The sequence below is a fragment of the Abrus precatorius genome, unplaced genomic scaffold (genome assembly GCF_003935025.1).
Source record: "Abrus precatorius isolate BTA unplaced genomic scaffold, Abrus_2018 Scaffold8, whole genome shotgun sequence".
NCBI classification, from domain to species: Eukaryota; Viridiplantae; Streptophyta; class Magnoliopsida; order Fabales; family Fabaceae; genus Abrus; species Abrus precatorius.
The window spans coordinates 16821143-16893231 of record NW_020874428.1 but is presented as its reverse complement, the minus strand read 5'-3'; the positions used below and the strand labels follow the sequence as shown (position 1 = coordinate 16893231).

At 27.6% G+C, this 72089-nt stretch overlaps 3 protein-coding genes across 5 annotated transcripts in view; all 3 read left to right on the top strand.

The window, feature by feature from the left end:
- Positions 1-5791, top strand: part of LOC113874943 (oxysterol-binding protein-related protein 1C-like) — a 6932-nt gene extending 1141 nt beyond the window's left edge. Inside the window, exons 2-10 of the mRNA XM_027513257.1 lie at positions 1-339; positions 1531-1630; positions 1810-2255; positions 2378-2533; positions 3203-3370; positions 3476-3616; positions 3727-3957; positions 4251-4364; positions 5307-5791. The exon at positions 1-339 is cut by the window's left edge and continues 18 nt beyond it. Of these exons, the coding sequence (XP_027369058.1) occupies positions 1-339; positions 1531-1630; positions 1810-2255; positions 2378-2533; positions 3203-3370; positions 3476-3616; positions 3727-3957; positions 4251-4364; positions 5307-5492 (1881 nt within the window). The 3' untranslated portion in view covers positions 5493-5791. The remainder of the gene's footprint in view (positions 340-1530; positions 1631-1809; positions 2256-2377; positions 2534-3202; positions 3371-3475; positions 3617-3726; positions 3958-4250; positions 4365-5306) is intronic.
- Positions 5792-38977: 33186 nt separating this feature from the next.
- LOC113874994 (phosphatidylinositol 4-phosphate 5-kinase 1-like) lies at positions 38978-43479 on the top strand. Of its 3 annotated transcripts, none has more exons than XM_027513370.1 (8): positions 38978-40301; positions 40383-40547; positions 40623-40788; positions 41056-41166; positions 41257-41450; positions 41556-41686; positions 41775-41868; positions 42560-43479. In XM_027513370.1, exons 1-8 carry the CDS (start codon positions 39286-39288, stop codon positions 42867-42869), a joined length of 2187 nt encoding a protein of 728 aa, XP_027369171.1. In that variant the 5' UTR covers positions 38978-39285; the 3' UTR covers positions 42870-43479. The 3 variants fall into 3 exon arrangements, with proteins under 3 accessions (XP_027369171.1, XP_027369173.1, XP_027369172.1); XM_027513372.1 differs by having other exon boundaries at positions 39013-40301; positions 42546-43474; XM_027513371.1 differs by lacking the exon at positions 41775-41868 and having other exon boundaries at positions 39013-40301; positions 41556-41724; positions 42546-43423.
- Positions 43480-66211: 22732 nt separating this feature from the next.
- On the top strand, positions 66212-69735 carry LOC113874333 (protein terminal ear1-like). Its single transcript, XM_027512562.1, has 4 exons — positions 66212-66630; positions 67244-67357; positions 67429-67588; positions 69541-69735. The coding sequence occupies exons 1-4, from the start codon at positions 66212-66214 to the stop codon at positions 69733-69735; spliced, it is 888 nt and encodes a 295-aa protein (XP_027368363.1).
- The last annotated feature ends 2354 nt before the right edge of the window (positions 69736-72089 follow it).

The window sequence follows — 72089 nt, the reverse complement described above, 5'->3', positions numbered from 1 at the left end:
AGTAGATCGGATGACAAGCGATTTTCCATTTTCACTGGGACAAAGAGACTTCACTTGAGGGCTGAGACTCGTGAGGATCGAGTGGCATGGATGGAGGCCTTGCAGGCGGTGAAAGATATGTTTCCCCGGATGTCGAACAGTGAGCTGATGGCACCGGTGGACAATGTGGCCATTTCAACTGAGAAACTGAGGCTTCGGCTCATGGAGGAAGGTGTAAGTGAGGCAGCCATTCAGGACAGTGAACAAATTATGAGAAATGAGTATGCGGCGATGCAAAACCAGATTCTGTTGCTTAAGCAGAAGCAGTTGACCCTAGTCGACACTTTACGGCAATTAGAGGTACATTTAATGAAAAGTAGAAAACTACATGCCAATCAAACTGGCTATTCTTGGTGGATTTCTACTACTGCACAGAAAGCTGATCGTTCTTAATACTCTAAAATTCTTGGCAAAGAAGGGAGGAGGCCATGTCTTTCTCCTTTTCAGTTAAAAGAAAATAGAGAATTGTGTATTATCATTCTGTGGATATGTAATTTCTCTAGTTTTCCCTATTTCTTGGCTTGTACTTCTGAATGTTCACGACCTAAAGCCAAAATCTAATGGCTTCTTTCTCAGTTCACTTGGCAGAAGTGCAACTGTAATTAATATTATTCAGTGTTTCTCTGTCATTTTCCTATCCCTTTCCTGTTATGAATTAAGAATATCTTGTATTAAGAATATTTTTTTTTTAACTAATTTGATGCGTGTCTAATATATAAATTGAAAAGGATTGAAGTTATGGTTAGTGGGTCTCAAAGCTCTTTTGATTCTCTCTTCCTTCTTGTGATGATTTTTTAATGTATTATTAGCTGAATTCTGTTAGAAATTATTCCTTGAACTTATGATATATGTTTGACTGAATGTTCTTTATAAAAAAATTGTATAGGTTGAAATGAGACACCAAGATATATGTCTGGCATTTATTTATTTATCTTGCTGTAAAAGTTCTCTACCAGTTAAAGGCCCTGCATGTGAAGGCGCAGCACATTGACTAATCATAAGATACTACACCCTATATTGGGTGTTCTTGTTTATCCATATACCTTTTGAACATTAATTTATAACTCAGAGATTTGAATATAATTAGATAGATATTAATAGAATATTAACATTTTTTTTTGCATTAATTTATTTTGCAAATGTGCTTTCCTGAGATATTGTTGACGCTCCCCTCCCCTTCCCCTGCTGTTTATATTTTAATTAGGAAAAAAGCAGCGGACTTGGTTAATTTTGAAATAGAAAATGTTTCAATATTTCTTGGTTAAGGTTGTGATCGTTAATGTTTAGAGTCCATCCTTTGAATTACCCATGTTTTCATGGTTCCCTCCCTTGTTAAACAAAACAGTCTTCTTTGGCTGTGGAGAGTTTTTTGTTTGATCTGTTTTTCTGTTTTTTTTTCTTTATTTTTATTTGTTGACACATTGATTAAGGCTGACATTTTTATCCTTCTTGTATAGTAATAAACTTCTATTTACACTTTCATTGTTGTAGACAGAAAAGGTTGATCTGGAGAACACTGTTGTTGATGAGAGTCAAAGACAGTTGAATGATCAGGAGGCTTCCTCTAGATTAAGGCAAGAAAAATCTAGTGGTATGTGTTTGAATAGTGAGCTGTTCATATGCATAAGATCTTTTTGATGGCGTGATTTGGTTTGTTGTGCATTTTCTTGAAACTAGAATTACTTACACGCCAACTGTTATATTTGATATAATGACTTTTTATGAATTCTTTCCATTTTTCTTTTTCATTTTGACTTTTTGATCCAAAAGCTAGTGCAAGTGAGTCTGAGGATGATAATGAGAGAAATGATGCAGCAGAGGAAGAGACAGATGATGACGAGGCTGCCTTTTTTGACACTCGTGATTTTCTTTCATCGTCCAGTTCATTTAAAAGTAATGGATCTGATTTTAGGGTTTCGTCTTTCTCCTCAGATGACGGACTCTATGCAGTTGATTCAGAGGAGGATGTAGATCCTTCAATTAGATCTGTTGGGACGAACTATCCTATTGTTAAGCGGCGTAAGAAATTGCCTGACCCTGTTGAAAAAGAGAAAGGTGTCAGTCTTTGGTCAATGATTAAGGATAATATTGGCAGGGATCTAACTAAAGTTTGCCTTCCTGTTTATTTTAATGAGCCTCTCTCCTCTCTACAAAAATGTTGTGAAGAAATGGAGTATTCGTATCTTCTAGACCGAGCATATGAATGGGGAAGAAGGGTATGTCTGGATAATATGGTGGCTGAGTTTCATATTGCTGTGCTTTTATATGCTGTTAGTTCTTCAATGCATTACTAAGTAAAATGTAACTACTATTTTAACTCACTGGTGATGTTATGCAGGGTAATAGCCTCATGAGGATTCTCAATGTTGCTGCTTTTGCTGTATCAGCCTATGCTTCAACTGAAGGAAGAATTTGCAAACCATTTAATCCATTACTAGGGGAAACATATGAAGCTGACTTTCCAGATAAAGGCTTCCGATTTTTCTCAGAGAAGGTATAATCTAATCCTAGACATTGATATTATCAGAAATATTGTCCTTTTCATGATTATTTTGATCATATATGTATTTATCATGAAATGATGTATACCTTAGAAAAGTAGCAAAGAGCAAGTGAAAGCTTCAGCCTTCATGTTGCTCTTTTGGTATGAAAATGTTAGGGAGGCAATGCAATGCCAAGATTAAGGAATGCCACAAGCCATAACTTATGCTTATTGTGATACTTAAACCTCCCATTGAAAGGCCACCTGCAAAAATTAAAGGGTGAAATTCACTCACCCCTGAAGTTTAACAAAACTTCATCCAACACCTTTCCTTTTGTTGACCTTACACAAACCTCCCTTATTGTATGTAACAATATAACGCTGCATATCTTTCTTGATTACACAAACCATCCTTGATTTCTTATGCAGTTATTTGAATTAGGGAAAGTCAAAGTAGTGGAAAAAAGGGAGGGGTATCAGGTTAAATTTTGTTAATATCATGGGGTGTGAATGTAATTTGCCCAAAATTAAAAGGTGATAAAAGTTCATCAGATTGGATGAATAAGTTTCATAGAAACCCATGAAATGCAATAGAATTTGGATTTCAACCGTGATATAGTTATGCCTTTTAGAAAATATCTGTTTCTGTTTCGAAATATTAATATTTCTGCTTCCTCTCAGGTTAGTCATCATCCTATGATAGTCGCATGTCACTGTGAGGGTACAGGTTGGAAATTTTGGGGTGATAGCAACTTAAAGAGTAAATTTTGGGGTCGATCAATTCAGCTTGATCCTGTTGGTATTTTAACTTTGGAATTTGATGATGGTGAAGTATTCCAATGGAGTAAGGTAATTTATATTTAACTGCTTCCACTAATGTGTCCAATGGCCACAAAGAAAATGCTGTGTAGTGTACAGCTTTGGTTCAAAACTGATATGGAACTGTTCTGTCAGGTCACTACATCAATATACAATCTTATACTGGGAAAGCTGTATTGTGATCATTATGGTACAATGCGTATACAGGGGAATCGAGACTACTCATGCAAACTGAAATTCAAGGAACAATCTATAATTGATCGAAATCCTCACCAGGTGCTACATATATGTTTCATGATTTGACTTTTTAAGAGGGTTGTCTTTGCTATGATGTGAACTTATGTTGCCGAGGATTGTCTTTTACAGTAGTCTGCCCTCTTTTTCAGGTTCATGGTATTGTTCAGGATAGAAATGGTAAAACATTGTCTACATTACTCGGAAAATGGGATGACAGCATGTATTATATCAATGGAGACTATGGTGGGAAGGGGAAAGGTTATGAATCATTGTCTGAAGCCCATCTAATATGGAAGCGGAGCAAGCCTCCCAAGTTTCCCACTAGATATAACTTCACTCGGTTCGCCATCACATTAAATGAACTTACCCCTGGATTAAAGGTCTGTTTTTCAACTGTGTAGCCAGTCTATCCCTCTATTATTTCTTTAGTGGACAAAATGTGCTGTATTTTCCACTGTCTTTTTTACCACATGCATGCTTGAGTTGGTGTATGTTATTTACTCTTTGCATCAACAATGAAATTTTGCGACCATTTCTATAACATGGAAGAGCTATAAAGATAAGATAAATTTAACAATATTCATATGATCATATTTTGCATATTGTGCACCTGCTCATGCTCCTGGTAGACATTTATTGACTCAGATTATCACTTTTATTTGTGTATACATAGGAAAAGCTGCCACCTACTGATTCCAGGTTAAGACCAGACCAAAGGCATTTGGAAAATGGGGAGTATGAGATGGCAAATTCAGAAAAGTTACGGCTAGAACAACGGCAACGCCAGGTAGATTTTTCCTTTTACTATTTTGTGTGTTTCCTTTGTTGATTTCACTTGTAGTAGGTTAGTATTCAGGAATGCATTAGCTAGACATGTTGGAATGGGGCACAACAGGATATGTAGTTTTATTATATGTTTGGTTTAAAACTAGAACAAAATAGAATATTAGATTAAAAAATAGTACCTCTTGGTTCCACTAACAAGGGTGTAATCAAGGAAAATAGAACAAAACTTTTCTGTAGCATTTCATCCCATTCCATTCTTTCTATAATGTCAAACGCTACCTGAGCAATGGGAGCATTTTATTTGGTGCTTCAAATCCTGTTCTTAAATCTGACTTACTTCAATTGTCAAGTACTTGTGGAAGACGGGAAACATTACTTAACACTGATAGAGCTGATCCCCATAATCAAGCACTAACTGTTTTAGTTTTAATAGAATGAACACTTTTAACCGATTTGTTAATGTGTGATCTACCTGCCCGCTCATTGGTTGGGCAAACTTTCCATCCATGCTACTTCTTCCGGACCAAACAATTTTCATGTTTTTGTTTTGACCAAGTGATCAAGATCAGTAGTATAACACCTACATTTTTAAGGATCACGATCACCAGGTGTAATTGTGTAATTGTTCGATAAGGTCTGAAATTCTTTAAACGCTGTCTGTCAGGGAGGAAAGTGGAGAGATTAAAACAGGGATTTTCCAGTTATATATTTAGATTCTCTAAGGAATTAAAGTGATAACCAACAATTGAAAATTTTAACAGTTGAAATTGTAATAAAATACATACATTTATATAAAAATTATGTTGTTAAAATCTCAACCCCACTAATATTTACCTTTCTTGCACTTTAGAGGAGTCAAATCCTGGTATTATGAACTTTTTTTCTTAGTTAATTTTGTTAGTTATGATTGTTATTGATATATGTTTGTTTAAATGGGATTCAGGCTCGAAAAATGCAAGAGAGCGGATGGGAACCACGGTGGTTTGCTAGGGATAAAGCAAGCGGTACATACCGCTATTTAGGAGGGTATTGGGAGGCCCGAAAACAAGGAAACTGGAACTCCTGTCCTGACACTTTTGGCCAAATTCCTTCCGATCAGCTTTCAGAAGAAGGTCAATATACATTGTAGTTTTTCAAAAAAATTTCCTCCATTTTTTTAACTGATGGGTGTCTTATGACTGCTAGAGCGCAGTTTAAGCTCCCCCTTGAAATTCATGATAGTCAATCATTTTAAAATATGAGCAGGTAATAATGTAATTCTTTTTTATTATTATTTTTTAACTACAAGTCTTCTTTTTGGCCATCATAATTTTTACTATAAGTAATGTGACTAAAATATGAAATTTCTTTCGACCGAGGTTTATGTACTTATTTTTTAATCTTAATTGATACAATTAATGATTTTATACCTATAATATTGTTAAATCTCATACAGTTATTAGCAAAATTTTATAGTTGATGTAGATTTTAAAATAAACATAACAAAAGAGAGAGAGAGAGAGAGAACGGTTTATGGCACTTTTCATTCTGAGATTGGACTTTGAGCGACTGGTTTGACCATTATTTTTAAATAAATCTCAAATTTTTACGTTTTATTAAAAAAATTTCATGAAATAAATTGTTTGAATCGCAATTTACTCAAAATTCACTAGCTAAAATTTGAAATTTGACAAAATAAAAAGGTTTCAAAATTTTTCCTCAAATCATATTTTTTCATCAAAACCTTTCAAATTTCTCAAAAAAATTACAAAATTTGACATCTAAACTTTCAAAATTGTTTTGTATTTCAATTTCATAAGCTCCAAATATTTACATACAATGATAATTTGTAGGCTTTATTGAAAGAAAAGTAATGACATTTAAATTATCTTAAAAAATAAAATGACTAAATTGAATTTTAAGAAATTAGAAACTAAATTAAAAGGACTGAATTTATAAGCAAGTTACCCAAAATAAAAATAAAATGCTTCACTGTATTTACATTTTCTTTTCACATGATAGTTTTGCGGAAGAGAGCGAATCGAAGTGAGGAACTTGAGACCCTTTTTAGTATACTTTCAGTATGTGACGTGCAAATTGATATAAACTATTTAAACAACAAAAAATGAAGTTGTAAATTTATGCAATTGTAATTTTGGGATTGATTGTAATGTTACTAACACCGAAGGAAAGCATCCGAGCTAAACAGCATGCAGGTATCAGAAAGAAAGTTCCATGTCTCAAAGTAGAGCATAAACGAAAGTGACAATACCGTATTCAGGAGCTTCCATTATCTATAGGTGCATTTGACGCGTTTTCGCTTTAAGGCTTCTACTGAATTTTGCATCTTTGTGCTAATCTGGTTGCTTAATAAAAATGCCCACCCTTATGAACTTTTTATGATTGTATATTTATTTTTTTGGTCAGGGTTCCTCGTACCATGTTTCAAAGCAACGTCCCCCCTATCGCAAAAATAAAATATTTCAGATACCCCTCAACCCATGTCCAGATGAGGGCCTATTGGTCAGCTCCATCTCGTCGCTCAAATGAGAGGAAATGTAGCCCAATGAGTCTCAAAATATCGTAGAATTTCAACCACTAATTACAGCAAAAACAAACCATTGAAATGCGATGAAACTGACCATTTACATTATCTCCCATTTCCATTCTCTTCATTTCGACTATTAACAGACAAAGCATTAACCTTATTTGTTACAAACCAAAGTTAGTATGACTCACTTCTACATCCCTTATTTTTAAACCAAACACACCATGCCTTGTTTCCTTTGGTGTGCTGCCACCAGGTTGTGGTTTGTGCCATTATAAGTCCTGTCCTGGTCATGTCCGGTTTTGTTTTGAAGCCAGTTCTTGCGTCTATTTTCTAACATGTTTTTGGATCAACATTTAATTAAGTATGAATTACATACTTACTTCAACACTACTAATTATAGCTTTGGTATTAAATTTACGTTTATAAGTTTTTTAATGTGTTTCTAAACACACATTTCATTATTATTATTATTATTATTATTATTATTTCTGTTATAAAACTTTCAAAACATGGAACTCTATGTCGAGCAATTTGTCCAATTAAGTCTACCTGATATACAAGGCACTATAGCTATCTGTTTTCATCATACTAGACTTGTTCCTTTCGTGTATTTGAGAAGCTTACCCATTTCGAAGGGAACAACGGCCTACTTAGTCTTTAGAAGGAAAGCTCCAAGTACGTGCCGTTGTTTTCAGATTCTTCATTAAGATTACTCGAGATTTTGACTTTTGATCCGCTGCTGATCTAGGAATAGCAAGTCTTCCTTAGTGAAAATGTATGGACACTAAAATAGTCCAAGCCACATGCATGCTTCTTTTTATTAGAAGTTATAATTAAATAGCTATATTGCAAACTTATTATTGATTCTAAATGTTTTATATGAATATAGGCACGATCAAGCTTCATGCATTTGTAATATCATTTAAAAGGATAGACCTATGTCCATAAAGATAGTAAAGAAAAAACACTCATCTTGTTCTTTAACTAGGTCCTTTGGACCTTATTGTTATAATTATTTTGCAAATAAGATAGCTTCTTAAGTGAAGGTCATGACTGCAAGAGCTACTTGCTAATCATTACCGTACAGTAAAAATGAAACAGATAGGAATAGAAATAAGTAAAATGAAAAAAAAAAAAAATTATGCATAATTATTTTATGACTAAAATTTACTTTCATCAATCTAGTTCTCACTATTTACATTCTCTATTTGTGTGAAAATTATTAATCTCCAGACTAGAAGTTCACAATCTTTTACATTTTATTTTAGACAAATAATTAAATTTAAAAAATTATTTATTATCATTTTAGTCATTTATACTTTTAGGGAATTTAAAAGAGTTAATAAAAATATCTTTTGTAAGTTTTACAAACTATTATTAATATTTTAATAATTTTTTAATACAAATTATCAAAATAATTTTTTAAACTTATTCTAAAAGTGTTTTACAGTTAAATTTATGACATACGTTCTAATGTATTTAAGAATTTATTAAATAAGTGCTTTGTATCCCAACTTATCCTTGGTCACTTAATAAAAAATTTGATTTTAAGTAAGAAAAAATTAATTATATCACTCTTCATTAAAATTAAATATTATTTTTTTATTAAATTTAACAATATTAAATATATTCCTTCACAAATTAAGCTAGAGCACTTATCTTCCATTTGATCCGTATGCTAAGTGGTAGTATTAAACACTTTTAATCTTTTTGAAAAGAATAATTTCCATTTTTTTTCAAAATAAAATGTTAGAGGTTGCTAACCCTAACTTGAAGGTTTGGAAATTATTAAACCGCCCAACGTTTACATACATCGAACACACCCGGTAGACGGGTTGTGTGCAAATTAAAACAGTAATAAAGAAAACTTCAAATCATTTTTTAATACTAGTAATGTGCAATACATACGATAAGCAAATAAATGATTTTTTAAGTATATTATATTGATTATAGTTTAATTCTTATAAAAAAAAATTACTACAATATTTTATTGTTTAAGTATCAGTTTAAAATATTGTTCGTAAAAGTAAAAAATAAAATAAAAATTGTTGTATGAAGTTTAAACAATTGTTTTAATGGTATCGGTAAGTCGTTTATAAGATGTCCATTAATTTTAGCAATGGTTTTTTTTTTACTGCAATACTAATTATAAAATTGTTGCTTAAATAAAATAAATAATAATGTTTTTTAAGATCTAAATTCTTTCCAACGGAATTCAACCTTCAATTCTATTTTTATTTAAACAAAAATAAGTTTGCTTGAATAAAAATAAAAATAAAATAAAAAATAATTTATATAAATTTTACTTAAATAAATTTTGTATTTTTGGTGAGAGGAAGTAGATGAAAGGCTAAATGAGTGTGAGAGGATGAAGAGAGTAAAAGGAGACTAGGTAGGGATGCATGTAGAGAGAAAAAAGACTAAAGGGATGAAGGAAGCCAATATAGAGTTAGAAGGAAAAGAGTACGAGAGAAAAAAAGAGTTGAATATAAAAAAAAAGAGGATAAAAGGAGTAAAGGTGCCAATAGAGAGGAAAAGAAGAAAGTATGAGAGAAAGAGATGAGTTGTGTATGAAAAAAAAAAAGTTGGAAAGGAAGAGTTGAATGTGAAAGAAGAGAGAGATGGAAGAACAAGAGTTGCATATAGTAAAAGACATGTTTTATATAATTTTTTTTAATATTGTTTATTATTATTTTTATTTAAGTAAAAATAAAATTGAATAATAATAATGACTTATAAAATGACTCAATATTATACTTTTTGAATAATCAGGAAGTTAAAACTGTTATCTACTACATGGAAAAAATTGTTGACTAAGCCATCAAATGTTGTATTAAATAATCTTTGTATATCGAAAAGATTTAATTTTGACTGTTAATTAAGATATATTATACAAACATAAAAATTAATTTTTAGCCAATTTTTTTTTCTCTGCTTACTGTTAATAGAAATTGATAGTAGGATGCCTGTGTGTTTACGTTATGGGTTTGCTTGGAGAGATTTGATGATAGGAAGTTTTGATTTCTTTTTCAAGGCCAGTCGAATTCAAGGTAGTACTTTAAATCCTTACAGTATATATTTTTTAATTATAAAAAATATTCTTTTAAAAGGCCTTCATTTTATTATGGTTTCCTCTTTGATGAGGTTTTGGTTTGCAGAAATTAGAGATCCAAATTGACTTTTTGTCTGCTATGATTTGATTTTCTTAAATATCATAGATGTTTTTCAAACCGTGGAAGTCAATTTCAAGAACTTGGTATCATATGATACTAGGAATGATATATAGGTGCTTGAAAAATATATTTACTTCTACTTTTTTATTTAGATGACTGGTTGAAAATGATGGTATTATTTATGAGAAAACTATTATTAACACTGTTTAAGTGTCTAACATGAATTTTAAAATATAATCTTTATTATTAATTAAAAAGTTTAAAAATTATAAAATTATGCGAATCTCAATTCTCATTCAGGGTTTGCATGTAACATGCTTATAGTCAATTTTCTTATCAGTAATACAAGATATATCATTCCTAGAGTTTAATTTAGCCCCATGAGCTAAATTAAACATTTATAAAAGAAGCCAAATGCTTACACTAATGAGGACAAAAAGAAACACTTTAAAGCTATATATCTAACAAAAACCAAATAAAAACTCTACTAATTAAACTAAAACTAAAAAGAAAACGTAGAGTTGGAGCCATGAGAAAAGTGATAGACCCTAACAAAGTAGAAAAAGGTTGAAGCATTCTGGATAACTTTAGAAGAGAAAATAGTCATATATGCACTTATTGCCATTTAGATTATTTAGATCCTGCTGTTTGTAGAACAAATCTTTGTGACTCTTATTAGAAGTGAATGAGTTAAAGTTTTTTTATTTTTAATTTAACGAGTAATGAATAATTGTTAGATATACATATATTATTACTCATCTATATCATAATTTATTTATAAATTTTTATTCCTTTGAAGTAATTTTATAAGGATTAAATTATTAGAATTGACGATATCTCATTAGGTATGAAATTTTTAATGTGTAGTTATTAAATTTTATAATAAGATAAAATAGAAATAAGAAAAATTCTAGTCATTTCAAGAGTCATTTTTCTTCGTAAAAAGATATATAGTTATTATAAAATGATTATGATCCTTAGGTTATATATATATATATATTCCCTCTCTCCCTAACATCTTATCATCAAAGAAGAGACTTTTATTTTTCAAAACAAACTGTGCATATAAGACTTGATGATGAAATACAAGTTCATGCATCAAATTATTTGTGAATTTGGAAATTATTTATGGATTCAGATAAGTTTCCGTTTTAATTTTTTTTGTTTGAAAGTCTCCTAATGATTTAATATAGAAGAGTCTATTTCATGATGATTATCATATATTTATCTTTCATTTTTAACGACAATAATGTGTCATTGTTTGTGTTTTTGTTTACTTTCATACATTATCCATAAAAAGTATTTTATTTAAGTTTCATATTTCAAACGTTTTGAATAAAATTACTTATATATACATTTAAAAAAGAAAAAAAATAATGGATAGGGTGACATGAAAAATATGTAGTTGGTGCATCGACGAGGAAAGCAATATAACGAAGCAGACAAAATGAGAGTCACTTAATACGAACTTGACATTTACATGCTTATTGTCAGAGAAGAAATTGAAAATCCCTCTCAAACTTATTCACTCTCCAATCACAACAACAAAATAGGAAAGGAACACGTTACTAAATTTCATTCATAATAATCAAATAATTATAAAAGAGTCTTTTGATAATCTATAATTCCTTACAACTATTTTTCTGCCATTTACTAACTACCTAGACACACTAATTAACCGTTAAAACGGTTATTTTCTATTCCTGTTTATTTAATTTCTAAAATATTACAATTAAATCCTCTATTTTTCTATTTATAACACTTATCCATATCTACAGGCCAATATATTACGTAATTACTGCTTGGACATCTCCAACTACAGAACCAAGTCATTGCCAAAAACATGAACAATACGTAGCAACAGAAGTCTCTTTTTGTCTTTTGAGATGGCAATGCTGAAAAAGCGAGCTAGATCCAATTAAAAATCAGCAAATATTTCTTAATAATAAAACATTTTTATTCGTATTTTAATAAAGAATAATACTACTAACACGTTTTTTTAAATAATATTCATCACATTTTTTTGTAATTAATCAACTTATTAAAGAAGAGTCTTGTCAGATATTGGTTAAAGAATCAATAAATACAAAATTTTAATTAAAAATATATATTAAAAATTGTGAAAGTAAATATTTTTATATTTTCTTATAGAAAATTATTGTAAATATTTTAATCAGCATACTTATTTAGGATACTTGTTAGTATATTTTTTAAAAATAATTAATTTACAAAATAAATATTTTAATTTTTTTAAATGTAACAAAAAGTGCTTACATTAGATGAATATGTTATTAGTATTTAAAAAAAAAATAGTATGGCTAACTTCATTTTCTAACGATCCTATCATGGGACTTTGTCAAACTAATTAATTCTCCTGAAGGCTACAACGGATGATAGCTGTTCATTGACAAACTTGAAAATCATTCAAAAATTTTATATATTAAAATAAGGTCATGGCAACATATGCGCAGACGATATTCTCATTAATGGTTTTATTATTGTTTTTAATCTCTTGATTTGTTGGTTCTTTAAATGTTCACTTAATATTAGCAGATACATAATATAACTGACGGATAAATTTATTCATACAAACTTATGTTATGTTTGATATCTGAAATGTTTGTTCTGTACTTTGTTATATAGATTGATAATCTAAGAAGGTGTTCAGGTGACGGCTAGGTAGAATTCTTTTTTGAGATGTTTGAGCGTAGGGGAATTAGAGTAGAGTGAATCGTAAAGATTTTAAATAGTGTTGAGATCGAAAGAAAAGTAGGAGTGCTAAAGAAAAGTAGTTTGCATTGTACTATAATGAGAGTGAGAGGGGTTGGAAGTTCATGGTGGATGAATGCTTATTGCTCAATAGAGAAAATCTCAAGTAAAATTTAATAGTTACGTTGGTCATATACAAATGTTACCAACATTTTTTTTACAAATTTTTTAGATGTTCATGGAGTGTTAGTACCGTAGAAGATATTCCAGAGGTATGGGAAGGTTGAGATTTGTTTATTTTGAAGAAACGTGACAAGGATGAATGCAGATTCAGGTTTGTACAGCGAGGTCAAGGATGTCCATGCCATGGAAAAGAGACTGAGTTTCATAACGTTAAGTAACATGCGGAAGATAGTGAATGTGTCTAGATATAGCAGATTTGACAATAAATAAGAAATTATGAGACAAACTCAGGATGTTGTGCATGCGAAAATGTAAAATCGATGGTAAGCTTTGGGCCAAGTTGTAGTGACCCAATAGAAATAGAAGAAACCTAATTAGATATGGATGTGGAATCAAACAATTCGGAGGCTCTTGTACAATCATGTAGCCATCAAGTGAGTGATTTGGGCCTAGCAAATATGACCCAACTAGGTTGTATTAAAAATGTGGTCATGAGAAAAAAGAAATATGCAAGTCTACCATTTCAAAATTATACACCACCCTTAACCAACAACACACAAACCTGTAAGCAAAAAAACTCGAAGAAGAAGAAAGAGGCATTCATAGATGATCACAATGGCCAATAGAAGGACGCTATCCATCAAGACGAGAGCATGAGAACCAAGACTTGCAAGATAAATCTAAAGAACTCAATTTACAATGGAGGAATTACAAACTGTAACAATTTGTTAAAAAAAAAATGAGCCTACATTGATCTTAATGAGAATATTGAAACTCTGTAAGGAAGTGGGGATTCAGGTGCAAGGAAATGGACAAGAAGTGTTACAAAAACTTATTGAAATAGAGGTTAGGGATAAAGTTACTCTTGAGAAAGAAAGTGCTAAGGGGTGCATGGTTTATTATGAAGATTGCTTCTATCAACATAAGAGGTATAGGAGGGGATTTGAAGGAGAAGAAGGTGAGACACTTAATAAAATAGGAGAAGTGTGATATAATAGCTATCCAAGAAACAAAGATGGAGGAGAGGGTTATTAATACTATATGGGATCGTGATGAATGTAAATGGGTTCACTATCTGGCAGTAGGTAAAAATAGAAGAATACTAATTATTTGGGATGGAGGAGAAGTGTGATATAATAGCTATCCAAGAAACAAAGATAAAGGAGATGGAGGAGAGGGTTATTAATACTATATGGGATCGTGATGAATATAAATGAGTTCATTATTTGGCAGTAAGTAAAAGTAGAAGAATGCTAATCATTTGGGATGGAACAAAGGCCAATTTATTTTATACCTTTAGGGGTACGAGATTCATTGAAATTTGTCTTCAATTGAATAATGTTACTTCAACAACTAATGTTGTGGTGGTTAATGTTTACTCTCCATGTGGGATTGTGGAGAAGAAGAGGATATGACAAGAACTCACAATGTCAAGAAGGGGGTTAGGTGAAGCATGTTGGTGTGTACTTGACGACTTAAATGCAGTGAGATCAATTAGGGAGAGATTAGGACGTGGCGGACAAGTAAATAAAAGGGAAATAGAAGCATTTAACTCCTTCATTGATGATATGTGTTTGAATAATCTACCACTAATTAGTAGAAAGTTCACATAGTTTAAAGGTGACGGTACTAGTTGTAGTCACCTCAATAGAGCTTTGGTATTCGATGAATGGATTAATAGGTGGGGCATTGTAAGTTGAAGGTCCTTCCTCGCAATCTATCCGACCATTGCCCTCTTCTTTTTTACCATGATTCACAAGATTGGCGACCAAAGCCTTTTCATTTCAATAATTGTTGGATGGAACATCCAGAGTTTGAAAAAATCGTTGACACAAATTGGAAGATTGAATATGAAGGGAAGTGAAATGCATGAGTCTTAAAAGAAAAGTTGAAAAGGTTGAAGAATAAGTTAAGAGGTTGAAATGTCCAAGTCTTTGGGAATATTGATACTAAAATTAAAAATATTATGCTTGAAATTGAAGCCTTAGATGTTAAGTAAGAGACAAGTGGACTTTCAATGGAAGAGAAGGTGATACACAAGAATAAAACTAGTAACTTGTGGAAGGTAAAAAGAAATAAGAAGAGCTTGTTGGCACAAAAAGCAAGAATGAGATGGTATAAGGGGGGGGGAGATGTTAACTTTAAATTCATAGATGTGTGAAAGGGAGACAAAGAGCTAACACCTTAGTGACGTTACAAGTCGAGGATAGGTGGATAGAAAACGTTCAAAATATGAGAGAATACATTGTTTCTTACTTTCAAGAATATTTCAAGGTAAAAGAATGGAAAAAACCTACATTGGGTGGGGTAGAATTCCCTCAAATCACTCATGAGACGAGTATTTTCTTAACAGTGTCATTTGATGTGGAGGAGATTGAGGATGCTATTCAAACTTGTTCCGGGGACAAAAGCCCCAGACCAGATGATTTTAATTTCAAATTCATTAAGTTTTGGCACCTAATACATGATAAAGTATACAAGATGCTTGAAGACTTCTATAAGCATGCCACCTTACCAAAAGCTCTATGTTCCTTCTTTGTCACCTTAATCCCTAAAGGGGTGTGCCCTTAAAGAATCACCAACTATCGACTTATTTCACTCATCGGTTGTCTCTACAAGATTGTGGCCAAAGTACTACTAGCTGAGAGATGTAAAAGGGTATTGGATAGGATAATCTCACATAATCAATCTGCATTTGTACCTCAAAGACTTATGCTTGACAGGGTGGCTGCTCTAAATGAGATCTTGGATTATTCTAAGAATGAAAAGAGAAAATGTTTTATGCTAAAGGTGGACAGGTTTGGCTTCAATGACACTTGGTGTAAGTGGATTGAGGCTTGTGTATGTAGAGGGGATATTTCCATTTTGGTGAATGGAAGTGCAATAAAAGAAGTGAAGATTGGAAGAGGACTTAAGCAAGGGGACCTACTTGCTCCCTTTCTTTTTTTAATAGTTGCGGAAGGATTAGGAGGCTTAATGAAGAATGTGGTTCGTAAAGGGTTATTCAAAAGCTTTTTTGTGAGAGATTGCTTAATAATTTCTCATTTACAATTCGCAGATGACACGGTTATTATTGGTGAACTGTCCTTTAAAAATTTATAAGTGATTAAAGCGATGTTGAGAAGTTTTGAACTTGCTTCTAGAATGAAGGTGGATTTTCATAAAAGTAAGATTATAGGTGTTAATATTGGCTTCGAATTTATGTATCAAGCTTATTATTTTCTCAATTGCAAAATTGGATTTATTCCCTTTAAGTTTTTGGGAATTCCCGTGGGTGCTAATCCTAGGAGAATCCAAACATGGAGACCAATGGTGGATGCAATCAAAAAAAGACTTCATGGGTGGAAGAATAAGTATATGTCTATTGCAGGAAGAACACTACTAAACTCTGTCTTCAATTCCATTCTGATACATTACCTTTCTTTTTACAAAATGCCTACTAAAGTTGTAAAAGAGTTAATTTCCATTCAAAGAAACTTTTTTTGGGGTAGTGTGAAGGACAAAAGGAAAATTCCTTGGTCAAGTGGAAGGTCGTTTGTTGTAAGAAGAATATGGGCGGATTAAGAGTGAAACATGTGCAAAGATTTAATTGGGCGTTGTTGGAGAAGTGGCAATGGAGGGCACTTACCACTAAACAATCATTGTGGTACAAAGTATTGGAAGCTAGATACAGAGCGGACTTTGCTTATCTGGGAGAGTACATTATGGATATGAGTGTCCATGTGGTGGAGTGATGTTATAAAAATTGGCAACTTGACAAATGAGTGGTTTATCAATGGAGTGAAGCAAAAATTAGGGAGTGTGAAGGATGTCAAATTTTGGACGAATGTGTGGATTGGTACTATCACCTTGCTTTCTCAATTTCCTAGACTTTTTGAACTTTCAGTTGATAAGGGGTGGTGGCAGAATTTGGTGTGTGGGGGTGAATGGTTGGGTTTGGGACCTGAAATGGAGGAGAAGAGCTAAGGGTGTGGGAAGAGGAGTGTTTTACTAACTTGTGTACTATTTTGCAGGATTGTCAACCAACTTTACATGAAAATGACAAGTGGAAAGGATTCTCGGTCATTGAGGCATACAATGTCATACAACAACAAATGTACTTGGTGGAGGAAACTAATCTAAGGGTCTCGCTAGCTACCAAGAGAATTTAGAAATCATGGTCAACCCATAAGATAAAGATTTTTGCATGGCAAGTGTTGATTGATGCTTTTCCCTCTAAACAAAATCTAGGGAGAAGAGGATCAATATACACTACTAATAATAATACATGTGTGCTATGTGGAGAAGGAAATGAAATGATACTACACCTGTTTCTTAACTATGAATATACAAAAAGAATTTGACATAAAATTTATTTATGGTTACAAATGGAGATGCCTAAAACACAAGGCCTGGATGAGCACACATTTCCCTTCTCACAATGGATTAATATGAGGAAAGCATGGAAGGCTACCTGTGGAATTTGGACAACTACAATTTGGTGTGTGTGGACCCATAAGAATGCAATTATATTCTTAAATGGAAGTGCAAATTCATATTGAGTTTTAGAGGAAATCATGGGGGGCATTATATGCCCATTCGCCAACAAGTTGTTTCTCATATAATTACCGGTGCCTGGAACCGAAAGAAAGTATGAAGTTATTATTCCCAAGTTAATGAAACACAATAGGAAGTGAATTGTGAAGTCATTGGGTTGTTATCAGTTTGGTTAAGTATAGGTTTCTTTCTTATTGTTCTTCTTGTTTATTTATGTGATTTTTAATTACAAAGGCCACATGGTTTCATGCTAAGTCCCTGTATGCTTTGCTTCTCTCCTTGTATCTAACTTAATTAAGGTTTTGATTTGTGAGATTGGGTACGTCTCAGTGCGTCCCCTCCCTTTAGCTAAGTCAAGTTCAAGCTTAAGGGATTGGATACAAGTGAACCTAAGCAGTAGCAAACATGTGTACATCGCATGTAAAGTTCTTCTTATGGAATACTATTTGTGCTCTTGTGAGTAATAAAAATTATTTTGATGATAAAAAAAAAAGATAAAAAAAAGTTTTAAACTGATTAAAACATAATGTTAACTTTCATTGTATCATATTTGATTTTTATTTTCATTTGTCAAATTTATCTCTTCATTAAAAATTATAAAGAATAGGTGGCATAATAATAAAAAAAACTAATTAATAATTTTTATGCTTGTGTTTATATTTAGTTTAGTTGTTTTATTTTTCAGATTATGTGCTCTTTAGTATTATTATTATTTTTTATTGCTTTGCACAATTTTATAATGTTAATGTAATTTAATTTCATGTTTAGTAGTCTTTTGTCTATTAGTTAATGAATTACTTTTATAAATAGATAACACAATAATTGTATTAATTTATGATACTAACATATAGCTTCTCCATTGTTCTGTATCATAAATTAATAAAGCTTACGTGTACCAACGTTACTGAAGTTTTATGCAATATTAATTTATCATACATTGTCTCTAATTAATTAGAAATTTATCTTAATAATCAATCAAAATGTATTTCTTAAAATCACTATTTTACTAATCAATCAATTTAAATAGAAATTATTTTATCAATATAATAATTTATAATGCTAATATATAACGACTCTACATTTTTGCATTATAAATTGTTAGAATTTATGTGTACCAACGTTACCTTAGGTTCTTTACAACATAAGTTTATCAAACAAAGTTTTAATCTTTTTTATTAAATAATTTTTCAATCAATTCAAATATATTTATTTCTTTTATTAAATATAATTAATTTCATATTTTAATTTTTTTAAAAGTCATATTTCTAATATTGATAAATTAAATAACCAATCATTTTTTTATTTTATTATACAAATTTTACAATATCGATGTGTGATTTACATTGCCTTCAATTGTCCAATAAATTATAAGATATTTATGTATAGCTTACGTTATATTAATTTTTTTTCAATATTAATCATAATCAAAATTCAAATTCAAATAATTTATTTACGAATAAAATATTTTTAACAATTTACGATACATTTGTGTGATCTTCCTTTCACCTTCTATATTGTTTTTCGTAGTGTATATGTATAACTGGGTTATCTTATATCCTAAATATTATAATTTTATGAAAATAATTTTAAAATAAATTTTCTTTTAGTAAACTTATTTTAATCAACCAACTTCATAATTTTTAGATAAAACTACGTGACTTTGACTTTTTCATTGCACCTGAAGATACATAGGAGTGGGACCGTACCCGTCAACTCAAAATAATTTTTAAAATAAATTTTTTCTTTTTTAAGATACCGAGTTAACATTTAATAAATATGTTTTCTTCTTCTAAAATAAAAATAATTAATATTTAGGGGTTAAATAAATATTTTTTAAAATTAAAAATAAATTTGCATAATTAATTTTAAGTAATCATTTTTAAATGTACGTTATAGAGTGCTAATACCTTCCTGGATGTAAATGACTCTTAAACTTATTTTTTATTTTAAAGATCATATTATTTTAAAGTTTTTTCAAGATTCTCTTAAAATAAATTTTAATGGTAACTTTTTTAATTTTTAAAAAAATATTTTTATTTTTAAAAGATATTTTTTTAAAACACATTTTTGGTGTACTATTACAACCATGCAGTTGCACACGAAGTCAGTGAAGCAGCTAAAAGACTGTTAGGATGGTCAGATTCAGAGAATTCTTGGGTATGAGGAATGGGCTTATAATATATCATTATATGATACTTAGAAATTATAAGTTAGGTTATGGGCAGCGCCCTAATGCCAAAAATACTGGAAATTATTCGAAAGAGACAGAGTAAGCCCTGTGTGCTTACTGCAATTCATATCATATTTCATATCATATGGTGCCTATCATCTCTTGCCGCCACACATCCATATCTTATTCTTTGCGTCATCCCACATAATTAATATATCCTAAAGTTCAATCCAATTATATAACAATTTAGGATACTACCCAACAGTAAATGGGTTTTAGATAGATGAGTGTAAATATAAATTTCTTTTACTAATAAGTTTAATTTTTAGTCAATAAAAAGGTTAAGAAATTTTATAGCTTGCCTTGAAATTAATATCATCAATTGCAAATTTGTTTCTATCATCTGTAAAAAACTGACAAAATGTAAGTATCATTTATTTTATTTTTAGGATCTGATATGGAGTGTGTCTTTTGAAGGTAGATCATCATTCGTGTAAAGGTTGGTGCCCAATATCTTGTAAACAGTGGGAACAAGATAGAGTTGGGGGGCATTGTCACTACTCAGAATTCGACATCAAAGAAATAAGCATGATATACAGAAGCAACAAAGGAATGATCAATCTTAAGTTAACTCTCCAAAAAGAAAACCACTGCCTCACGCAAGGAACTTAAAGTGGACCAGCATACTGCATCTATTCGTGATCACGAGTTAGGTCCAGGGAAGTTTGATGAAAATAAATCACTCAATTAAATCGAAAAATAATGAGTTAAGTTAGGCTAGTTTCTTTTACTTAGTTTGTCACTTTTGATCAAACTCAACCTAATTTATTATGAACGATTTATTTGAATTAGATAATTAGGTTTAGGTGTTAAAAATATACTAATCTTTATATAAAATTTTTAATTTATATTCAAATAATTAAATTATTCATTAAAAATTATATTTAAAAATACATTAAAATTTTTAAAATACAATTATATATATATATAGATATCATATGTTAAATTTAAATATTTATATCAAATTTCATATAATTTAAATATTAGTAGAAATATTTTTAAAATTTAATATTTTCTTATATTTTAAAAATATATTATCTTGTAAAATAAAATAATGTGATAAAGTAATTTTTAAAATTTTAGTGAAGTAATAAATTATAATTCGTTAGATGTAAGTTAAATGAAAGGTTCAGATTGAGTGTAAAAATTTTTAGACTTAAACGAGTGTTAGAAGATTCTACTCACATATATATATATATATATATATATATAATTTAAGTTGAATTGAATTTATAAATTTAATAAAAGAAACCAAAATTTAAAATTTATCCAATTTATTATTTTATAATCAATTATTCAAATTATTATTTTTAATTTTAAACAAATTAGTCAAATATATCTGGTCCATAAACATGGATCCCTGACCCTATGCATCTCGAAGGCAACAAGCATTGAAATCTTAGTGTATGTCTGAAACAATAATTTTAAACTTAATTTAAACTAACTCAATTTTGTAAAATTAATTTTATTTAAAAGTGTATTTAAAATAGTATTATGTACATTTAAAAAAAATTACTTGAAAATAAATTTGCAGTAAAATTTAATATAATTTTTCACTGAAAAATCACAGTTTATTGCGTTAACTTAAGTGATTTAAAGATAACATCAATAATGTCATAAAGTTACTGAATAAGCTTTCTCTTTTAAAAAAATCTCCCAAACAACTTCTTAGTAATTTCTAAGAAATTATTAAGGTAACTCACCTTTAAAAGAACCTTTTTTAGTAGTTACAAGAAGGAACAGTCCCTTAAATTGATGAGTCAATAGTAAGCTCAAAAGCGTAGGTCTATTTAATTACTATTATGCTTTAGATCTCAATAGTTTTTGTAGTTTCCGTGGTTTATTCCATGGTCTCATCGTCTTGCTTATGTTTTTGTTGAGCTAGTTCACTTAATGCCAATTCGTTTTAAAATGGAATCTAACATTTATTTTATCATTATTTTGTTACAAAAAAAGTTTGTCACAGGAAAAACATATTTAATTAAAAAAGGGGATAATCAAGTATGAATGTATAGATATTCGAGAGTTATAAGAATAAGGATTAAAACTGCTACCAATGTAAATATAGACATGAAAATGGAATTTTTTTTATACGAATCCAAAAAAGAATACTCTATAAATCCTTCCCATATTATAGTCAAATGAATACTTCACATTGATCGCATAAAGAAATTATAACCAGCTCGATTAAACTTCGCATACACATAATGATTTCATTCGATGGTTATCAATTAATTAAAATTTAACTGCTAGCTAATTGATAATTATTCTAACCTTTTGGCTGTCAAAATTGCAAAATTTTATATTAATATTTTGATAAATTATTGTACTGTATTGCAGTAGCTAGGTTAAGGCAGTGAGAGAAGGAATAAGAGCACTTGGTAGTATAGTCCTATAGCTAGCATGACCAAAAATTAAAAGTTACTTTCACCAGTGATTCTTATTATATGCTTTTCATTAACCATTTTTTTTGGGGGGGTAAGATACGAAAGAATCCCCGGATCATTCTGGGATCAACCTGCCTCTGCACTGCTAGCTGTATTTTAATATATTATTCTATTGTATTGCAGCTATATATATATATAAGCTAAGGCTGTGACCGAAAGAGCACTCGGTAGGAGAACCGTAGCTAGTGACAGAAAAAAATAAACTTATATATCAAACTGTTTTTATTATCATGCATATACATGCTCTCTTTAGTCTTAATTGAGCCACTTTTAATTTTTGTGGTAAGATACGAAAGAATCACTGGATCGTCTTGTGATCACCTGCTTCTGCTAGCTGTATATTTATAAATAGATTATAGATAGGACCACTTAAATTATGAAGCATTTATACACCATGACCAATTGAGTTAAAGATGCATGTGCTATATATCTACCAGCTTTGTTTTTATTTTGATTATGTATATGGACTAGATATAGGTGGGAAATGAAGGATCAAGGTTGTAACCGTACGTTAGATTGGAATAGAAAAGTTGTGGGAAATGATCATTTAACGTCCATTCATAGGTATGAAATAGATTGAATGTGAAATAAGTGGTAGAAGAAAAAAGACATGAAAGAGAAAAAAAAAATTAAATGTAAAATTGAAAAGTATTAGGTGCCTAAAAAAATTAGCTTCCTACCACGGCACTTAAAATGCATGTAATTTACAGCTTTCGTGTTTTGTGGTTGTAGATATAACAATGATATTCATATATACCCAACTTCATTACCTAAAGATATATTTTCTATTAACAGAGAGGTAATTTTAATAGCAAGCGATTTAATATCATTTAAATAAAATTTTAAGTTTGAGTTTTTATATATAAATAAAATCTTTAATAATAAACTTATCTATTACAAAGTATGTGACTCAAATTTTATTCGAATTAATTTATTTGAGAAAAAAAATTTACTCCCTTCCATTGATGAGAATTATTGCTTGAATGCCGCCTTTTAGTTTCAATTTTTCATAGTTAAACTGTCATATTGCATATTACCGTCTTTACTGCCAATATTTATTGATAATAAAAATGCTTTTTGCTATTTTTTATTTTATATTATATATTAGGATTTATTTTCATATTATTAGTTTTACAGCTACCGTATAGTTCAATGAATAGAAAATATTTTAAATTAACCGTAATTTTAAGTTCCAGTTTGAATAGATACCTATAAATAACTTTCATATTTAGAAAGGTAATTTTACTTCCCATTTAATTAATAAAGAGAGATTTTAAATGATCAATTTTACTTAATTGTTTTATTAATTATTTACCACCTATTACTGTTAAGGATTAACTAATTGAACTCAAAATAGTTTATTTACTTTAATTAAGGCAGATGTTAAAAAAAAATATTGAAAATGTTAATAAATGCACATCTACTGTGATTTTTAACAATTTTTTAAAACTATTTAACGATGTTTTTAAGAAATAAAACTCTATAATTGATATTTACAACAATAATTCATAACAGTCAAACGTGAGATTCTACAAGTGCTTTTTCTTTTTATTTTCTCCATTTTAAGATATTTTCTCTTTTCATTCTTATCGTCTGTAGTGGCCTATAATAACTTTTGTTTCTCCTCATCAGTCATCTACTTGTGCTTTTTCACTGCTACATACTTGTATCGTTTTGTTTGGGGACTCTTTTGAAGCGTTCAAGTCGTTCTGCAAGGGTAAATATTTGCAATAATATTTCAACGCTCAATTGTGTTAAAATTAGATGCTTACCCACCTGGTTCCTCCCCTTAATTATTATAGTATGGTCATAAATTGTGTTATCCATATCCATGTCATTAACACTCCTTCAACATACAATCGTGATGATTTATTTCTTTGAGGGCCCACCAGACATAATTTTACACCTAGTAAAATTAACTTTGATTAAAATTTTACCAATTAGATTTTGAATCATAAAGCTGTATATTAATTATTAATTTGCTAGGTCACTTATTGAAAATATATTAGCTCAGTTATAAAGCTTGAGAAAAATCAAATCGTCTTAGGTTTGGTGAACATTGAAACAAAAAAATGTATATTAATGATACGATTAATTAAGCAAGAAATATCCCTCTAATTTATTTATTATACATTAACAAGTTTATATGCTCAACTTGACACTCAAGTTTAGAACAGATCTTTGAGAAAACCATGCACATCACCTACAAACAATGCTTGTAACCATGGGCATTTTGCTATCTAGTACTAGTATTCAATTATTATATGCTCCAAAATTTGTATATTTTATAACAATAGATAGAATATGACAAATCAATTGATTCATCCTAGGAAAGACCCAGCAGAAGCAATTATTTGATTTGGCATTCTGTGTTCAAAAGAGAAAATATTGTGGTCCACTGAGCTGATTCGGGTGAGTTTTGGAGAGAAACACAGTCACATGCATATGCAGTTACCTATAGATGTTATTAGGCACCGACGAATTTCTATTCTGTCTTCACCACACACATACGAAGCCCTTGGCTTTAATAATTTTGGAGTACTATGAACGAGGGCAACATTTACCAAAAATGACAAAAGTAAATTAAATAATGTCAGGTTTAAATATAATATTATTTTTATTTTATAATCTTTAATACTTTAAATTTTGTATTTTTACTTCTTGATGTTTCTTAAATAATGACATGATTAAATAAAAAATTGTAATGTGTCATTTTTTTTTGTAAGATCAGGTTGATGGAAAAAAAAATCAAAACTAATCACTCACAAAAATATAAATATTAAAAGTAAAACAATGACGGAACTATAAAAAAAAATTTACAAAAATACATTTTAGTTAAGAATGCCAAATGAAAAATACAAAGTCTTTTAGTTTTCTAAGTCACACACAACACATGACTCTTTTTACATTTGGCATTTAAATTTGATCTTTTCTCTTTATTTTAATTATATTTAATATAATAGCATATTTATTATGTTTAAATTTATTAAATTTTAAAAATAATCATATAATATACTTTTTATTATTATTTAGAAATTTTATTTTAATTTAACAATATTTGTACAATGTATGAAAAACAAATTAATCAAACATTAATTACTTTTAAAAATAAATTTTCTAATTAAAATTGAAAAAAAAAATAAAGGTGAAAGTTGTGCACAACATGTATATATCTTCAATCAAAATTGTATATTTTTCATGCTAAAATATGCATTCTTGTATTTGCTTGCAGATAAGATTTTTTCTACCTAATTAAATTTTTTATGTGTGAATCATATTAAATTATTTTAATTTTTTTAATTATTAAAATTAAGTCTCTCACATTAAATTTTTATTCAAAAATTAATAAAAATTAAAAATTATATCATATTATTTTATATTAATATGTGACGAAAATATGTAGAACCATTAAATAAAAATACTAAGCATCTTTGTTTTTTTTAAAAGAGTTGTTTTTTAAAATAGAAATAAATATGCTCTAAATTACGTATATTAATATAATACTTGTGTCTAATTTCAGTAAAATAATTAAATATTTGTAAACATTTAAGATATTATTATTATTATTATTATTATTATTATTATTATTATTATTATTATTATTATTATTATTATTATTATTATTTTAAGAAAGGGGCTAAAGCCTAAACATGATCTTTATAAACTACAAAATTCTCTCTTCAAGAATTTAATACACTATAATAATAAACATATAATAACCTATCATATGGTCACACATATATAATAAATATAATTATATAATTATGTATTTATTTTATACTTTATAATTATTATTTTAATTATCTTTGAATATTTTTTCAATCGAATTATAAGTCATACTTTTAATTAATATTTTTAATTTATATGTTAAGACAATATTATCATTTTAATAGTTTGTAGAAAAACAAATTAAAGAGGCCAATCATTTTCAATTGAAGGAAGATATACAAACTTATTGCTTTAAGAATTAGTTTAATATCTAATCTGATTTTTAAATTTAAGTAGTTCCAAATATAAAAAAAAGGTAACAACTCTAGACAAATATCTATTAGATATAAACATGTATAGTAAAGTTACTATTCATATAAAAAAAATATAAGCATTATAATATTCTACATTCAAATTATATCTATTTCTATCCCTTACTCTTCTATACAAGGATACTCAGATGATACAGTTAAATAAATAAAACTATTTTTTTCTTAAATTAATATATAATGATTTATTAATGTACTCCTGCTTATTTAAAAAAAAATACTTTAATAAATTACACCTCCTAGTATATTTTAAAAAAAAGGTTATAATTAGTTACCATGCAAGTTTACATTAACAATCACATATGCTAATACGTACACATACTTATTTTTTAGTTGAAATATGTTAATAAATTATTTCTTTGTTGTATTTTAAAAAATTATAGTTTTAATTTTTAATATTTTTTACAAAAATAAATAAATATATGATATTAAGTATTGAATAATTTATATTGTTACAAGATGGTAACAAAAATTACATATCTCATCTGAGAAGAGACAACAGGTACGTAATTTTCATATATAAATATGAATAAATTTAGTTTTAATTCTTTAAATATTTAATTTAGTTAAGTTTTCATAAATTAGAATAAAATTTAACAGTGTAGACATTGATCAAAAGTTGTTCTAATTTACCTTCTAATCTCAAAATCGAATTTTAATAAATACAGTTATATTAAATATTTAAAAAGATAATTTTTTTCATCTACAATAATTCTGCCTTACATTCAGTAAAAAATACCTCCTCCCTCGAACATGATGGCATATTCATACATTTAATCTAAAAAAAATAGAATAAAATATAATCATATTTATAAAGATCAAAATACACATGACACGTTGATGCAACGTTAAACCAACCCTTGGGTTATTATTTCAAGCTTTACTATGTAAACCATTTTTTTATATGGTGAAAGTTGAAGAGTTGAATTAAAAACTTGTACGATCTCTAACTCATGGTTAGCATTTGCTTATGAGATTTCTAATTAGTGGCTAATAACTCGAGAAAGCTGCCCTTAGATATTTCAATTATTATAATAAACATTATTATAACGCGCTTACTTATGTTGATCAACTGTACATGCCCGTTGTTTAATCATTGTAATCTCGATAGAGTGTTGACCTTAAAAATTACGAATTATTATTTTATGTGAAGGAACTTCACATACTATTACGTGAACCTAAAATTATTATTATTAATAAAAATATGTTGTTATTGTCGTTCTAATATATTATTATTATTATTATTATTATTGTTATTATTATTATTATTATTATTATATGTCGTCCTTACACAAACTTTTTTTTTTTTATCAAAAGACTATATCCTTTAACATATAAAAATTGTCAAAATAAATTTTACCTCTTTTAATATGATTTTTTCATACATTAATCTATAAATCGACCCAATGGCGGTATAAATTTTTCTATTCGACTTTTATTGATAAATGATATCTCAATTATTATTTCTAGTTGTATTCTTTGCTTGTTTAACATTGACTTAAAATCCTGACCTAGTCAATCCTATGTGTAATTATCAATAATATCTTATTGTATGAAAATAATGTAAGTTAAAAAATATTATATAAATTTATAAAAATATATATACAACAACAATCAAGCTTCTTCTTTTTTTACTAAGTAAAATCAGGTATATAAACCACACGACGTTGTTTAGCTTAATTAAAATTAAACTTTTAAAAATATGATTAATAGATAATTTTAAGCTTCATTCTACCTTTTTTATCAGGTTAAATACTTTTTTTTATTGGTGTCTCTAAATACTTTCTCTATGTGTGATTAAAATTAATTTTTAGACAAATTTAAGTCATCTTTTCTATCATAGATGTTATTTAATATTATAAAAATTATGTGTAGTCAATTTAAATAAAATTTAAAAATATAAATTAAATATTGAAAATTAAAAATTTACAAATTAATTCAATAAATTTTAAATTTTAAAGAACATAAATTAAGAAATTATTTTCTAATTTAAAAATTAATAAATTAAGTTATTTATATATATATATATATATATATATATATATATTCTAATTTAATATATGCAAATAAAAGCACTATATCACATTAAATTATGAGAAACCATGTAAACATGATACACAAGCAGAACTTATTTGGCATTATTCTTGTTAATTCAATGATTAAGCCTTATGACATAAATTAAATACACATTTTGAATTTTCTATAACACGCTACGTTTCTTTGTTATTCATTTATCTCTTCACTTATTTCCTTTGTAGTGTCTACTAAAACCCTCTTTCTTTTAAAAATAACTTGCGTGGCATTGGATATAACTTATTAGTTAATTATGCGTTTTGAAGTTTATTTGCTATCGTGCATAGTAGTTGTCACAACGACCATTTCATTATTGCTTATTGTCAATAGAAACATAGTATTTTGTTTTAGTAAAACAAATATAAAATTGAAATTAGTAGACACTTGTCTATTGGAGGATTAATGTGATGTGTCGATGAGCATCTCCAAACCCATTTTCTCACGTATCCTCACCACAATTAGCCACATGTCCAGCCCCTTCAGTTACCCTTTTATTCTTATTAGTAAGTTGATCATAACGGCCTCCTTAATTAATCAATTTTAAACTAATCAAGTTCCTAGTGATTTGATTCTTTAATTAATTACACTTTGATAGTTATGATATATCCTTTTCTTTGTCATATGTTGAAAAAATATAAATATAAAAACAAAAAGGGTTGGCGCCAAAGAGAAGTTGGAGTTTGCTGCATGGCACGTCTCTGTGTCTGGGTTGGAATTTGGAAAGAAATTTAGACTGACGTTATGGTCCAGAAAGACAGCTAAAACGCTAGGTTGCGTGGGTCCTTCGTGAGTGCCTCTGTTTGGCCTTATTTGCTTTTCTGTGTTTTTAAGGAAATGGTTTAGAATTTGGACTTTGGAGTAGCATTATGTATCTCGATATTTCCAAATTATACTATGATTCTACAACTATACTTTTATCAATTAATCAGTTATGTAATAGTTTATAAGAGTTCAAGTTTAGTGTATTATTAGAATAAATTTTTTTACTGATTTCGTTTCATCTAATTTCTGTCAAGAATTATATTATTATTTTCTTAAGTATTTTTTAATTTAGGATTTTCTTATCTTTAATTTACTATATATTTTTTTAATTTAAATAATTAAATCAACCTATTCTTGATATTTGAAAATAATATTTGCAATATGATAGCTTAAGAATTTTTTATTTTTTATTTTACGAACACACTTGTCTATGAACAATATTTTTAGTCAAGTATACTAATCTTATTTGAAATATAAAAGAATGATTGAAATAAGATTGACAAATTACAATCAAATATACTATGTAGAAAGACAATACCTGCAAATTTATTTAACTAAACTAAGAGCTTTTTCATATCGTTGTTTTAAAAATTGAATTTCACTTACTTGAGATTGCTTTTTCAGGTAAAAGAGTCTCGATTTGATATTGTAATTTATTTTCTCTTTACTTTTATTTGTTTATTTATTTTCCTCTATTAAAATATTATAAATTTTTTTTATAAAATTGAAATTGTCATTTTTTTAATACATAAATCAAATAAGGGTGAACACTTATAATCTGTACATAAATCATATCACCCTTAAACCACTTAGACACACTTAAAAAGAGAAAACATTTAATTTTTAATTAATAAATAAGAAAATATGTAAGAGAATTTTAAAGTATCCTGGTAAAGGATCCGAAAAGATGTGTCTCTTTGTCATTCTACGCACCCTTAGTTGCAAACCCTACATAGTGATACCACCTCTTTGAGAGTGTAACAAGGAAATAGTCTAACTTTTATCTGTAAGTCCGTTGATCACTCCAGTGAGTCCGTTGTAAATATACAGCGTAATCAAAACTGTATTTAAAAATATGTGTTAAAATTCTTGAAATTTTCATTTATTCTGATGCATGAAAAACTCATATACTTAACTCAAATTAGTCAATACACACTATGTCATAATTATGAATTATTAAAACATTATAAAATTTAACTAAATTATTAACTATTGAAAACGTTATTCAAAAGGAACTTTTATCGTGTGTTTCATATATTTATAATACGAAGTTAAGACAATAATTTTTAAAAAAATTATTTGTTATATCAAAACTAAAAGTTATTAACTAATTTAGTATTTTGTTTTTATTTTAACTTATCTTTTATTTATTTTTTATTATCTATTTATTTTTGTTTTATTTCAGATAGACATCTATCTATTCAAAGCATTTCACCAGTCATTAATTAATATTTATGTTGTATCTGAACAACTTAAATATAAAATGACATAAAAATTTAAGGGTAAAGATCAATTTACTCGTTAAATTTCGTCAAGGACATGGATTGATTGTGCTTCAATGAATTTAGACATGTTAGACAAAGTTTCAAATTTTGGATTCTATGGACAGAAAGGAACCTTGAGGGGAAGTTTTTGGTTGCAGAAGTTATGATTCTACATTACTATCAAAACTTCAACAGACAACGTAACCCATCTGCAATCAGAAGTCAGAAGACTTAAGAAAGTTGCAAGTAAGTTTCCAAGGAGCAACAAGGTGTGAAGGGAGAAAATGCATGCAGAAGACCAAAAGACTCAATTGTTTTGGTTAAATACAAAGTTTGAATTACAGAAGACTAAGTGTTATGGTTTTATATAGTCAAGTCTTAAGTGTTGACTTGTGTTCTTACAAATTATTTTTAATCTTGATGCCATTCTTAATTAATTTGCATATATTTGTTTGTGTATGTATTGGTAAAAAGAAAAAGAAAAGAAAATGCTACATTTATGTGATCATTCTATTAAAAAGTTTTTTTAAGCTTGACTTAGATTAATTAGGGAAAATATGATTTTCTCATCTGGAGAGAGAAAATCCAATCACTAATGGTTAAATCATTCAAATTTTGTTAAGCAACTTTTGTTTGATTGAGTTTAGCTATAATTAATTTAACAATTGATACAAATGTGTGCTGATTAGTAGATTTGGGTTCTTCTCCTATCAAACAATAATGAAAAAATAATCTTTCCCAAGAGCACTGCCATATGTTTTGAACTTTTCACGTAATATTTTTGGTATGAAAACGGAACTAATCAATCCAAATGCGGTTTAGAAATATGGGTGGCACAAAATTTGTTTAAGTATAAAAAGACATTCTTGTTTTAGAAAAAAAAAAAGTTAGGAATAATATGATACTAATAATATTCTGAGCTCAATTTCTGTTAGAATATCTGCAATAATTACTATAAAACTTTTATAGGGGACCCTAGCTTTTCATTTTATTTTATTTTTTTCCAAGTCTTTTGTAACACATCTTGGGAAGGCTCTTCAAAATAATTAGTATTTAAATGGATATTTTAAATAAAAAATTTATTTTTAAAAAGATTTATAATTTTGTGAGTAAAATTTTGTTGTTTGAATGATGAATTTTAAATTCTAAGAATTTTAGTGGAGATATTTAATAAACTAAAATCAAAAAAATTTAAATCCTAATAAAAAGTGAGAATTTAGAATTATTTTTTCATTTATCATGTGTTTCATTCATATTTTTATTTAATTATGGTTAATTTAATAATTTAAATTTATATGTTTAATTAATTTTTTTCAAATATAATAATAATATTATTTTATTTTTCAAATTTTATTTGAAATGAAAGAAATTCAATTATTCTATCTAAACAAAATATTTTAATATAATAAAAATTTAAATGATGTAATTTAAATTTTTTAAGATTTTAAATTTTCTAAAATTTTTAATTAACTCATCCAAACAAAAAATTAATATTTTCTGTAAAATATTTTTCTTTGGTATTAAAAAAATCTTTAATCATATATGTGGCTTATTTGCAAATTAAAATGTTTGTGATTAAACTATACACTCTAAGGAATGTTTTGTAATTAAATTCATTAGAAACATTAGGATCAGCTCAAGATCATCCAAGACCTAGACAAAAACTCCATTGAATTTTTTTAAAAGTGAATATCATATTTTAAAAATGATTTAATGGTGTTTTTTTTTCTCACTTTTTGTGATGCAAAACAACTATCAAATTGTATAATCAAGTTTAAAATAATTTTTAATAAATAAAATAGCAACATTATCAATAATTTTTTAAAAATTTAAATTCAAAATTAATTTAATTAATTTTAATTGTGAAAAAATAAGAATAATTAACCATGTCTCGTAGATTATGCACACATTTGATAGAGGAATTTGACCTTTTTTTAAAATAAATTAAATACTTCAAGTGATATTTATAATATTTTCTATACTTTCCTGGACCCTCATAAAAGTGAGGTCCTAAGCGACCTCAGCAACTTATATCTTAAATTAGCTCCACTTATGATCGTGGTCAAGCTAATGCTACAACAATTTATTAGACTGAAAAGAGTGAGATGACATTAAATTTTAGAAATTTGTAAATCACTTGCTTCAATTTTAAACATTTAAAAATTATTGTACAACCTTTAATTTTGGCAAATTTTTACTTTAAATTTTTTGAAATTGATATGTTTAATTTTTTTTATTATAACTATAATTAAATTAAGTTTGTGACTGTATCTGTTAATGTTTTTTTCTTTTTGTATGTGGATTACATTTCTGAATTTTAATTATGAAATATGAAATTTTTGGCTTAGAAAATCAGAAAAATAAAACATAGCATGCTCAGCATTAACACTAGTTCTGTATTGAATTGCTAAAAGCTTGAAGTTAAAGCACGTATATTTTAAAAAGCATAACTTTCAGATAAAAATTAGAATAGTAGATGCGTAATTTGACGAAACAAAATTTCTTTGTTTGTGTAAAAGGCATTTTTTATATTTGATATTTAAATAATAGAGCGGAATTTTTCACATTTAAAACAAAGTGATCTCATATATATATATATATATATATATATATATATGATGGAGGGCACAAATCTGCACAGTAGATTAAGTATGAAAAAAGGTAATATTTTGTAACCCAATTCTCCCTCAACTCTTAATACTAAAGCAATTCTTCTAATGTTTACCTTGAAGCTGAAAACTCTAAGAAAATGAGAAAAATAGTCCTCCAATTCTTTCTGGATATCTCTAAATGCGCCCTTCAATTTGCCTCTTATTTTTTAAAAATATTATTAAAATCTTTATGAAGCTTCATGTTTATATAATTTTATTTTAATAGTTTAAACATACATTATTATAATTTGATATCTTATCATATTTGTATTTTTTATCTTATTTTTTGTATTTTAAAGAATAATATTAATTTCATAATTTTAATGATTTATTAGTTTATACAAAATGTTAGAATATTGTATTTCTGTCTACAAACTATCCATAATAAAAACATATACATCATTTATATACTTATCCAATATGAATATAAAAACTAAAATAATTATTCACACAAATATAAAAAAAAACAAATATAAGTACTTTTTCAAATCACAAATATTAAAATTAATTAAAGGGAGGTCTAAAATAAATTATAATATATTTTTGAAAAAAATTAATGTGTAAATTCTATTTTAGAAAGATGATAAGCCTAATTTAAAAAAGCTGAAGTACACATTTCATAAAATAAAAATTATAATAAGTTAAAATTTATACTTTGGATAAATAATAATTAATATCTTTATTTTTTAGTTAAAAAAATTAAAATAAAAATTATAGAAAATTACTTTTAATGTAAGTAAAAAATTAATCACATAAAATTATATGATATTAGAACACAAAAAATAATAATAAAAATACTAATAATAATAGAATTTTAGACTCGTTGAAGACATAATATTTATTATAAAAGTTATTATAATTGACCTTTCTATTATAAAATAACTAATATGATATATATATTTTTTTGTAATTCACTTCCTTAAATTACAACGTTTTACTAAATAAGTTGTGAAAACTCCTATGATCACATAATTTTTGTCGTAATTACAAGAAGAATTTAGCCAAATTTATAAAATACTAATCTTAGTTTTATCTCAACATAAACTTTTAGGAGACCTAAACTTTAATCCACACTAGTTAATTACATATATCTAGACCCTAACAAATATATCACTAAAAATTAATTATTAGTTTTACTTATACACCACATTTTGATTATGAATTAACTCATTTTTATTAAAACAAAATACTAATAACTTGATTTTAATCTATAAAGAATTATCAAATAATTCTAACATTAGAGCCTTAGACAAAATTAATTGCATAATTTTAATTTTAAAAAAAGTTTTTAAAATGACTCTCAAATTAATGACTAATTTTATAATATGACCACCTTTTAGAAAACACATAATTTATGATGCTATATCTAAAAATGATTCTATCCAATAAAAAAATAATACCAAATTATGATAGTCTTATATCTTTTATTAATGTAAGACTTTCCATAATTATAAAAATTACTAATTTCATACAAGAAAATTACATATCAAAGTAATCTAAAAGTTAAACAATTATTTTCTTTGTTAGTCCTTATAACATCTCACATATGTCTTAAAATAAAATAAAAAAATTACATAGTATTAGCAAAAAAAAATAAAAAAATTACATAGTCTTTTAAAAATTCATCATACCTTATTTTCAAATAGTATTAACCACTAACATAGTCGCTCCAACGATATTGAGCTCAAAATTTGATCATGGTACCTCAGTCCTAAATGATAAAACTAACAATACATTAGAATATATAATAAGGGAATATATAATTTCAATTAATATAAATTATTATAATAAGGTCAACATAATTTCATATTCATTCTTAGGTATAATTTTTAAATTAAGATGTTAGAACTTTATGAGTTATTCAATAAACATATAATAGGTTCAAAAACTTATCTATAGACAAACATATCTCTTAGACCAATCTTTCCATAAATTTTAAAATGAGCTACTCAATAAATACATTCTATATTAAAATAATTCATCCCTTTTAGACAAATAGATCTCTTAAATCAACGTACTTTCAACAGTCACATTAATAAATCAACTCATAATTAAATTTATTATTTAAAATAACATAATCATGTTTAAACTTAATTTTAATAATTTATAATTAACAATTAACAAAATAGATGATTTCTAAATTATATAATGTAGACTTTGACACCAAATGTAAATAAAAAATTATTTAAATGAGATTATATGAAATAAAAATAATAAAAATAGAGTTTTAGACTTATTTATTAAAGACATAGTATTTATTATAAAAGTCGTTGTAATTAATCTCTATATCTTATGTCAACTAATATGCTAGAGTTTCTTTTATAATTTAATCTCTTAAATCACAAATTTTAATTAGGCAAGTTGTAGAATTGATTACATGATTCCTAGTGTGATTATAGAAAAAATTTAACTAAATATATATAAAGTAATAATTTTAGCTCCCTCCTAATCTTTTGAGGTAAATTTTACATTTAAATCTATACTAATCAATTATAAAAATTCAAGTCCAAACAAATAGATATACTGGAAATTAATTATTGAGTTACTTATTCACCTCACTATCATGAATTAACCTATTTTTATGAAAAACAAAAAAAAATCATATAATTCTTACATTCAATATTCCTTAACTGTACCTTAACTGTCCTTTTCAACGTTATTTTAATATGATTTTCATTAAAAGAAATTACTTGCAGATATTTTATCCTTCCATTTTGAATATTGATTAATAAATAAAAAATCCTAATAAAAATAGAAACTTAAAAACATACTTTAGTAGCCTCTCTCCCTTAAACTTACCATAATATTATAAACATAACCCTACTCACACACCCGTTTTTGTCCCTAATTCTAATTGATCTAAACCTAGACACATTGGGGAGCATTCTATGGTTCAATTCCAATGTCAAGGCGTTTCACATACTGACTTGACGAGACAAGAGACTTAGGACTCATGAACGTAGCTAGGGACACTTATCCTTTGATTTTGGAAAACTCACTGTTACTACCATAGAGACTTGTCACTAGGAGTTGCTGAATACATAGCATAATTCTCTCTGTACACACCATTGCCATAATGCAGTCATTGTGTGGCCCACACCACCACGCATCTTGAGGCTTCAGAGAAAGAATAGACCATTCCCCTCTCAATATGTGGACTCCATCAACTAGACCTACACATATATATGTTTACTATAGAACTAGGTTGCTTATATATATATAGAGATATTTTTACTATTACGTTTGGCTAAAGAGGTTTCTTATGTAACCAAAAACATTACTAACCAATAACCATCCTACGATTTTAGAGACAAGATCTATCGCATTAAATTCAAGATGCATGCCATGGCCATGAAGGCCATCAATATTCAATCTGAAAGCTAGATAGGTCACATTTTTATATTTCAATACTTAGGATTGTTCATGACTTTGCACCAAAAACGTCTATCGTGCATGTTGGAAATTTTGGTTATTACTTTTAGAAATTACAAAATTTAGGGGAAAAGAAAATAAAATACAAGATTTTAAAGATCGTACCAACCTATGTGAACAGCGAAAATAAAGTGTATTGATTTGAAAATTATTGCTTAACTTACTCGATGCGTGTTCGCGCATATTAATTTTAATTTTTTATTATCTTTTAAATGATAACTTTGTATAAATTAATATGACATTAATATATATGACTTAGAGGAATTCTGAAAGAAAAAAGTCTTAAATAATTTAAGAATAATAAAAGTTTTTTAATCATTTAATAAGTACGTACCTTATTATGAAATAAATTAAAATTATAAAAATGTTAAAGTGAATGATGCACTTTGGACCAAATACACATTAATAGCTTTTAATATTCCTCCAGACTCTGGAGAAGTCATGCTAGATTGCTAGCTAATCTCTGTTACAATGTATTTTTAGATGAGTTGAAAGACGTTAGACATTATGTATTTTGAGAAAGGCATAAAGCATACTTAAATATATTTGTAATTCACATAATTCGTTTTATTCTATGGTTTTTAATATTTTAAATTAAATATTAATTTAATAGTTGGTCATAAGCAACTAACAATAGTGACATTTTATAAATACAAAATTATTATACTTTTATAAATTTAATATAATAAATATATTTTTCAATAAAAAATATACTTTTATATATTTACACTCAATTCTAAGAATTAAAACTAATCAAACTTTTTAAAGTATTAGTATGGTATATTCATTAAGAAGAAAATCAATGTTTATCATTAAATAATATCGCAAACTTGCAAAACCAATTAAACTCACTTTTATGTCATTGTTTTAACTTTTTATGACATGATAATAATAATAATATTTTAAATCTTTAAAATGACACTTTAATATAAGCTTTTCTAAAGGATTAATCAAATTTTACTTTTTGGTTATTAAAATTCATTTGAAACTATACAATAATGATGTTTTTTATTATTATTATTTTTGAAAAAGTTATAAGAAAACACGGTTAAAATTTTAAAAAAAAAAAAAAAACTATAGTATTACCTTTCTAATTTTGCTTTTCCCTTGAGAAAGAAGGAAGAGGCATAGGAGAGTGATTGGAGAAGGCAGTGATGAAAGTGGGCCAGAACAAGTGAAATAGGTCCATGACTCTATAATTCCATTTTGCCACCCCCATTCCCGAAGCTCACATAAAGTCAATTATCATTTTACACTTTTTCCAGGGTAGTTAATTACCACCTAAAACTAGCCTTCATTTTCGCTTCTGTTGCTTCCAACTTCATTTCATTATTACTTCCTTAAAGAAACTGCGAAAACATTTTTAATATAATAATAACAACAAAAGTGAAACTGTTATTTCATCATTCTACAAACAACCCTACTCAGCATTGCCAAGATAAATATCTCAGCCATTCAACCAACAATTAATATTGGATAAAGCTGTTCCAAACCAAAATGAAAATTTGATAAAGCTAAATTGCGTAAGAAAGAAAGAAAGAAAGAAAGAAAAAAGTAGATTGCAACGTGGTCGTGACCAAAACTGCGCTAGCAGAGATTATTGCTTCAAACTTTCAGATTACAAAGATAAGGAACAATTTCTTGATTGTAAGCTAAATATAAATTGTAGACATAGTTTAGATTCGGAACTTAATTTATGGATTTGGTTCTTTTAAAACGGGTGATTCACTTATAAAGGTTTATAATTATTGATTTTTTTAAAGTTATTACTCTCAACTCTTAAAATAAAGTTTAAACAATTAAGAATAATAAAATTTATTAAAAAGAAGTCTTATAACTTTAGTATTCTAAATGAACTCTTTTTAAATAAAAATTTATTACTTTTAATCTTTGAAAATCAATCGTACGAGTTAAATTTAATAAAATTTATGAAAAAGTTAATGACCAAGATTTAAATAATCATACAACATGATATAAATACTATTTTTTAATTAATAAATAAATTAACTTCCAAAATTGTGATTTAACCGTAGGGAGATCCCGAAATGGTGGCTCCCCAAATTTTTCGAAGAAATAGGAAAAAATGAGATGCTAGCAATCGTAGGAGATTCCGTTACGTCACGATGGAACCGAAGATGTAAAAGAGAAACCGATACGCTGGGTTGGAGGTGAGACAAACAATTACAGAGGGGATGAGGGTATATCCGTCATGTAAGTAATTAGTAATAACAAGCTTTTCTTGCATATTAATAATTAATTATTCACTAACATCAACGACACACCCTAGCCAACACCCTCTTTTAATTATTCTTTTTTAAATTTAGTTTTCAATTTATAATAAATATTAATTTTGTAAACATGCCCTCTCTGCTCTCTCTTTCTATCCGCTTACTTCTGTGCTTTGTATGATTCGCACTCATTTTCCCCCAAACAGCACAAAAAGAGAAAACAAAAGGGAAAAGGGAGAGAGAGAGAGACAGACAGACAGAGAAAAGATATCTAGAGAGAGAAACTTCGCCGCCGGCGATACTCCCACACAAACGGCACTGAACTAATGCACAGTTGAGTGGCCCACTGAGCAGCACGCACACCGCCAATCCTTGCCGGAAAATGCGCTGATTCCGGAACCTCCTCGGAAAACCGCACACTCGCATAACCGCAAAGCAGAAAAGAAAATGCGCGCAGCACTTGCGTGCGAAGTCCCCGGTGACTACGTCACCGGAGCGAAGAAGAACAAGCCGGAGCCGGAAAAGGAAGACAGAGAAAAGCCTTCTCCGTCGCCGCCGGCGGTGGTCGCCGGCCGTAGCAGGTCTCAAGGAGGAACGCGAAGAGTGACACCAGCGACACTTCCGGTGGCACAGGAAAACGGATCCGCGGTGGAGAGGGTTCTTCCGAACGGCGATTTCTACGTCGGAAGCTTTTCCTGCAACGTCCCTCACGGATCGGGAAAATACTTGTGGACGGACGGGTGCATGTACGAGGGAGAATGGAAACGCGGAAAGGCTTCCGGTAAAGGCAAGTTTTCGTGGCCTTCGGGAGCGACCTACGAAGGCGAGTTCAAATCGGGTCGAATGGAAGGGTTCGGAACTTTCGTTGGATCCGACGGGGACACCTATCGCGGGTCGTGGAGCTCCGACAGAAAACACGGGTTCGGGCTAAAGCGTTACGCGAACGGTGACTTATACGAAGGGTGGTGGAAGCGTAACGTGCAAGACGGTCACGGCCGTTACGTTTGGAAGAACGGGAACGAGTACCTCGGGGAGTGGAAGAACGGCGTCATTAACGGGAAGGGGGAGCTCGTGTGGGCTAACGGAAACCGTTATGAGGGGATGTGGGAGAACGGAGTGCCCAAGGGTCACGGCGTTATGAAAATACAGCACCGTTTACTTTGGGGTGAGAATTTTGGATTAATGAGGAAACGGTCATCGGTGGAGGGGAGAGGGAGCGTAAACGACAAGAGTTTTCCAAGGATTTGCATTTGGGAATCGGAGGGTGAAGCCGGCGACATCACGTGCGATATTGTCGATAATGTGGAGGCATCGATGTTTTATAGCGATGGAACGTCGTCGGATCCTGATGAGTTTCGGAGGAACCCTTGTTGTTTCTCTGCTGAAGTGAAGCGGCCGGGTCAAACCATATCCAAGGGGCATAAGAATTATGATTTGATGCTTAATTTGCAATTGGGGATAAGGTGAAGTATTGGGAATAGGGTTTTCTTTTTCTGTTACTGTGAGTTAGTTGTTTGTGTTTACCTCTTGTTTTGTGTGTGTAGGTACTCTGTTGGGAAGGAAGGTTCCACGTTGCGGGAGCTTAAGCAAAGTGATTTTGACCCGAAGGAGAAGTTCTGGACTAGGTTTCCACCTGAAGGATCTAAGATTACGCCGCCGCATCAATCTGCAGAATTTCGATGGAAGGATTACTGCCCTGTGGTTTTTAGGTGTGGCTTTGTTTTGGGTGTTGTGGGTAGTTTTGAGTGCTGCGGTGTGTTGACTGTTTTGCTTTGAATTTGCAGACATTTGAGGAAGCTGTTTCAGGTGGATCCTGCTGATTACATGTTGGCTATATGTGGGGATGATGCCCTTCGGGAGCTTTCGTCTCCTGGGAAAAGTGGCAGTATCTTTTACTTGACCCAAGATGATAGGTTCATGATCAAGACAGTGAAGAAATCTGAAGTCAAGGTTAGATACATGTGTCACAGGCTTGTAAAGCTGTGTCTTGTTAAATTTCCATAATAACTTGCTGAGAATAGAACACTCTCGACAACAGGCTGTAAAGTTTTTAGTAAAACAGTTAACCTGGGATTTGGAAAGGGGATGCTTGTTTTTTAGTCTGGCCATTCATGTTATATGACTACAACATAGATTCTTGTCTTCCATATTGCTACTAGGAATCTTTGGCTAAGTGCATATCTAGATTGACACACAATTCTGGTGTCTCACTTTTAGGTGCTTATTCGGATGCTTCGAAGTTATTACCAACATGTGTCTCGATATGAAAATTCACTTGTGACAAAATTCTATGGGGTGCACTGTGTCAAGCCAATTGGAGGCCAGAAGGTATGGATTGGTAGATGATATATTTTAGCTGTTTGGAGGGGTTGTTCCATTCTTCTCAGGCTTTGACCTCGATTTTTATTGAAAAATCAGATCCGGTTCATTGTGATGGGCAATCTTTTCTGCTCGGAATATCCAATTCATAGACGATTTGATTTGAAAGGATCTTCACATGGCCGTACAACAGATAAACCTGAGGAGGACATTGATGAAACTACCACCCTCAAGGACCTTGATCTCAATTTTGTGTTTCGTGTACAAAGAAATTGGTTCCAGGAACTCTTCAAGTAAGTTATGGTGCTAGTTGTTTGTCTCATGCATTCTTTTAGTGTCTTCTACTTATTAGCAGTATGCATACATATATGTTGATATACCTCTCATATTGTGTTCAGACAAATTGAGCGGGACTGCGAGTTCTTGGAAGCTGAGAAAATTATGGATTACAGTCTTTTGGTTGGCATTCATTTTCGTGATGATAATACGTGTGACAAAATGGGATTGTCACCATTTCTTTTACGCACCGGTATTGATCCATCATCCAATTTGACGCATATAGATATCGTTTATGACTCAACCATTTTAAATTTCATTTTGCTTTCCCCTCCCCTCAGGCAATCGAGATTCCTATCAGAATGAGAAGTTCATGCGCGGTTATCGCTTTCTGGAAGCAGAGCTACAAGATAGAGATCGAGTTAAATCTGGGAGGTATGTTGTGATATGTTTTAGTTCCTCATAATTAGTGATTGCAATGTTATCACCTGTATCCATAGTTAAATTGGATAGGCATATCCCCATAATCAGTTGGAATATTAACCACAATGAAGTGAGAATCATTTGTTGGGAGATATATTGGTGCTTCAGCTAAATTGGTCCTAGTGCTATCAGAGTGAAAATAATGGATATGTATTGTGTCATCTCTTTAAAGCATATCAAATGATGATGTTGTTGACCTGTAAACTTGTGCTGTCTTTAATTTCTGATTCTTTGATGGCATTAAAAATGTTTAATGATTTATTCATTTTAATTCATATCTTTCATGATAATAATTGAAAAGTAGTTTGCATTATTTTGGCGAGTGGGGGTAGTATTGCAGGAAATAGTTGTTTGTGTGGGGCTCATGTAGGTTGTGGTCCTAATTTATGAAATCAAATTTGGATTTCTAATTTATTTTGGGCCTGACAATATATTCATTGGGTTAATTATGATTGTATCATATTTTCTCTAGATTCATGATTCTTCCATATTTATCCTCACCAGCTTATTCGTGTTACTGTATGGCTTGAAGATTGTGATTGTTTTACTATTTTGTTACACGCCTAAACCATTCAAGGTTGTTGTCATTCTATGTGAATGCATATTTGTAAATTTTATGTATTAAGTAGGATTCTTGTTTCAGGAAATCGTTAATTAGGCTAGGAGCCAATATGCCTGCAAGAGCAGAGCGAATGGCACGGAGGAGTGATTTTGATCAATACACCGCTGTTGGAATCAGCCATTTGACCCCTTATCGCAGTGGGGAGACTTATGATGTCATTCTATATTTTGGGATTATTGACATTTTACAAGATTATGATATCAGCAAGAAGCTTGAGCATGCTTACAAGTCTTTGCAAGTTGACCCTACTTCAATTTCTGCTGTTGATCCAAAGCTCTACTCGAAAAGATTTCGTGATTTTGTGGGGAGAATATTCATTGAAGAGAGGTAGCACACGAGGTACAAAATTAGGATGAAATATTTCTTCCTGAAAGTTAAGATGATGCTTAATTGGTCACAACATCCAGGAAATATCTATGAGAATTTGAAACCCTCGGCATCGGGGTCTTGGAGTTGACTGGTTAAAATGCCGCCTTATGGTTAAGTGGCTGATAGAAGCTATAGCTGGAATTGGGGGTTGTTTTATGGCTTAGTTTTAAAGATACAGCCATGATGATGGTATGCTGAAGGACGGGAAAATTTGTACATGGAAGATGTGGATGAAGATCGGAAATAATTTTTTTTTCCTTTTCTTTCTTTTTTAGGAAATTGGGTGGGGCTTGTTGAATTTTTTTGTGGTTACTAAATATGAATATGGTGAGCAAGATAGGTAGAGGGAACAAAGTGGAATGTTTCCCTGAGATTAGATTCAAAATGCGTGGATAGTAGGAAATAAAGAAAATGTACAGTTTTTGATACAAAGGATGGATAGTTGAAGAAATTATTTTTTCCAACTATGATTATTCTTGAATTGTTGAGTCATTTTGATGACCATGTTGTGAGATGGTGTCGAAGTCTTCTCTTCCACACAATAATAAATTCTCTTATCTGTTTAACGAAACATAAATAAGTGGGGCTTCATTGCGGGGTTGAATAAAATAAAAAACTGGGGTGGGTTTGCTTTTGCAGTGAAAGCGAGGCGTTGGGCTTCAAAGAGTTTTTTGAGGGCATCAAAAGCAGAGAAAGGAAGAGAGAGATGCGCTGGCGTTTCTCGTTTTACCTCTCATTTTGTTCACTTTCTCCTGCTTTTCACTGTTTATAGTTTTGCCTCTCATTTTAGTTTTCTTATTTTATTTTAATTAAGTATAATTTGACCCAGTTTTTTTAATTTTTGGGTTTGCGAGAAAGAAACGAAACGTACTCTATATCAGTAATCACGTCACGTGGAACCTGGTCTGATTGCTCCATTAAATCTATCTCGGTAATAAGTAAATTGGTTGCTATGTCATGTGCTTGAAGCCATCTCTATTCACTATCCTTCTTTATCCTCTGTAAAATTACCACTGAGCAGTAACAAGAAGCAGTGCAGTTGCTCTGTTGTGTTTTGACCTTGTTCTCTTTTGAGGACATCGTAGTGTAATGTCTGCTTGCTCAAAAGTAACGTCATGTGAGTGGCTGGGCCCATACCCCATTTTTTTCCTTTATAGGAAGCTAATCAGCCATTATGGATTTCAAGCGTGTCTTCCACGTCCTCTCATTCCACTTACAATTCAGACAAACCTTCCTTCCTTTCTTCTTCTATAATCTATGTTTCCTTAATGCCTTTTAAATCATATTAAGAGTGAGGCTCCATATCATAATCTCTATGCCACTTAATTAAGTTTTGAATGATAAACTGTTTCTATTAGATTGTGAAAAGATTAATTTAAAAAAGTGTTACCGTGTCACAAAGGGTTTTTCTTCTGTACCGATGAAAAAAAATGTTGTGTGCATGTTTGTAAATAACTAGTATTCTTATTTATCTAACACAACTTGCTTTCTTTGTGGCCCTTAACTGCAATCTCTAAGTCCCATATGCAATTTTTGTAATTACCATAAACTAATTGTTTGTGAAATATAATTTTGAAGAAAATTTGAAAATTACAGGTCTCACTCGTGAGATAAATTTAAAGCCCCCAGGTAGAGAGAAGGGAACTTGGATCGCATATTCCCATTAAAATACTGATAAAAACAAACAGGAATTAGGCAAGAACATTAATTAGTCGTACAACAACAAATCCGGAATTGGTTTCTCAACGCGTCTCCATATGTTTTTTGAATTGCCTTTCAATGTACTTTTGCATCAACCCCACTTTTTCCACGTGCATTTCAACCCATACAGCAAATGCATTCCAACACTCGTAAAGCAAACGCTTTACTACTAAAACAATTGTTTTTCTCTATCAATAGTCACTCGCAACAAGTTACAACTATCCTTGTTCAACTAGTAAATATCCCCTTTGATCGTAAGTATCTATCGTTTTAATTTCTAATTTTGTAAAAATTGTACTTTAGTCTTTAATTTTTTAAGAATTATTCATTTTAATCTTTTTCTATTTTTTTATTATCATTTTGTAAAGTAAAAAATTAAAAGTAAAATTTTAAAAGTAAACAATTAGAATAATTAATGTTTATAATTTGAAAAATTAAAATAGATATTTAAAATTTCTTAATTAATCTGCACTTGTCATATCCTTAAAAAGAGCTCATTCATCTCGATTTTTGCACAGTAAATCCATTTCTTCAATCTCTAATGATGGCTGCCTTAAGCTTTTTCAGTTAACTCCTTTCCAAGTCCCCTACGACATTATAAATATTAGGCTTTCAGCTTTCATTAATTCAATGACATTTATATATGCAAATCTAAACTATTTAATTCTGGGAACTAGCAATTGTGTTCAGGTTAAATCTCATTCTGCTTTTCATAAGGCTACAATATATTATACTTAATTTAGCATCATATAAACATAATAATATTTAAACGTGGCGACAACAGTCTAAGTTAAAAATAAGATATGTTATGATTCCGTACATTTTGAACTTTAGATTGAGTCAAACACATGTACTGAGCCAAATCCAATGGTAAGTGTGCGTTGGAGCCTGCAACACAACCCAAGTTGCAAAATAATCTATCCATTAATGCATATATAATATTAACATAAGCAAATCCCAAACAGATCTCTACTCAATTGGCTCATGATGCTGGATCTGTCACTGTCTATTTGGAACCAAGGAAGAAAAAGTAGAAAAACAGCAAATGGGATTTCCTGTACATCCAAACAAGGTATAAAAACGATTAACGTTGGCCCACAGGTATCGCTGTCAAATTTTTAACTTCAGGAAAAAATGGAGAATAAAAGATAAACTAATAAATAGAATTTTGTATTATTTAAGGTCACCAGAGAGACAAAATTAAAAAAAAAAAAGATTATTTTTGTTTTATTTTTTAAAAAATTATTTTTAAAATTAAAATACAATACAATTATTTTGATTTTAATTTTAAAAATAAAAAATTGATTTTATAAAGAAAACAAATATATTCTAAGAGTATGTTTGATTACTATTTTAAAAGTAAAACATAATATAAATTTATATTGAATTTTATTTTTAAAAACAGAAAACTAGTTTTAAAAAAGAAAACAAATACAAATTTCTTCTTTCTTTATTTCGATTTTGTTTTTTAACATATTCTGTCTTTATTTAGTTAGATAAAAAAATTAGAAGAAAAAATAGTATTAATTTAAAATATAAGATTACTCCTAAAATTAAAAATCCAATTTCGAAAGCATAAAATACAAAGAGGTGTAATTTTATCTAGAATAACTGAATCACGTTCCTCTCTTATCGTCTTATTTTCTTTCCAATTCAAAGAGAATAAACTTCGAATTAGACCCAGCTATGTTCTTTGTATCAAAAGGAGAGGTCACGAAAGTTTCTCTTCTTAAAATCTTTCTAGTCCAATTCTTTTAAACCGATCGAAGGCCTATGAGATTTTAATTTTGTGTGAGTTCACATAGGTGATTATTTAGTAATTTTCTGAATATATTTCTTTATTTTTTTAATGAATCGAAGAAAAACAAAAGTTCTTAGTTTATAAAATTTAGAGAATAATGTGTGTAATGTGGGGGAAGGAGAATCAGTTTACATTTACCTAAATAATAATTTTATATTATTTAATAATTTAATATAAAATTTATTTTATCAATTTTAGCATTAAATTTTTGTTATTTTTTTCAAATCTTATAAACTTTTAAGGTTATATAATTATTTTCATATAATCTTTTTATTAAAAAGTCGTTAATTATTTTTTCATTATCTCCTTATTTTATATTTGACTTAGCTTATATAAACTATCATAAAATTTATATAAATAATGACAACATGACATTTACACAATCACCCAGCGTGTGGAGACAAAGGTTGTTCCAGTTGTGTCATGCAGTATACATAAAAAAAAAACATGATATTTACACGTTTATTTTTAAACCTCAATGTTATAACATAAAATTTTACATAAAAATATAAAGAAAATAATGTTATTAATGACATTATTTTTAATCTAATAGTATGGTTTGAGACAATTTTATTTGATAAAAATTGATTAAATAATATAAGAATAATTTAAATTTATATTAATATAAATTCATTCTATTTTATATATTTAAATACACACAATAAGATCTAAATGTCAATATTTATTTTTCTTCATGTGCCTCTTATATGTAGGTAGAGAATACATCTAGTGAGAATAATTTTTATTTTAGGATTATAAAAATTAAAATTTTAAATCATACAATCATATACAGATGCTATTGATTAAAAGTTTTATCTGTTATTAAGCTTTTCATTTAAATAAGATCTATCAGTCTATGTATATTATTTTTATTCTCACGACAACCTAGTATCTTTATTTGAATTATTTTTTATATTTATATATCAAATGAAAGAGTCTTGTATACATGAGAAAGATTAAAAAAAACTTTTGATCGATCATGGAACTCACTCTGTAGAGCTTTATCTGTATAAATTTTTATATGAAATAAGAGTAAAATATTGGTAATCAAATTTTTAAACTCTTCATCAAAACTTGAATAAAAAAAACAGAAGACCTGTAAGGCTGATACAACAAGAGTAGGCCTGACACATGAGACAGAGATACTGTTATTTGAGCTAGCTAGGTGTTAGATGTATTTGCAGTAAGCTCAACCCAAAAAAGAAACGTAGAACATTTTTAAATTAATGAAGAATAACACAAATACAGATATAAATCTGATAAATTATCAGTAGAAAAGAGAAAACAGTGAAGAAGCATGTCCAATATAGAGAGGAAGAACATAGCCAAATACTTGGATACTAACAACACTGTGTCTGTGTCCGTTATGGTCGAGGTTGTGTTCTTGTTTTGGTCAGGCTTATGGTATTGAAGGAACCTCTTAGGTATTAGCTAAATATAGTTGTACTGTGTTTGTTTGTATCTGCGTGTCGCGGAACATTTTGCACAGTACACACATAGCAAGGATAAACTAGGGAGTGTTTATTAGACTGCCCATTGCTTATTCACATCCTTTTTAATTATTTTTATTTTTTCTACAATATCCTTAATTAAAAAATCATGTTGAACAAGTAATTTATTTTCATTTCTATATATATCTTAATTTTTCAATAGTAATTTTATTAATTAATATTAAATATAAAAATCAGGTATAGTTACCTATCAAATGCTGGCTCTTAGATTCAACCACTTAAAAAAACCTTAGTTTCTCCTCGTTTGGACTCACTGTTGGAAGTCAAAGATGGGTTTTAAGTAACAATTTTCTTATTAAAAGTTGAAAAATATTCTTACAAGATAGAATAGGCAATGGTTTTGAAAGTTTGAATAGCTTTCTTGTTAGCTATAAAATTATATAAACAAGCAACATTTTTTTACTTTTGACAATAGAACAGTCGTAAAATTAGTCCTTGAACATTAAATAGGCAATGATTTTTTGAAGTGTGAGTATTTTTATTGTTAAAAGATCAAAAAGTAAAAATTATTGTTAAGAACCGACAACAATAGTTTTTATCTAATTTTTTTATTTAAACAGTAATTAAATAGTTATGCTTTATTTATTTATCCTAAACTATAAATGATTCTTACATAATTTAAGAAAAATTATATATATAATAGTTACATAAATATTAATCATAAACAATGTGAAAAAAAATCATTCTGATAAGCTCTAAGAACTTTTAAAATAATAAGAATCGTCATCCGGCAACGACCAAATCGCGTACATCAGAAAAATCGTTGCTTATTCTTTTTGGAATGGTTTTTTTTCTATATAACAATGGTTTTTCATTGTTGTCATAGACAAAAATATTGTTATGAGAAAAAACATCTAGTTAAATAAAACGGTAATTAAAAAGTGAATGAAATTTAAGATTTTAAATTAATTTTCTTAAAATCCTAGATGATGTTTCTTTTATTGATTTTGTTGGCTAAGAATAATATGACCACTCCTCTCTCAACTTAGATAATACGACTTGATTCTTCCATACATGTAGGTGAGAACAATATCATAAAAGCATAAAATAACCATAAAATTCACATCTTGAGTTTGTCATAGTTTGGGTTCAGTTACACATCATGTAAATTAAAATAAAAACCAAAACCTTAAAAAAAATATTAAATCAAACAAAAAGAGTGATGGAAAAAAAATTGGAACCCATAAGCAATATTGATTAATGTCAATATACTCCAATCTACAATAAAAAAAAATGATCACTAAATTTATAGGTGTTCTTAGAGCACTATAAGAAAGAAGAAAAAGTAAACATATTTAGTGGTTAACTCAACATTGTACACAATTGTTCAAAGAACTTGAAACAATCGTGCCAATTTCTACTTTAAAAAATTGGATGATTCTTCTATCCTCCCATATATTTTGATAAGTAAGAGAATTTTGTCAGTTTAAGAAATTACATAACATTATGAATTATTTGATAATTTTTTTTAATCAAAATGTTAACAATGCTCTAGAGAAAACATTAATACAAAAAGATGTTTTTGTAATTTTCTCACTTCATCATCTTCTTCCACTCAGCTCCACCTACTTCTCAATCTTTCTTGTGAAAATACGTTAGAACTATGCTTTTTAGTGTTTTTTTAAGTGTGTGTGGGTCTGCAGTTGTGAGTTGACCAATTAATTTTTTATTTTATTTTTTCAACTGAATCTTGTAAAGGATTCACTTCATGGTGGATTCTAACATCCTCCTTTCTTTTGTAAAAAGTGTATTTTTTTAGAAAGCATAACTTTTGCATAAGTGATTAATAATTGAAAGTGAGCCGTTGATTGTTGCATTTTAAAATTGGATGGCTAAGATTAAATATTGAAAAGGTAAACAGATGCGGATATGAATGAATAGTGAGCAGAATGAAGAGGGTTAATAACGTAAATATGACAAGTTGTGTACATAAAATTTGATTAACATGATACGCCCTATACAGCCGATGTAGATATGGTTAACACGACACAGTAAGGAAGTAATTGTCAATAAGAGACATGACAACAGACGTATAAATAGAACAGCCAGATAGCAAGAAGAAAAGAGACAATGGACATTAGAATAAAAATCTGCTTGAACTGATAGCTATTGCGAATCAAGTTTGAGAAAAGATAGTGCCTTGTTCACTCAGAGTTCTTTCTGAAACAAAAGAGAATGGAAAGAAGCAAAAATCGCACCAATCCCAGCTTCTTCACCAAGACGTGTGAACAGCGCCTTGAGTAGCCTATATGAAGTAGCGAAATCGGTCTTACTTATAATCGAGAATCAGAACAGGCAACTATGAGACAACTTTCCCATTGTCCAGAGCAAGTTACTGTACCTGAGAATGATTTAAACACAGCGGGAGTGGACAGAAAAATCTATAAGGAAGCCATTGAAATATGGGTAAAGTAGAAGGTGGTTGGATAATGACATCTGTTATGCCATTATTTCAAATTTGAAAATGGGTTGTCACTTCTACATCGGTTGAATTGGATGACCGATGCAATATTCCTTATCTATATGGGTTCTGTCATATAACAGATGTAAAAAGTGGCACATCAAGCCAACACAAGTGTTGTGACTTCTACATCGGTTGAATTTGATGACCGATGCAATATTCCTTTTATATGGGTTCTGTCATATAACAGATGTAAAAAGTGACCACATCAGCCAACACAAATGGTTGCCTGATGACATCAGACTTGCCAGAACACCGATGCAAAAAGAGTCCTTCACGTATATCTACATGGGTTCTCTCATATAACCGATGCAAATACAGTCCATCAACATAATCTAAAACGTAGTTACCACAAAACTTATGCAAATTGATTACGATCGTCACCTAATGATATTAGTTTTATAACAACAGATGCAAATTCCACTCCTATTTCTTTCACGTATATATTCTACCCTTTCATTTTCACAACAAAAATGGTAAACAGATTCTTTATATCACACTAATAAATATTGATTCTTCTATATGTGGGTTATTGCACAAACTGATGTTCATGTTTAACTTTCTGTAATATTGCCTACAATTTCAAATTGAATTATTTTATAACTTCCATCATTCCATCTACAATCTATATCTTAAAGGTTGATATAGCAGAGAATGTATCTGCGTTTCACCACAAACACCATCAAATATTATATATGTCTTTCACAGATGAAGGATAAAAGTGCAACTATAATAAAATATATCACTGTTAAATGTAAGCCTGAAGAGATAATTCTGATACAGTTCCACGTTTACCAGAAAATCAAATGGTACATAATGCGACCCAGTTCCACCCCAGTTCCATAATTATGTTGCGATGCGAAAAATTAAAATAACAACATGAGCAAGAAGAAGAAGACGTACAAAACAAGAAGAAAGAATAAAAGTATGAAATTACTAATGTATCCTTTCAGAAATCTAACTTGAATAATCGGTATCCTGTAATTCATTCTTAACCATTCGATTAAAATCAACAGTTCATAATACATTATAGCTTTTGCAAAAGATTTCTTTTCTTTACTTTTTACAAAAGAAAGAAGGATATTAGAAGTCGTCTCACTTCATGCTACTTGCAAATTTGTTTTTGAAGAGGTATTAACTTCTTCATTGAAAATCATTTTAATTGAAATGTCAAATATATATTTGAAAGCCATTAAGAGATACAATTTTGGTATTATAAGAGTCAGGATAAATCACCCACAAAAATCTTACTTTTCTGTTTCCCAAATCTTAGAAGGGGATTTTTGACACCCAACCTTTTACCTTGCACATAATATACTTTTTGGATTGTATCTTATCTGGTGACATGGGTCATTCAAAAGCTAAGTATTTCACAAAGAATTGAGATAATCAAAAACAATCTTTCTTCATTTGTTGCTATTAATCATAAAAAAAAAAAAAGACAACCTTCAACTACGAGTGATTATTATGGCTCCATCCCGATACTACAATAGAAGGCTACAAATTTAAGGTTTTTGACCTTGAAAATTTTAGATTTGTTCATTGTTGTGGACAAAGTGTAAAGGACAAACTTAAAATTTCAAAAGTATAGTTGCATGTCTTTTTTGAGGGGCAAAGATCCAACTAGGGTTGGTAAAAATTTGGATTGCATATTTACATTTTCATTCTTTACTTATTGCAAAGCTCTCCTTACTTTTCACAGTTAAAGAGAGGATTGAAGAATCCACCTGAGAAATTAATATATGTCGTCAAGTTATTTTTTTAACTCTTTTGAAGTAGTCTTTGAGCTTGTCATCTTTGAACAAAAATAAATTTTGAAACTTTTAGATGTGAACTCTTCATTTAAGATGTGTAAATATTGAGTCTTCTAGAAAAGTAAAAAAAATATAGTAACTAATAAACTTCTATTGATTTAGAATTTGACCTTCTAGTGTCTCTTATGAAACCAACTTGATCTTGATAAAGTTATTTTTAAAACAAAAGTTTAAGAATGATCAAGTATGTTAACTCATCTATTATTGTGTATTCTAAAGAAGTATATTCTCTTAATACATCAATTTTTGAAGTTTAATATTTTCTCTCTAAAAAAGTTTCCATTGTAATTTTACCTCTTATAACTTGAAACAGTCTTCTAACCGCTTAAAACAATTTTCTATAATTTGAGACAATTTTTGTAAGAACTTTTTTTTTCTGTATTTTATTTTTTTCTCTAGCAATATTAAGAAAGTGAAGTTAATCTATACACATAAAAATGCATAATTAAGAAAAATATAAGTTAAAATATTTTTTATTCAATCATTCTATCTTATTTCGACTAAGACCTACCACAAGATGCGAGTTATGAAAGTTGGTGAATTGACATATACAACTAAATCTCTCAAATATGGTGGATTAGGCAGGTTGATTTGATTCCCACATCAAGCTAATAGTCCTATGCGCATTCAAATTATGGCAATATATTAGGGAAGTAAAATGCCTTCACTTATTATAAATAAACATTACCGACATTTTAAAGCATTAATATTTTAAGATTTTGGCATTATTATTTTATAAGGCATTAAACATTATTAATTTAAGCACATATAAATGTATTAGACTAAATTATGTCTTGACTACATTAATTTTTCATCTTATTAGTGAAAATAATAATAAAAATAATTAGTATCTTTTTTATTTTTTGAAGTGACATTAAAAAACTACGTAGAATTCCATTTTTATGTGACCAACATTTATAAAATTAAGAAAGTGTAGCATTTGCTCGATATTGTTGTTGTTATTACAATTGTTAAAACAAAAAATTAATCCACATGGGTAAAAGGCCCCGATTTTTGGCTTTGATTTAAATATTGTTAACTGTTAATATTCTTTTCTCCAAAAAAAAATTAAAAATATACATTATAATTAATAAATTTCAATATTTTTAGAATTGAAAGTTATAAAAGAAATTTTGTAAATATAAAATAATCGACCAATTGAAATAAAAGACTATTTTGATTACATCTTTCCAATTATAGTAGCAAACTAAATGTGGATTGGTCGATGCTTTCTAGGGATTGTTCAATTAAATAAATAAATATTATTATCAATTTAAAATATTAATAAAAATTAAGTACAATGCTTTAATGAGTAACTTTATATCCGTAAAAGTTTGAAGATTAAATTTAAATAAAATTATGATAATTTTATTAAATTTCACTCCAACCAAACAAAATATTAAGAGCGCCCCACCTGAATATTGAAAAAAAAACCAAACTATATAGTTTTCAACATTATGATCTTAAGAGAAGAGAGGTAGAAGTCTGGGTTTGTGAGATACCAATTAATGCATTGCTCATTCATTGTTCTCTCTCACCATTTATTGGGTGCCCACTCTCAAGGGGACAAGCGCCATGTTTCCTAAAATACTCATCAAAATTTATCTTTTCTTTTATTCATTAATTAATATTCTCTTTGATCCTGTCTATAAAAAAAATAAATTTTTAAAATAAAAAATAATTAATTCAGTTACATTTTTCACAAATATAAATTTTATTTTAAAAATATCTATAATATTAAATAATATAATTAGTATAATAATGATCTCATAAACATATATTTAACAATAAAAAGACATAAAATAAATTTATCAATTAATATATTTTAAATATATTATATATTTTTTATAATTAAGACTAAGAAAATACTTAATTTTATTTTTATAAAAAAGACTGGAGGAATATTATAAACAAGATATTCAAATTTTTAATAACAAATATTTCAAAAATATTTTTTAAAATTAAAACATATAAAATTTAATTGCATTAACTATTTATTTCATTTAATATTTTTTAATTTTTAATTTTTATTAAATATTTTAAAAGTATTCATTAACAGTTTTATATAAAACTTGTAGAAATAATTTTACTTCTCATATATTTGTTATTTACTGTTTGCAATTTCTCTTCTATTTCTTGGTCCTTTTAAATGAAGCCACACCAAGCCCATGGATGCAATAGTCATCTCACTCAATGGCTCATACATTGACGAAAAAAAGTTTTAAAAAAGCTCAACGGCTCAGACCAATAAAATGGGAGAAGAAAAAGACTAAAAGACGCCGCCGAACAACTCGTTATCCACAATCAATTGTTGTTGCAAGAGCCATCTCAATCAATTTTTTTCTCTCTTTTTTTAATAGCACTTACAAATTAAAAAATACAAAAATATTAAACAAGTACACCTTAAATATATAAAAATCATTTAGTTAGCATACTTAAATCAAAAGAATTTAATAATTGTAAAAGTTTTCAATAGAATAAATATATGAAGACAAATTTTAAAAATATATAATTTTTCTTTACAATAAAACTTTAATAAAGCTGTAAAAGATGAAATGTTTTTTTTATTAACATACAATCTAATAAAAACTTAAGTAAAACTGACAAGTTAAAACTTTGTCTTTTTTAAGTTATTTAAAACTATGAACACTAAGTATATATTATTTTTAATGTGACAAAAATTTGTTATCTATTGAGTAACAATGCAACATTCTTTCTTTTAGGATCATTAGCTAAGAATGAATTAATTATGCATTATTAGACATGCACGTCTTTTCCACTCTGGCAATACTGTTAGACTTTTGATTCCCACTCTTTATATTATAAACAGCTGTGAAGATAAAAAGCTGAGATTCGAAACTAAATTTAATTCAAATTTTCCCTTTGGCATTCCAATTCTATATTTTAAATTTGTAAGAAGCATGGAGTTCATCTTCTTGGTGATGATACAAGACACATTAGTTTGTCAAAATCTTTGACGTTATAAAGAGACACGGTGTTTCAAGAAGTCGCAGCACATTGCAACCAAAAATTTGCACGTCCTTATTAAGTTGAAGAACATGACAGAGTGGTTAAGAGCTGTGGTGTCCCAATGTGAAAATGTGGGCTAAAACAGATGAATCTCAAACCCAACAACTTGAGGTTCCAATAAAAGGGGACAATCTTCCCCAACATTATTATTTTATTTCATTTTCCTCCCATTTTATATTTTGCGAGGATTTGAAAGTAATCGTCTAATTGAACCCCTCTCCATTCATGAACATACAATTCTATAATAAAACCCATAATTATGGTATCTATGGTTTCGGAAAAGGCATCATCTTGAACATCATATTTTATACCCATTCGATACACTGTCGTGAATCACGTTATTTTAATTACGATAGAAAATTTGGTAAAAATATATATATATATATCTCCCAAAACTTCACATACCTCTTTGTAAAATGTATCATAATCATTAGCAAACAAAAGACAAGTACCATAATCTTCCCTGCCCATATCGTTCATTTCTTTCTTCCCTTTGTTTCTTTTATAGGTCCCACCTGCAATGTCATAGTCCATGTTTATTATAAAATTTAAAAATCTACTTTTTTATTTTTATAAAAATACATTTCTCAATATGAATATGTAACTCAAATTAGTTCAAATGCACACATTAATTAACAATTTTGTTAGCTTTGAGTTTAAGTATCTAAAATAATATTTTTTATTAAAAATATAATATATATTATACTTTTATCTGTTTAAAATGATAAATACTTTATTTTTAATAAAAAAATTATCACTTTTAGTTATTTATTTTTAACTCGTAGAGCTGAATTAATATTTCTCATTAATTATATTTAATGATTGACAATTTATTCTATCAAATTTTAAGTTAAAACAGGCACTTAGAAGGAAGCCCCGAACCTCAAACCTTAATTTGCTCAATTACTCAATTCAGTGATGATATTAACCTCTTTTTCATGTAAGGTCTATTATAGTTTTTGTGCATTTGAGAACGATTGAAATTGGAGGACTGATTGCTACTTAAATTTGCAGTCCTAGGGAATCCTTCTATGTGTGATGGTGGCTACTGTAGACAAACACTATTAGACAAATTGGAGTTAAAGCAATTGAGAAGTGCATTTTTTCTGGTTTAAATCTAATGAAAGCAATTGTTATTGTAGGTGGAGTAAGGATCCTGTTTCCAGATTTTCTATGATGTTCCTAGTGCACCACTACCACATGATGGTAATCAAGTGAGATATGAAAAGTAGAGTTCATACGAACCCCGCATAATAATTATCTATCGCCATAAATTTCAAGAAGTGCAGATATAAATTAATTTGTGGAAATCTCTATTAATACTTACCATACATATGTTGAGAAAATCCCACAATGCCACCTCTCTGGCCCCCAGATGTGTAATGATTGATTGTACAGTCGATAATTTCAGAGTCTTGGCCCTGTATAGTAGAGTTGAAAAGGAAATGATACTCAAGCTTATATGAAAGAAATTTATGGGTAAAAGCAAAATGGTGATGTGCTAAGAGCCCATCTTCCATCAATCTTATTGTTTGGGCTTTTGAAATCTGATCAAAAAAAATTTTCAAATATTAAATCTTCAGGTTGAACGAAAAAAAAAAAAAACTTTATGCTGGTCCTTGTGTTAAATGTGTTATCATATTAATCTATCATAATTTTTTTATTAGTAAATTAATCTTTCAAAAATTTAAATTGTTGTTACATTAATATTCAATACATTTATTATCAATTTAATCATAAAAAATAATTTACTAAATTATTACCTAAAAGATTATTTTATATTATTATTTTAGTTCATTACACAAATGAACACAATAATTTATATATTTTTTAACAAGTGAACTAACAAATTAGTTTATCAAATAGCAGTGGTTGTGCATATTAGTGTTTTATTCGTTTAAATTATCATGTTAGTTCTTTAAATAGTAAGTTGTCATGCAGTTAGATGTTCGTATCAACTAACAACTAAAAAATGATAATTTATACGTAAATATTAAAATAACGTATGGTGTAGGAAGTGGAGCGGGTGGAGGGGAAGTCGGAGGTGGTGGGGGCAATTAAAAATGTTGTGATTGGGTGAAGAGAACATCTGAATAAAATTAGTAACTAACTTTTTGATATCAATATATCATTTAATAACAAAAGTTAACATTTTTTTAGCTTAGTTATTGTAAAATATATAACCTAACGGCTTACTATTTAAAGAATAATTCAAACAAGTAAAAAAATAATATGCGTTATTTCAAAATTTAATTTGTAAGTTTTTTTAATAGTACCACATATTTTTCTCAACAAGTAAACTTGTTATTATTATGAACAGTAAACTTGTTGGTTATATTTTGGAAATAATACTGAATATAGGATTAAAAATAAAATATCTTGATATTACTATGTCAAGTTCGTCAAAACAGATAGACTCTAACGAAACCAGGAAAAAAAAAGTTTGATTTGTTGTTTTCCCCCGGATTCTTTATCTTTTCACAGATATAGTTAGATCTGAAGTGTACATTTGTTTTGCATTGGAAATTATGAACTGTTTGTGCCGGTCATTATCAAAATGTGCACCAAACAGAACTTGAAAACATACATGCACCAAGTAGACAAGCAATGTCACAATTCAAGAACACGTTATCTCAGGTTGATTACAAAGGAACCCCACAATAGGACCTAAGTAGTTTGATTTTTGTTTCAACGGAAATAACAGTCCACACATATTATCCGAACGCCCTCATGCGATGTTTTGGTTTTTGCTAAGACGATGTTGCTCTAACGTCTAATATAAACTACGTAGTGCCCCCTATGTGTGATCGTGTTTGACTTACACATATGTGGTAGAAGGTTGTTTGAAGTTGCGTAAAATATGCTTTTGGAATATGAAAGGACAAAATCAAAAGCATTATGGTCGGCAACCTCCCATGATTGCTAGATTTTAATCCTCTAGTTCAGCTTGTGATGTGGACCCTTTTTTTTTTTTCCCTTTTTTCACACTTTGGTTTTTTTATTTTATAAAATGGAATTCAGGATATGTGCCTTATAAATCATTTTCAAAATTAATTTTTTAGAAAAATTTTCAGAATTTAAAATTTGAAAAAAAAAAGAGAGAGAAAAGTATAAAAATAAATTCTAAGGTATCAATAAATTTGAAAGAACATTGTATACTTTTTTATATTAATAGTTGTGATTCTTTTAATGTTTTATAAGTATTTATAATTCTTTTAAATAAGTCACTAATTCTATTATTTATTAATATAAAATTAAAAGTAATAATTATTCTTCACGTGAAAAAGCATAAAATGCCTCATTAATTTATAAGTAAAGCAAAAATTACTCTCTCTTTTTTTATGGGGAGAGGGGGGTTTTCCATTTTGGTTGAGAACAGCGAGTCCAAAATGAGTTATTTATTTATGAGGGTCCAAGCATTACTAAGCACGTGTGAAGATTTGGGTCAATAAATTTCTGGCTATGAAATCTGGACCTTAACTGGCCCTGAAAATGCCTGGCCCAGTAATTAGAAAGACAGGTCCACAAAAAAAGAAGCACACACAACTTTTGCGTCTGTTAAGCAAGTAGAATTGTTGAAAAAGTAATTAAATGACTCCTAACATAAAGAAAACATAAAAAAAAATGAATTGCTTTCAGTTGAAAAGAAAATGTTGAGAAGACTTTTGTTTATTTCTCGTACTTTAGTTTGCATGACCCTCAAATATGGGACTCTTTCCAGTTTCCACCACCTACACTCAAAATCAGTATAACTTTTCGGAATAAAAAATATTGTGATCCAGTCTGAATAATCTTCTTTATAAATAATTATAAAAAATTTACTTATGAACATCATTTTTAATAAGTTTTTTATTTCAATTTTCAAAATACTGATGAGAATAAGTGTATATATAAATTTTTTTTTTCTCTACTATTAATACTTGTATAAGAAATTATTCAAAGGTTTATTGGACTTGACTAATACATTGTTTGGATAAGAAGATGGATGAAAATAAATAAACAAAACTTCATTTATTTGCATGAGTTAAAGAAAAAAATGAAAAGAATGGTATAAAGTTTTAATAGTAATTGACAAGTATTAAAATTTTGAATTTATTATTATATTATTTTCTCAATATAAAAATATTTTTCTTATTTTTTGTTATAAAAATTAGCTTTATTTTTTAAAATAATCAACCTTTGTATATTTATAATATAGATTTAAATATGTGATAAGCAAACTATTTACTTTTTTTATAAAATATGTGATAAGTAAAATCATCACGTATAATAAATTTTATAATTTTTCTTTTTATCTACTCTTTTTTTAATTTTATTACAAATTTTATAAATTAAAATTGTTACTCAAAACTTTCTTATTATTTTATATAAATGCTTTATAATTACTTGTTTTTATATTTATAAAAAAATTATTATCTTATATAAACTTTTAATTTTTTATAAATATTTATTTTATATTTTATAAAATTTCATTATTACTTTATACAAACTTCAAGTTTTTCATAAATACCTAAATTTATGTTTATAAAATTCATAACACATAATTTATTATTTACGATATTTTTTAGTTCTATGCAAAAATATATATTTATATATCTTATTTTTGTTAAAAATTATAAAGTCCATAACCTTCATCTTTTTTTTTCTTTCTTAAAATTACAGAGATCTTTCTCACTGTCAATTTTTTTAATTAATTGTAATCAATTTATTTTTAGCATTAGTATATTTTTATTATTATTTTTATCTATCTCTAATATATATTATATAACGGATTTTTTTTTTTACATTTACATCTTTTTAACACAATACTATATAAATTACATTTTATCAAAATATATATTATAATTTATCTGATCTTTATAAGTATATTATATTTATAATCATACGAAGTCATTAATTTTTATGTCTTTTAATATTTATAATATATTTCAATTATTCATACTTGTAATTTTTATAATTATTAAAGTTTTATATATATATATATATATATATATATATATATTCTCATGCCTTTTAAATTATTATTTTTTTATAATTTATCCTACAAAATTTGTTGTTGTTTTTTTCGTTTAAGGAAAAATGAAACCAATTCCCACTATAACTAGAGAAAATTCGGATCTGTTTAGATTCGAGCCTTCCATGCTTCATGAAAATGAAAAATGTTAGGGCTATTTTGGCTTTAAAATATATTTTTTAATTTAATTTTTTTGTTTTTAAATTATAAAATTATTTTATACATATATAAAAAAATGGCCTAAGCCCAAAAAACAAAATTCTATTCCTATAACATGATTGGTCTAGAGAATGTTGTATTGTGATCGCCATATTTCTCCACTTCTAAAGCAAGATACACATGTTGGCCCAAAGCAGGATACACAATTAAAAGTTGATTCACTAGTTATCTTCAAATGCTATTTGACAAGGGACAATCTCTTAGTACATGACTATCATGACTATTTGCCAAATAAAAGTTTTCATTTAATGGAAGGTCTTGTGTTTAAATGACCCAACAATTTATAAGCACTCTTTTGGTGAAATCACTCTCTTTTACAATTAATTATGTTTATTTTTTTAAATTAAAAATTATTAAAAATGATGTGAACTACACTTTTTTTACTGTAATAATTTTATTTGTTATTGATTTTTTAAAATTTTATTTTATATTTTAAAAATAAAATTGTTACTTAATTTTTTTTGTCTTTTATGAAAACTTTTAAATTTTCTATATATATATATATATATATGTTTATATTTATAAAATTTATTTTATTACTTTATATAAACTTTTAATTTTTAAATGAATATTCATAAAATTCATAATATTTAATATGTTATCCGTAATTCTCAGTTAAATTTTTTAACAATTAATTTTTTTATTTTTGTGTAGAAAATATTTTTTCTACTAAAAATTGCATAGTCTGTTATTTTTATATACTTTTTTCAAAATGTATTAAAATAAAATTAAGTTTAAATTTTTTTATTTTTAATATTATGTTAAATTAAAAAAATTCCTGCCGGATTCCTCGTCCCCTCCCCTCCTCCGTCACTGTTCATTTTCCTTACTCTTCGATGAATAGTTTATTGCGGTGGAGCCTAAAAAGTTAGTTTATATAAATAATGTTTAAAAACAATATATATAAAAATATAATATTTTTAAAAAATTATACAAATATGAAATTAGTAGTTATTGAGGATGGTTAGTGTAAGTAAAAAAATTTAAAGATAAAAAGTTAAAAAATATTAAAAATTGCTAATGATAATTTTTGAAAAATATATTTAAAAATTTTAGAAAATTAAAATTCATTGATGATAATTTTTAAAATAATAATAAAATATTTTAATAAAATACTAAAAGTGGTCATTCACGAATTTTAAATTTGTTTATATTTCTATAATTAAAAAAAAACTCATTTATAATTTTAAAATAAAAACCATAAAAGAAAAAGAGCTTAAGAAAAGTTCTCTTCTTTCCATGAATCAACTAAACAGGAAGAAATTTTACCTCGTGTCAACAGGCCACGGAAAGTACTGATGAGGACGAGTACGCTTTGGGAATTATCTTCTTCTGTGGGCTGCCACGGATGAGCATTAAATGCTTCTTTTGGACTTTTCTTCGGTGCCTTGACAGAGGTAAGGTGAGGGTGTTGATTAATTGGTGGTCTTATAAATATTAATTAATAAATAATATGTTTAAATTAAGTTAAAATATATTAAAAATTTTAATTATATTTCAGTTTCTTTTATTTAGATTATGTCTCACTTCAGTCTTTTAGTTTTTCTTAGCTAATTCAATTCTATTTTTTAAATGTTATAAATTTAATTTTTAATTTAAGACCATCGTTTCTTTAGTTTTTCCTTAAAGAATTGTAATAGAAATGAAATACAAAGTAATTAAAAAATAAAAATTAAACAATTTATAAAATTATGAAAAATTTATAAGATGTGAAAATAAAGTTAGAAAAGGAAACAATTCCAAATTTTTAAAAATTGTGATATTTCGTTAGTTAATTTTGAATAGGTAAAAATTTAATCAATTTAATTTATAAATATTTTAAATAAAACATTTATAATTTTATAGTTTTAGATAGAACTAGATTAATTGAAGACTACATAAGCATAATTTTAAAAATAAAATAACTTAATTAGCTCAATTTTTTTAAAATAAAGTTACACCTAGCTTAAATTAAAAGAGCAAAGAATAAAATTAAGTCTGTTTATAATTATAAAAATAATATTTTTTATATCTGTAATAATATTTTCTGTTTTTAAAAGTAAAATATAATATAATTTTGTATTGTATTTTACTTTTAAAAACAGAAATTAAACATACTCTATAAATCATGTATGTTCACACTTCACACTGTTATTTCAGAACTGATTTAGTTAGGCATTTGAATCTTACAATCTATAAATACACATTTCAATAAAATGTTTCTTTGTTTTCCATGGTTGCAGGATTTTTATTTTTATTTTTATTTTTATTTTTATGTTGGCACAAGCAAGCATATATAGGTGATGATCCATTGCAGTTCATGTATAGGTAGGGAATGTAATTCTTGTTTGTAAAACATTTACTTGAAATTACCACTCTTGTCTTTGTTATGGGTATCTACCAGAATGAAAGGCCTGCACAGTTAAATTATTAATGTTATTAAACTAATTTTTTTAATGTGCGATAAAAAATACATTCTAAAAAAATTTAAAAATAATAATTTAAACTAATAATTATAACATTAAATGTTATTAATGCATTGAATTGCATCATATCTTGTTGGTTTTAATAATAAAAAATTAAATATTTATAATGAGATGAAATATATCAATTGATATAAATGAGTTTTAAGATATTAAAGAAATAATTCAATATTTCTTTATTAAGTGAGTTTTATTTTATTTTTTATCAAATGTATGTTTAAAATAAATACAAATATTTAATATTATCATTAGTACAACATAAATGATTAATAAAATAAAATAATCTACATATCAATTAAAACAAATTTATAATCTATATAAAATGATTTTTTAACTATATTTATATAGCAATTTAATATAATGTTTGACTTACCTTTAAAAGTTTCAATTAATGCTTTTAATATATTATTATGTTATCAATCTTAATATAAATATCTTTTGCATTATTAAGTAGGACATCAAACATATAAAAGAAATTTTTAAATACTAAAATTTTTTCTTTATAAATCCAGTTAAAAATCATATGAATGTGTTGGATTTGATTCTACAAGAATAAAATATTTTATCTCTAAAGAGTACTCTTTGTTTTTTTTAATAAACTAGGTGTTTGTTTATATTTATATTTTTAATATATTTTAATTAATAATTTAAGAATATTTATAGCATAATAATTGATAAAAAATTTCCAAATAATTATTCAAATGCATTTATAAAATATAATAAAACATAATAAAAGACGTCTTAAAATTTTAATAAATATATGACAAAACAAATTATAATTTGTGATCCATCTTTAAAATGTGCCAAATTACATATTTAATTAATAGTTATTATAAAATATTTAATTGATTAATTATAGTAAAATTTATTAAATATTTATGTTTATTTAATTGATTTGTAAAATTTTATAATTTTATATCAAATTATTTTCTGTTCATTATGATGGTTCATTTAGTACATAAATATAATAAGTATTTTTCCAGAAATAGACTATGTTATTTAATTGAAGATAATATTTGTTTTGATTAATTCATCGAGAATAATGAATTAAGATATATAAATAAATTTTGTAAATTTAACTTAATTAATAATATATTTAAATATAATATTACATTTAAAATAAAAGTTAAGAATGAGGAATCTTATACAAATAAAAAATACAGGAACCGATTAAATAAAATAAAAATATATTGTAAAATAAAAACTATAATTCGTAGTTGAATGTTATATTAGTAATTAAAATGACTAATTTTTATGATATATAAAATTATCTGATTTATTTTCTAATGTATTAAATTAAAAAAAATGTTTATAAATAGATGAAAGGAATAAGGAGTAAAGAATTTGATAAATGTTACATATAAAAAATATTTTATTTATAAACTTAAGCGATATTTTTAATATTGATTACTTATTGGTTTTTTATATATCTCTTCCCTTCATTAATCTTACTTCATTTATTAGCTACATTACAACCTGAAAAAAAAATCATAATTTTTACCTGTATTCAATTTATTTAATAAATAATCATTTTAATGTCAAATCTGCCTATAAATAATACAATTTTAAGAAATCATATGATATCTTTTATGCTCAGACATTTAATAAAAGAGAGAGAGAAAAAAATAACATAACTTAATGTTTGAAAAAAAGTTAAAAAATATAAGATTATAATTGAAAAACTTTTTTATTATATATGCTAAATGATATTGCTCTTCTTGTTTTTTTTTTATCTTATTTATTTTAAGTTCTTTAATATGATGATATATTTCAATTTATTTACTTATTTTTAGTTAAGACTTTGTTTGAGAACAAACAAATTTTAAGTATAAAAGAATTATAAAATTATTAATATTATTAACCATAAAAAACAAAATGTAAATAATAAAAATTAAAACATAACAAAATACTCATATAAAAACTAAAATATAACTTTCTTAATAATATAAATAATTCATAGATAAATATTAACTATAGACACTAAATATACAATTTAATAATAATAATATAAAATATTAAAACTAATATTCGAGTTAACGTGATTGAATCTTATAAATCATAAATATAAAATGTCAAGTGTCAAAACAAATATATTACATGAATTATTATATAAATATTATACATAATTCTCAAATAATATTGTATGTAACTTGTTTTAACCTAAAGTCATCAAAATATCTTAACGAGAAATTTCATATTTTTACTATATCAAATATTACTTATAAACACGGTGTAAATTATCTAGAGAATATAAATAATTTAAATGAAATTTATCTTTCTATATAATAAAAATGATATTTGTAGGTCTTTTAATAAATTTAAACCATAAAATATATAATTATTCTTAGTGAAGTAAATATGTGATATGCATTTTTGAAAAGTTTACTTGAATATTATAAAAAATAAATAAGACTATATAATGTCACACTTCAACACAATTAAATATTTAAATAAAATGATCAACTATATAATACATGATTACATAAATATTTTATATCAATTTAATAAAAATATTTATATTTAGATAATTATAATGTATTGCTAAATGTTTAAATATATAATATTTATATTTAATATTATAAATAAATATTAAAAATTGTAAGTTTACAAAAAAAGATAAGCATATTATTTTAAAAAATAAGAAATTATTAGGTTTATTATTTTAAAAAATAATAGACCTAATAACTTACACTAAACTAATCCGACTATAATTAGATTCATTTAATTTAAATAATTTGTTGAAATTAGACTAAAATTAAACAAAATATTTGAACTGATTTGGACATAATTTTCACTTAAATATAAACTAAAGAGTTAAATAATTTTGAATCTGTAGTTAATATTTGAAAATAGTGATTGATATCTTAAATATTTTGGAATCAATACATGAAAGAAAGTGTGGAACGTGTATGTAAGGAAAAGAGCGAGCATGGAAAGTATAGGGAGCGTCAGCATCCGCCGCCAGAGAGCAGGGAGTGGCAGAAGAAGAAGCGTTAGTTTTTGTCTTGTAAGAGAAGCAGCATTCAATGCGACGCTATAAAACCCCAATGCGTCATTCCACTTTTCATCATTACTCAGATATTTCCAAATCCCACAGCCATATCCCCGAAAAGAATAGACACGAACACGCACACACCTACTCCTTCTCTTCTCCCCACACACACACTTCTCTCTCTTACTTTCCCTCATATATATATATATATATATATATATATATATATATATATATTCAAACCCATGCTTCCCTCTTCGTTGTTCCCACTTTACCCCCCAAACACCATCCTCATCGTCATGCTTTCCCAGCTCAACCCAAACGCTGAACCCTTCTATTTCAGACCAAACCCTCTATTGTTTCTTCCTTGTCCTAACTACTATTATGCGCATCCTTGTACCTCCGGGTTGTTCTGCCCACCGATTCACGCGGCCGACGACGCAACCTCGGACACAACTCATGAGGTCGTGAAACCGGTTCGTGTTCCCAAGAGAGTGTGGGCAAAGGGAAACTGGCGGTGTCACCACACGTTTTCTAGTTCTAAGGCAAAGACTGAATGGAGGGTTAAGGGAGCAAAGGGAAGGAAGCTTCTAGAAAAGGGTACCAGTGGTGACAGGGCTTTTCGTCGAAACATTATTCCGTTTCCTGAAACAGTTGAGGAAGCTCATACCTCTTCCACCACCACCGTTATGATTCGTAACGTCCCTAACCAATTCAAGTAATCCCTCTTTCTCCCTTTTTCATTAAATTTGTTTCTTTAATTTCTCTGACAAACTCTATCGATAATGATTATGGATAGGTTTTCAGGTGTAGATGCTGTCCATTAATGTCTACCAAGTAATAGGAATTTTATCCTATTCATCGATTCGAGAAGGCTCTTCGCAATAGCCATATAGTCAATTAATAATAAATTTTATCTTAAAGTAACAATGGAATGCATTGAAGTACAAGAAAGTAGCTGTGTTTTGACGTTTTTTTAACATATTTTGTTTATTTTTAATTTTTTCCACTTATTAGTATTTTTCATGAAATATAATTTCCTATTCATGGTCGATGTTAAATTGTTGAAATGAAACCTTGATGTTGATTTAAAATATGTGCTTAAGTTTTGCCTATTAATAAATCTATTATTAGAAAATGTAGGCCTTTGACATCTTGATGTTTTTTCTCGCTAAATTTTTGAATCATTAAATTTTTCTCATCTTCTCCAAAATTTTTATTTAGTGAAAAAATTGTACAATTCTCTTTCCTATCTTCGTTTCCATTGTAATTCCCCTCGAAAATGTTAAAAGTGGAGTTCTGAGCACGGTTTGCATGATGAAATTTGTTAGGTTGGAGGAGTTGCTACTCATATTGGACGAGTACTGCTTGCAACAAAATAAGAACGCAAATGATCCCGCTGATTGGTGCAAGTTTGACTTCGTTTATTTGCCCATGGATTATAGGTAGGGATTCGGAGCCAACTCTTGGTTTTGGATCATGTGGTTAATGCTTTGTTTGTTTTAATGTTTCTTAGGAAACATGCGATAGAGAAAAGGATGTCGAATTTGGGATACGCCTTCGTCAACTTCACCACTCCTTCTGCTGCATTCAAATTCTACGAGAAGTTCCAAGGTCTCGAGTGGAATGTCACGGAGAACAGGAAAACGTGTGAAATTAACGTGGCTCAGTATCAGGTTTTGATCTCATTTCATCGAATGCATTTTTGTTTTCTGTTATTTATTTTTCTTATTATCTGCCGACTCGGTTTTTTCGGTCGGGGGTTACATAAACTTTACTATGTTAATTTGAGATTTGTTAGCGATATTTTCTAATGCATGTGGTCTTTCAAACACATTTTTTAATAATTTCTTATAAATCATGAAAAAATATGCAGATTTAATTTTCAATTTAAGGATTTTTATTCATATTAATTGTTAATAAATTATACTACTTAAATAAGTGTTTATGATGTTCCTGTTCAATCAAGATTAGTTTTGTAATGTTAACCTTCATTGGCGAAGTACTAAACCTAAACTTCATATTTAATTTAAAAATCATATCAAAAGTAATAAATGATTGTATAGTTAAATTTTCGCTCCTAAAGATTTGTAAGTAGAGAGCAACCAAAGTAATACACTTTTTTAAGTATATTCTTCCATTCATCTTTTGTGATTGGTAATTTTTTAAGTGTTAAAGTAATTTTTATTAGGTGATTTACTTTATTTGATTTTTCATAAAATTGACCAGTTACAGAGTTTATTCAATAGAGTAGGTTATTAGCATTGTTTTTCAGCAAATAACTGAGTGTCTTTATATTGTATTTTTCTATTTCTTTTGAATGTGTTTTTGGAAATAAAGTTCAATTAAGGTATTTATTCGATAATTTTTTTTCCTATGAGGGTTGTGTTAGTGTTTTTTTAATGTGTCCAAAGATATATAATTAAAAAATAATAAATATTTTTAATTAAAAATATAATCTTCAATTTTAACAATGACTTGTATTCTGTTGTATTTTTTTATTTTTATTTTTATTAAAAAATATTATATATTTGTTATTGTGTGTTACGCTAGAGTAGTCCTTGTGTCATAGGGAAATTTAAGAAAATTATAAGTTATTTTCTGAAGTCTACATCCAAATGTTCACTTTATTTATTGACTTATATTAGCTGTAATTTAATTTGATCCTATTTTAAACAAGGGTTTTGCTAAATAATGCCGATAGGCCATGGTTAAAAAATAATAAATAGTAAGTTTTTGTTAAAATATTATTAAAATACATTTAAAACATTGGAGTGAGTGCAATTTATGTTTTTAATTAAATATTTTTATTTTTATTCGTTAATAAGTGTCTGTACGGAACTAGTTAAAATTTCCCTTTAAATAATAAAGAGCAATGTTGGATTTTTATTATTATTATTATTATTATTAGTAAAACTTTGTTGAAATAAGAAAATGCCTTCAAGTACTTCAGGTTCTGATTAAAAACATCATGGCAATTTTTAATGAAAAATCTCATTTATTAATTTTTAACCAACAATTTTATCAGTCTTATTTATAGGAAGTAGTTGTCACTATATTTTTTTCCCAAAATATAAAAATAAATATTTATTCGTAGATGCATTATTTATATTTTTTTTATTTTCTCATTATAAAATTTGAATATTATCATTTATGTAATATATGAATTATCTATTTGATAATTTATTACTATAGATATTATTGAAATACACTATGAATTTATGACATATATACATTTTTTATTTTGATGAATTAGTTATTATTTTATAAAATAACTGGAAAAGTACTAATTAAAGGTTTCAAGAAGAGAAAAGAAGTTTTAAATATTTTGCTAAATCTTTTTGAAAGAGTACCGCCATGCTAAAAAAAATTTCTCAGACGAGGAGTCATTCAGATTTTCTTTGAATCAGAAGTAACAGTTTTATTTTTACATTTATTTTGTATCAAAGAAATTTTGCAATGAGAAATACAAAGGAAGAAAAAGAGTTCGAATAAGAGGATAAACGTGATGTGGGATGAAATTATTGAATGAATAAGATAATATTTTATAAAAAAGAGAACGTGTCTAACTAGAATATGTTTAATAATTTATATTGTGTCTCATATTTATTAATGGTGATGGTGGCAGGGCAAAGATACTCTGATGAGGGTTTTCCAGCGAAAAGTTTTCCGGTGCGAGAGCCGAGAATTTTTGCCTGTTGCATTCTCAGAAGGGCGGGATGGCTTGAATCGCCGAATTGAGAGAACCTATGTGGGAAATCATGTATGGGGTCTTCCAAGAAGGAGAAGCATAGGAACCTGTGCTTCTTACCAAAACCAATGAAACCAGACCACCTCGTTCCCATTCCTATGTTGGAGCTCTTCTTAGCCTAGGTTTGATAATATCTCCTCCAAGACCCGTGCTAGTTGCTAAACAGTACAGCATGTCATTCCAGTGTAACTCTTAAGAGCCTTTATCCTCGTTTCTCTCTATGCAACATGGGGCTAGATCCTAGGGTGCTGTTTGACCCCGTAACCATGTATAGTAGTATCTCGACTTTTATCTTTCTCCTTTTCTTTGTTTTAATGTTGCGGAGTAGTATGCCTAGGAGCTTCTGGTGTTTTCATTCTCCCCCTGGAGTTGATGGGGGTGTCCATGGTATAATACCATCCGGGGTGAAATGGAAACACGGATTAAGAATTGGGAATTACTTTTGCCAAATGTTCTTTGTACTGGCTTTCTTGTCCCTTGGTTTGTTTATTGTTGTAAATTTTACTTTACTTATAGTAAATAACCTGGTGGCTTGTGTGCTTTTGTGTTAAAGGTAGTTTTGTTTAAAAATTTTTAAGTTTTGTTTTTTAAAAATTTTGACTTTGTTTTTATAAACAAAGAATAAGAACAAGATTTTTTAAGAAAATTAAAAGTTTGTTTTAATAAAATGAAAAAATTTAAATTGGATTTCAAAATTAAAAAAATATTACAAATAATTAAACTTATAATGTTTAATTTATACATAAAAAAAGAAACTTTTTTTGGCTTTCCGTGAAAATTTTAAAAGTAAAATCATATTAACAAAAAGAAGGGAATAAAAAATTACAAAAGGAGAGGTATTAAAAGAAGCCTACAAAATTTTGAGACAGAAGAAAAAAGTAAAAATAAAAAGTAAATTAAAAAAAAAAGTTTAAGAATTTTAACCAAATCTCTCATACATTCTATAATTTTTTTTATATATATTTAAATATATTTTATTTAATAAAATTCTTAAAAGTTCTTTTAAAATTATTTTTGGCCTTTAAAATTCATATTAATTTTTTTTATTTTTGACTATTTTCTTATTTTTTTAACTTAATATAGAAATTCATCTCGTTTACTTATCTTTAATTAAAAACAATTTATTTTCTTTATTTTTTTTCTCTCATTCAATCTACATTTTTAACAACGAAATTTTTTAACCTTCAGACTATTACTTTTAACTATAAAAATTTATTCTCTTTAACCTGTTATCTAACCATAATTTCTATCAAACTTGTCTTTATTCTTTTCATAGACATTTCTCTATGTGTGCGTTTTTTTTTAACTTATTCATATCTTAAAAATTTAACTCATCAAATCTAAAATTTTTTAATTTTAGATTTTGTCTTTTTTTTTATTTGAAAATTTTATTCCTTTTTCTTTTTGGTAGCAAGTAGTTTAAATTACACTATGTAATGAAAAAAATTTATTTAATTCTATCGTCAACAATAAATTATCTTTGTTATTGTTAATGTTATTTTTTTATTTATGTCCTAATTATTATGTTAGTTATTTTATCTTCAAAATTGTTATCTTTTATTTTATTTATTATATATTTATAAAATAGTGATGTGATTTGATTTTATATTTGATTTATTCTGTTTTATTTTATGAATAGTAAATTATTTTTTTATGTAAATAAATAAATAATAATAAAATTATATCAATTTATAATCTATAACTTTTCTATCATTATTTTTTAAAAATTAATAGTAATTTATTATATTTTATCTTTAATTAAGTAGATAATTATCTTAATAATTAATTAAGACATATTTTCTCTCTAATTACTAATTTACTAATTTACTAATCAATTAATTGATATAAATTGAAATTGTTTTATTAAAACAATAATTTATAATACTAATGTATAACAACTTTATATGTTATAAGTTATTAAAACTTCTATATACCAATGTTACCTTAGATTTTATACACCAACAATATATTAAAAAAGTTAAATCTAATTTCTAAAATTAATCAATTACATGATTGCTGTTATTTAATTAAAATTTATCATCTAAATTATATTTCTATTTAAATTATTAAGTAATATAAATTATTAAGATTCAATCATATTCATTTCTGATTAATCATATATATATCACTAATTTAAGTATGCTTCTTATAATTTTATTTCATCATTAATTAAAATATACCTTCTCAAATATTTTTCTATTCTTTATCATAAAAAATAAAATTATTTATCTACATAAATTAAAACATTTTTATCATATTAATGCAATAATTAGTAGTGTTATTGTGTAGCGTTTATACCTTTATATGTTTTAAATTGTTGAGATTTTTATGTAACAATGTTACCTTATGTCTTATGCAATAAATACCCTAAATTTCAGCAGAAATAGGTTAGCAAGGGTCTAAAGATTTGTAGAAGCCAACTATAA

Excerpts from the sequence above, each read along its gene's own strand:
- LOC113874994 (XM_027513370.1), top strand. The coding sequence starts at position 39,286 with ATGCGCGCAGCACTTGCGTGCGAAGTCCCCGGTGACTACGTCACCGGA. Across the intron at positions 40,548-40,622 it reads TACTGCCCTGTGGTTTTTAG|ACATTTGAGGAAGCTGTTTC; the intron begins GTGTGGCTTTGT and ends TTGAATTTGCAG. Across the intron at positions 41,451-41,555 it reads TGGTTCCAGGAACTCTTCAA|ACAAATTGAGCGGGACTGCG; the intron begins GTAAGTTATGGT and ends TATTGTGTTCAG.
- LOC113874333 (XM_027512562.1), top strand. The coding sequence starts at position 66,212 with ATGCTTTCCCAGCTCAACCCAAACGCTGAACCCTTCTATTTCAGACCA. Across the intron at positions 66,631-67,243 it reads AACGTCCCTAACCAATTCAA|GTTGGAGGAGTTGCTACTCA; the intron begins GTAATCCCTCTT and ends GAAATTTGTTAG. Across the intron at positions 67,589-69,540 it reads TTAACGTGGCTCAGTATCAG|GGCAAAGATACTCTGATGAG; the intron begins GTTTTGATCTCA and ends TGATGGTGGCAG.